Source organism: Malus domestica, chromosome 02 (assembly GCF_042453785.1).
Source record: "Malus domestica chromosome 02, GDT2T_hap1".
In the NCBI taxonomy this organism is placed as follows: Eukaryota; Viridiplantae; Streptophyta; class Magnoliopsida; order Rosales; family Rosaceae; genus Malus; species Malus domestica.
The window spans coordinates 19887455-19959543 of record NC_091662.1 but is presented as its reverse complement, the minus strand read 5'-3'; the positions used below and the strand labels follow the sequence as shown (position 1 = coordinate 19959543).

Sequence of the window (72089 nt, the reverse complement as noted above, 5' to 3'; positions counted from 1 at the left end):
GAATTTGAATTGAAAACATGGAGTTTTAGGAAATGTTCTGGAATTTTCCCTATTTGTTTTTTTTTTTTTTTTTTTTTTGCAATTTCCTTGATCATGTTAGCCATATAAGCATGTTTTCCTATCTTCATTACATTCCGATTCTTTAAAATCCTTGCCGATTCGTGTATATTCTCGTAAATGTCTCTATATTTGTTTGATTTTAGTTTCTAGGTTATAATCATAATCGACAAGATGCAAAACGAGGAGGGAATCATCACGGAGCTCTACATCCCAAGAAAATGGTATTCAATCGAATCTAATTGGTGAACGTATACATGAGAGTTAACATCATTGTTTCTTTGCAATTACCGCTGCTGACCATATTCAATAACCATTTTAACATAATAGGTTCTATTTGGATGATTAGAGTTTTGAACCTTCACCCCCCCCAATTCCACATGAACTATGTAGCATGGATACGGATACGGATACGGCGATACGACACGATACGACACGGCGATACGGTTATTTTCTAAATATTAGGATACGATACGGCGTGGATACGTTAATTAAAAATATACATTGATGTATATTAATAAATAAATAAATATATATATATATATATATATTAATAGTTGTATATAAATATATACGGCATGGATGCTAAAAAATATGCATTATTTTCTAATATAAATATAAATATATGGCCTTATTTTCTCATAAAACGGAAGCCCTGGTTTGAAAAGAAAATATCACGTGACTTCAAAAAAACCCTAAGTACCTAGCACAATAGAATCTGCCGCCGTCGCCTTCTTTTCAATTGCAGATCTCGCCGTTTCTTCACAGAGCTCTCTCTCTCTCTCCCCCTCCCGCTCTCTCCCCCTCATCTGGTTAGATCATTTCATCGTCAAGGTGCTTTTGTTGCGTATTCAAAATGTCGGATTCGCGTATCAAAAGCGTATCGACGACGTATCCAGATGTCCACTGGTCAACGGATACGTTCAGATACGTATCCATAGCGTATCGGCACGTATCGAGCGCGTATCGTATCCCAGACCGTATCTGATACGGGATACGCTCTTAAGTTGGCGTGTCCGTGCTTCGTAGCACATGAACTAAGCTTTATTGCTGAACAGACCTTAGTAACCAACTAAAGTGTTTTCTTTTGATTATTTTCCAGTATATTTTAGACAATCGACAAGCCTAAAAGATTTACTTAGAGACACATCAAATCTGTGTTCTGTAAATATACCTAAGATGTAATGCTAGATACCTTTTTATAGTTTCTTCTGGTGTAATCTATGTTGGGCTAGTACTTTTTTTTGTATATATGGATCATTTGTGAAATTGAGATTTTTAAATTGAAGAACTTAACAGAGAAAATTGTACATATAATATTATCCACGTTCATGTTATATAAAAAAATTTAAAGTACTCTCTCTGCATGAATTTGAAACTTTTTATATTTTCTAAGAAGAGAGACAATGCAATTGCTTAAATAATTTGTCGTTGTGCAAACAAGTCCATTGTGGGTATGAAGGGAATATGTGAATATTTCTTACATGAATGACTTTATCATTTCCAGAATAATGCGATTCACTCGATTGAACCACATTGATATGTTGTTTCCCTATTTGAAGTTGAAGAGTCGGATTGGTGGGAAGCAATTGAGAGGCACATATCATCTTCTAACTGGGTCGTCATCTTCTTTCTTCACTTATGAGCTTTTTGGGTCAAAGGAGTCATCTACTTCTGGGATTTCAGGGCCATATATTTGCGCCTTCGTCCAAGGATTTGGTATAATTCCCCCTTTTTAATTAATTTTTTTTTTTGAAATTCTTGATGGATATATCTTTTGTTTTCTTCGATTATTCAGTTGGATTTTGATTTTTATCTTTGCCATTTTTGTTTTTGCTTTTAATTTTTTATGTTAAAAGATGTCGTATTGTGTTTTCATACTAAGTTATCCTTATTTGAATTTATCTCAACAAAATATATACATGTAAAATCGAAGGAGACTGTAGTGTACCTCATGATAAAGTGACAAGCCCTATACACATTGATGCAAAAAAATATAAACGATATCAATCCCCTTGCAAATAAATATTATTTTGTTCACAAAAGTAACTTCAATTCTTAATCCTTAGTACGATTACGTTTTCTGCCATTCTATCTAGAATCTTAAATAGGGAATTTCATGTGTCTTAACAAATAATTCCTGGAGTTTTATTAAATTGTTTCATCTAATGTATCTAATATTTTAATTATTGCTTATTCCTTTTGTTTGGTTAAAGTTTCGTTCCATTTTATAGTACTCAAATCTCCAAGTATTTGTTTTCTGTGTTCCGTGGTGCCTAGCATGTTGTTGTTCTGTCACATCGAAGAGGGTTTCTGTAAGCTTGGGTTTCCTTGGCAGTGGCTTTCACCATCGACATCTACACCTGTGTCTCTCTTCGCTTTCCCACTTCCTCTGGTGCAATCTCTTTTTCTTTCTAATCTTTATTGAGTTTCTTTCAATATGTCACTTATATAATTTATTCTTGATGTCAGATTTGGTGCGTTTGAGTTGGGTTTGTGAATGTCTTCCTGGCTTGAAAAATCTTCAATTTCCTTCTACTTATGTACAACTTTTGTTTATTTTCGATTGACAATAAATATAAAGGAATAAATTAGAAAGTCAATGTTTTCTCTTTCTCTTTTTATTGCGTTTGGCATCAGGAGTAACTATTTTGCTACTACATTGGAATTGGATTTTTGAAGGACCATTCTTATGCAAGTGTTTTCTTTCTCTTTTATTCTTATGCAGGGAAAAATGATTGGATTCTTTGTATATCGTCATATATCGTCGCGTGCCTTTGTGAATTGTGTTGTGCATATATTAAGTTGTCTTCTCCCCAATTTTAAATATTTGGAAGTGACCCAATAAGGGTTAGGATCTCTCTAAGCTTCCTATGTAATAGTGTCCTGAATGCGTATGTACGTTTGTTATATATAATGTAAAGAATATGTTCTGGCCTGAATTTTTTATTTTTTTTATTGTTGATATATACTTACAAACATTATAATGAAGAATGTGGATTATCAAGCGATAGATGCAGCCGCCCATGACTACAGTTTACCATCTTTATTACTTTCGGATTTGAATTGCATTTTAAAGGCACAAAAGATACAATTTGTAGTGTGTTTCATTCATATTTTAATTTCTACACTATAGTTGGAGTGCCAATAGTTTAATTGGAATTTGTTAAAAACACTAGATATGTCATCTGACTCTTTATAGTATGTGATGTGCATGTTAGCAATTGGCTCTCAACCCATTTCATTTCAAGAGAAGAATCCCAATGTCATTGGGTGCTTGAGTGGTATTTTTGTTTGTATTTTTCGTCTTTTTTATCATACTTTTTCACGTCATTATTTTAAAATATTTTGTATGTTGTCACTCAATTCAACATAAGAGGGTTTTTCATACTCAAGTCAAGACTGCAGGTTAGCATTCTATGATATTTTTGTAATTTTGTTCCGGATTTATTTTCCCTTTGCAAGCAAAAGTTGCAATTCATATGTTAAAAAAGTAACCTCCACGTTCTACAAAGTTTTCCCTTTGCAAAGCAAAATTGCATCAGTTTGGATTTATTTCCAACTGATTGGTTTTTTTTTTCCAAAGGTTGCAACCCTTAACCCCTCCTCACATTCATCCACCGCACAATAATACAAAAAAAGGGCTGAAGAGTTACAAACACATGAAGAGAGAAGAGGACTTAAATTTCTAAATCCAATTTTGGATTTTATCTTTATATTTTCTCACTTTCTCACTGCTTGATTGTTTGGCTTTGATATTGGCATAATCAATCAATATGATATTCTCTCTGTTTTCTTTTGTTTTTTATTGTTGTTCAATGCAAATTTTGGTTGGAACGTAAAGCAAGCAGGTGCAATCATTGATAAGTATTGATTAGGATGTAATCCTTTACCGCTTTTGGCTAATTTTGTGTTTAAAACGATTTAGCTAATTTTGATTAGGATGCAATTCGTTCATAGAAATTTTGCTTCTTTCTTTGTTCGTTCACTTAGAAAGTTTTGTAATTTTCTTAAGGAAATTCCTTAAATGATTGAAATTTGACAGAAAAGAACCACGGTTAAAACTACAAAATACAGTTTTGTACTCAAGGTAAACAATTTAAACTTTTTTGGGTTATTGAAATCAGAATATTGAATTACAGTTTCTGTTTAGATGCTCAGAGAGATAGGAAACTGCAATTTACTTTTCGATATGCTTTAGAAGAAACAGCAGTTTTCGTTTGGATTTAATTCTTCACTGATGGTATGTTGTGATGGGGTTTAGTAATTTTCAGTATTCTTCAATTTTTTTTTAAGGAAAACTATTGAAAAGTTTCAGTTTTTAATAAAAAAAACCCAGGTTATAAGTTTTGTTAATGATCAGTACAAGACCCATATTAAAGAAATCCAAATAAAAATGGCCCAACTATAATAAATTATGATTTGTCGATTTTACCTCTAACTTTTTTAGGTTGAGTTCCAGATTTTCGTCGTTAATGGAGTTCATTGTTGTTTTGTAGACCTTCTTCTTTTTCAACTGATGCATGAAAGAAAAGAAACAGTCAAAGGTTAAAACATAAACTGTTTTTGGAATCTAATTCACTGTTTCTGAAATCTAAGTTACTGTTTCTGGAATCTAAGTCACTGTTTCTAGATTTTGGTTCTTTTCTTTCCAGATACAGTGTTTGTTTGTGCACAGACAAAACAAACACTATATCTGATTTTTTATTTTTTATTTTCGAAAATAGTGCTATTTTTTGGTTTTTTTTTTTCCAAACACTTTTTTGCCGATTCCTGCCATTAAACTTCTGTGAACTTGTTTCGGCGATTTTGTTTCGATGAATGCTTCCTTTTTCAACTTTGATTTGAACTTTGATTTGGTTGTTTTTAAAATGGGGGAATTTGATTTGATATGAAGACAGTGAGTTATTATGGTGGTTTCGTGTTGGGTTAAGATTGGTGAAGAATCAAGACAATATCGAATCATTTAGAGATATTTACGGAAGTGTAGATTTGTAGCGGGTTGGGCTTGTAAGTTTGACCCGTGGACAATAGTTTTGGATGATATTTTATTAAACTTTGAGTCATTTTGGTTAAATAACATTTTGGGATGGTTTTTGGTTAAATATTTGTTGGCCCAAGCCATTTTCATTAAAGCTCCCTTCTTTTTAATCTGCAAAATCAAATAACCCATGGAATTTATGACATACAATTGGGTTGAAATGATACTGATTGTGTTGTTATAAAGCTCATTTTTATAGTTAGGTTGAAAATCATATTAATAGATTCTTTATTTGGTTGGTCCGATCTGTAACAGATGGGATTGTTTTGTTTGATGTCTGAATCAAAATTTGATTTTTTTTTGTGTGAAATTATGATGGAATCACAAATTTGTGAGGAGTATCTTAGATTATTGGTTGCATAGTCACCTTCGCATAACTATTACATTGTCTCTTGACTGGATGAATTTTTATAATTTCCAGGATTTACGGTTGTAATGCTTTTGATGCATGCAATGAGGAGGATGCTACTACTCTTATGGATCTTCTTTGGCATGGTAAGTTGAAGTTGCATATCATTTTTTTTTCGTTCACGGAATTCATTATCTTGCTATCCTGGCAATTTGCAGTGTCTGACAACTGGTGAAGTGTATGAATAAATGTGTGGAAGTTTGAATTGTACAGATGAAAGTGAATTTTAACAACTCTAACTTAAATTTCTTATTAATTTCTTTCATTTGTGTTCAACTATTTTACTTTTTTGGTATATAAGTACAACTATTGATCGAAAACCACATAAATCACCTAACAGCCAAGAAACTATTTGTGTTAGAAGAACAGAATATGATGTAAAGATCAAATTTTGGGCACTTAAATATATATTATTTTTTTTCCAATTACAATCACTCAGCATGAAAGTTCAATTGGATTTGTTCTGGTTTTCAAGAATTTTTCTTTGTTTGGTTACCGGTTAATTTATGTGGCGAGAGTTTAGTTTTTGCTTTTCTGCCTATAGATATATGATTTGAAATGGACAGTTCAATTTGCTATATAGAAATTTGTAGTCGAAGAGTTTGAAGGAGAGGTGAATTAGAAACAATGGGGGGGAAGAGTGATGGAGTTTAGGAGTTGAGAGTTAACCGGGTGTACTTGAATTTCTGTATGATGTCCCTGGTATTGCGAGATCATTGAGACTAACTATCTGGTTGATTAATAACTAATTTGATATTTTTAAAGTGTAACTTTTCTTTAAATCCTTTTCCTTTTGTATTTTCATTGGATTCGTTTCATTTAAATATGTTAATTTATCCCATTTTTTATATAATTTTGTGCAATGTGAATGTAGGTTATTCTCAATCTTTAGATGGTGATTGTTTGACGACTTCTACAAACTTGGCTACTCAACACTTGAAATACAGAGCTAAGGATGAGAGGAGCCAGATGAGTTAGAATCGGGTTTGTATAATTCTAAATTATTCGTTTAGTTACCCCTAAAAGATGTGGTTGCCAATCTAGTTTTGTATTTTCAACGTTTTAATCATTTTCCTTTGATGACACTTTGTTTTGTAAATGAACTATTGAACAACAAAAATGTATAACAAAAAAATAGAGTCTATACAAATTGGGTCAAATTACAAGGCAAAACAAAAATGTAATCCAGCCCCAAAGAAAAAAAAAAAGAGGATGAGCTTTACATACAAATTAACATCCATAAATAAATAAAATAAAAAATAAAAAATGAATTTCTTCCCACAAAAGGGGGAATAAACTGTGCAAAATAGGGTCTCCTATTTTTTTGCAAGGCATGGAAAAAACTGCATAGTTAGTGGGAGAAGTTAAGGGAAAGTGATAGGAGGTCATGGCCTCCATCTCCCCCACGTAACAAATTCTAGAGCTTTCTTGGGATGCTTATAAATAGGCATCAGCTACAGCAAGAGAAGACACAGAAAAAAGAGAGGGGAGACTCTGCAGAAAAATAGAGAAACTTTGAGAGAGCAACGAAGTGCTGCCATAAAAGAGAACAAGGAGTCCGACCATTCGTGCTTTCGAGTCAAGATCCAAAGAAGAATATTCATCACCAGGTATGAAACAAGTCCTTTTAAAATTACTTATTTCTCTTGTTTGGATGTTGTGTTGCAAACAAAAATGCGGTTAAAAAAGAACCTGTAACCTTCAGTTTACACAAGAAAATGGCCCACAAGCCACTAGAAAGGATTTCTGTACAAGGAGGGTTTCTTAAAGGGTGGCCCTGTGTTCCTCTATACCTGCAACAACAACACAAAGCAGTCCAAAAATGATAGCAGCAGCCACATGTTGTCTTTCCACCTAAATCTGAAAAGAACAAAAAAAAGCACAAGAGCTCCGCTCCCCGTCGTTGCCAGAATCCCATGAATTTTTTCGGGGTGGTCTAAATGACCATGTGAAGTTCCAAACTAAATCTAAATGGTCCATACCCCCCCCCCCCCCCCCCCCCGGCAGTTTGGTAAAGGTGCAGTTTCAAAATTCCAAGCTTAGTTTCTGTAATGAAAGACAGCAAGGAAGCCTTTTGGCTCACGGGTACAAGATATGGAGGAGGCCTTTGGCTAAAAATTCTATGAACACCTATTGGGGATAAGAGTCCAAGGAAAATGAGGAATTGGAAAATCAAGAGGCCATCTGAAAGTCATTCACGTGAAGAGGAGAAAGAAGAAAAGTTTTTTTTTAGATAACATGATAGCCACTCACGTGGTCATCATGTTGGATAAAGAAATAAAGGATCATTTTAAAGGCCAAAGTTAAAGAAAGCAGCCACAGGAACAAAGAAAAAGTGCATATGTTGACAAATGAACAAAGACAAAAGAAGTCCTCAATACAGCTTTGATAAAGACAAGGAAAGAAAGGAAAATTTCTCAATCTTTAAAATAACAACTAAAAGAAGGTTCAATGCCTTCTTTGCCACGTGAAGATGGGACAAAGATTTTCATTATGTCAAAAAAATTTCACTTGCTTCTATACCAAGGAAAAGTTGGATTAAAAAAAGGGGTTCAAGCTGTCTCAAGTTCTAGAGAAAAGGAAAAGCTTACTGTCAAACTTCCAAATTAATCAGGAAACTCACTCACATGGCAGCCTTTACATTAACACCCAAAGAACTAGAAGACAAATCAAGACTACAAAAGATTTTGGAAAAGCATCACTTTATACAAGTGTTAATGAGAAAAGAATGGCAAGTATTGAAGACAACAAAACATGAATGGGAACACAAAAGGGGTGTCCAAATTCCCATTGTCAAGACCAGGCAAATAATTTCCCCTGAGGAAACAGAAATGCCAGAGAGTAATTACACTCTAATACATCAAAACTCATTCAAAATGCAGCAGATACGAGGGATGCATTACTACAAATTTAAAAGTGCAAATGCCCACCTTTGGAGCCATGAATCGACACTTGTTTTTCAAAGTACTGCAAAATAGTTTGTCCAACAAGCAATCGAAGAGATTCTGTTACTTCAGCATGAATTGATTAAACCAATCAGTCGCGGTTCAAAGCTTCAAACCCACTCCGAATCAATTTCAAAACACAGAAAAATGAAAACAGGGTCACCTGCTAATTATCTTTTTCCTCTTTTGCTCTGAATTCAAGCCACAAAAAGAGCACAAGCAAGGTGGTGAAGAGCCGAGGCAGCAGAAAGGAAAATACTCGTGACTTGCATAAGAAGCCTCTGCAATTTAGGAGGAAAATAGGATAAATTGGAGCAATTCAAAAGAGTTCAAACTTCACCAATCTTACCCATATTCATTTTGGAATTCATCGGCACAAATCCAAGAAGGAATTTCAAAACATTAAGAAATCATTAGGAGCCCGAGTATTGCGGAACTGCCTTTTGCTTTTGGAGGAGGACAACCGGAATTTGAAAAGGAGGACTTCTGAAGCTATTTTGCAAGAGGGGGAATGAATAAAGTTGCACCTCACGTGGGAACTTGCTCATGTGGAAAAGAAGAGAAGATATTAGGCTTGGAAGAGTCACATAAAAAAAGGCAGAAGATAGTAAAACTTGTTGTCAGATTGGAAAGAAACAAAGGGTTAAAAAAAACCCTATGTCAAAAGAGTAGAAAGTTCAAAGGAAGAAAAATATAAAAGGGGGGTGGTTTTATCCTTTTTGGAAGTCCCACTTTGTATTCAAAGTTCAGCCACATAAGGAAAAGTTTTGGTGCATCTCACGTGGGGCTGGGAGTCTCATTTTATATCCTCAAAGCTACTTAAGGAAAAGACAAAGATAAAACCCCTATTTCACAAAGCCTATTAGGCGATGATTAAGGTCATATGTGGGTTTTAAAATAAATCCAATTGGCTTTTCATTTAGCCAAAGTCTGAACACAAATCCAAATCAAATATAAACAAATTTTACGAACTACGCATGTTTGATTCCGTTAAGGATACGTAGGCAGTCTGATATCAAATTTTAGACGCAACCAAGAAATCAAGACGAATCCCTGGTTTATATAAACTAAATTCACTTCTGCTAGTTTGACCAAGTAATTAAAAATTCTATGATGGGTAAAAAGAAGTTTGGAAGCACAAATTCCTAGATTTACAATTAATATATGTTGCTCATGCAACGAAGCTGAAGAAAAGCCTCAAATGGCACGAAGCCGCTTCAAATGGCATAAAGCTAGTTCAAATTACAAAGGGCATGAAGCAGTGACAAGACTCAAATGGCACGAAGCCGTATCAAGTATCAAATGGCATGAAGCTTTATCAAGTATCAAAGGGCACAAAGCCGTAACAAGACTCAAATGGCATGAAGCCACGTCCTTGCTCCTCGCCAGCATGAGCTAAAACTACACAAGGCATTAATGGCTCCAATGGCTCAAAGTCCTTGCCCGCACGAGCTAAAACTGCACAAGGCATCAATCGCTCCAACGGTTTAAAGTCCTCACCTGCATGAGCTAAAAACTGCACAAGGCATCAGTTGCTCCTTGCCTGCACGAGCTGAAATTGCACAAGGCATCAAACCCCAACAAAACACATAAGGAACTAGGAGTGACTTGATTCCTCAATGAGGGTACGTAGGCAATCTAGGGCTCTACCTAGATGCAGTCACAAAATCAAATAAACACCCAAATCCTCAAGTTACGATTTATTCATATTAGAATCAAAGGGTATTCCTTTCCCAAAAGAAAGGTTGTAATTAATAGACGCGTAGCCTAGAATGGGTCGAACTCAAGCTAATAAAACCCTCTTCAAAAAATGAACAAGGGTGAAATTGTGTCGAGTGAATTATTTTACATATTATGTACAATTTTTGTTCAACACGAACTCTACACTTTTTTCTATACACTTTTTTCTTTATCTTGGGTCACACAATGTAAAGTTAAATGATTCAATTTGTAAGACTGTTAGCAAGTTTTTGAGAAACTTGCTATTCCTGCAAGATGCTCAAATATTATATCTTCTACTTTTCTGCTTTGTCTTTTCAGTGTTTTTCCCCATATAGCTAAAACTATGATTATAATACTGATGGCACAATACGATCTACAAGTGAATGCTTTCTTATAGCATGCATGTCCATATATAGCAGGCAAAATTTCACTTCATTGGTTCTTAGGTGCTATAGTCTTATTTTGTGTGGAAATTATTCATACATGTCATGACTAATACATTCAATCCTTTTCTTATGGCATGCATATCCATATATAGCAAGCAAAGCATCACTTCATTGGTTCTTCAGTATTGTACCATCATTTTAGTTACTTTGTGTATAAACTATTCATGCATGTTTCGACTAATACATTCAATCCCCGTAGCGAAGCGTGGGCATATTTTCTTGTAAGAACTATACTAAGGTCACTTAGCTCATTTTTATCAGAATAAGGCAGATTGTCCAACCAATCAAGCATATCCGATAAATTGTTACTAGTTATATTTGTGGAGATACCAGGAAACAAATTCCAAACAAGGGAAGCATACTGGTATTTAAGAAATAAGTAATTTTGGTGTTCATCAACTGACTCTGTTACACATGGTACAAATTGTTGGAATATCCTTCACAAATCTACTCATTCTTTTCCTTGTGTGAAGACGTCCATAAAGCAGTAACCAAGAAAACACTTTAACCTTCTGAGAGAAGGTTAACTTTTCTCTACAAACTCTTTCTGATTAAATATTGCCCTCTTTCATTTTGCTGCAACCAAGTGCTGTTTTAATCGATAACTCACCATTAGGGAAGCTCCCCACACTAATCTATCCTTCACATTGCGATAAGGGATCGTCACATTACAAATTTTATTATAACTATGTCCACATTTTACATTTAATTAAGTTTATAATGATTTTCAACAATTATTTTCGATAAAATGACTAACCTTCAAACTCCAATCCAAAGTACTGGAAAACCCCAATGATGGGTCCAAAAACATGTATTGACCGTTACTCACAACCCATCTCATGCCTTTTTGGATCACATCTCTACTTCAAAAAATCCCCTTCCAAGCCAACGAGAGATTTTGCTTTATCGCACAATGAAGAAATTCATCCTGTCTAAGGTATTTATTCTTTACTAACTGGGCCCACCAATTATTTTCTTGGGTTAGCACCTTTCAACCTAATTTGGCTAGACAAACATTATTAAAATGATCCGATCTTCTAACACCTAAGACCCCATCTTCTTTAGAAGTACAAATTGTATTCCAAGTTATAGGAAAAATCTTTTTATCCCTTCCCCAAAAGAAATCTCTGCATTCCTTGTTCATAACTGTATCTGGACATTTAAAAGAATACATTACATGATTCGGCATTCCTGTTAGCTAGGTTGGATTTAATAAGGGTAAGCTTGCCCACCTTAGAAAGAGTGTTAGCCTTCCATCTCGCTAATATTTTGTTCACTCTATTAATAAGCTCCATTTCATTGGTTAGGTCTTTCTAAAAAACAATATTATGAATCCCAAGATACTTCCCTATTGTAGTTTGTGTTGGATTTTCATAATATCAACAATGCTGTTTTTTCACTTGAGCAGTGGCATTAGATAAAAAATATAAAGAAGATTTGTGAAAAGTAATTTGGTTGACCTGCAGCTTTGGAGAACATGTTAAGCAGAATTAAAGCATTTCTAGCACCCCTAGAGGTAGCCCTTGCAAACAAGAGGCAATCATCCGCAAAGACGAGGTTAGAAATTTTCAAACCTCTAGGGGACGACAGGATACCAACATGGGATTTGGGGGACTCAGCTAAAGCATCAAGGTGCCAAATCAAAGGCATCATATAAAGTATAAAAATATAAGGGGAAAGGGGATGATCACCTTGTCGAATACCTCTCGGCTAAAAGCAACCATGTACATTCCCATTAACAATAATAGATAAAGAGGTTGAGGTTATACATTCTATAATTAGAATGATCCAGTTAATGTTAAAACCAAATCGATGCAGCACATACCTTATGTAGTCCTAATTCAAGAAATCATACGCCTTTTTCAAACCCAACTTAATTCCCGCGGTGCCAGTCCTCCCCTTCCTCTTATTGAAACCTGATAACATTTCATAATAAGCAATAAGAATATTATCCTGTATAGATCCGAGGAGTGAAAGCACCCTGGATTTTAGAAATACAAGAATCCAAGAGAGGTTTTAGCCTCTGGCTGATGATCTTCGTTATTATTTTATAAGGCACATTGCAAAGACTAATTGGTCTAAAATTACAAAAGGACTTAGGGTTATCTACTTTGGAGATAAGGGGAATATTTGTGTGATTAACTTGTCTTAAACTAGAATTGTTCATGAAAAAATCCTTAGCCAGATTGGTAACAGAATCCTTGATTGTGTCCCAACATTCAGGAAAAAAGCTCGCACTAAGGCCATTAGGTCCAGGAGCTTTCAAAGCACCAATACTTTTAGCAGCCATCCATATCTCTTCCATAGTGATAGGCCTCATTAATCCCCCATTATTCTCCATAGTTATACAAGGTTGGATTATGTTAGCAAAAACACCCAAATCCTCCTGAAAGGGAGAGAACAATCACAAGAGAATCTCTTCTTAAAATCCTGTATTTCTCCATGCCATAACTAGTAGACCACTACAGACCAGTACTATCGCTAATTCTTGGGATTTCATTCCTTTTCTTATGAACCATAGCTATTGTTTGAAAGTATTTTGCGTTTTTATCTCCTAAATTAAGCCAATTGACCTTGGTGAGGCCCACACGACCTCCTCCGTTTTCAAAACATGATTCAGTTCTTCTCTTGAGCTCTTTTCCATGGCTAAGTCTTGACTTTGCTGATTCATAATCTTACCTTATTAATCACCAAGACGACTGTGCAACTCATTCTTGCGTTTCTTTACATCGCAACAAACTTCCTTTTCCATTTTTTGAACAAGGAATTTAAACGTTCCAGTACAAGCTCTAAATTTATCCCTACTACCAACATTATCATCTCAATACCAAGCTTTCTTAACAAAATCTTTTAATCAGGGTGTTGAAGACATATTGCTTCAAATTAAATTGGTGGTTCCTCTTCTTTGGAATTACACAATTATTAGTTAACAAAATAGAACTATAATTAGAATCAACGATGGAATTTCTTATCTATATGATATTGTAATTGTGTTGTACTTGACATAATAAAAATTCTCTATCTTGTTTTTCTAATACTATTTTATATTTTTCTAATTACAATTCCATTATTAATAAATTATTGTAAAACTATATGAGGAATATGCCATTTTTTGGCATAAGTGTGTAAAATGACAAATATGCCATTTTTTGGCATAAGTGGAATTCGATGTGGACGTTTGTTGCTCAGCATTTGGTTTGTTTTTCCTATTATTGTAATTAATTAGTACTCCTTATTTTGAACGCGTGAGCGCAAATTAAACCTGAATCAGATTTGTAACGAAGAAACTATGCTCATTTAAAGTTCGTTAACTGGTAAAAGTGTACACGTGTGTGTGTGTGTTATCTAGTGTATGTGGACACTATTTTAGATAAGGAGATAGATTTTTTTTTTAACTTTTATATTTTTTTTAACTTCTAGAATTGTCCAATTTTGGACACATCCCTTTAAATCTAGTCATTTAAGGCAAACCATAGTCACTATCCAATCAGTTTTCTTCCCTTTCTCTTGTCCAATCACAGTCACACTCTCTTTCTCTTTCTTTTCTTCTCTCTCTCACCTTGCATCTCTCTTCTTCTCTGCAACCTTGATCACCACCACCATCGCACTCATCTCTTCACCACGAACTCATTTGTACGCTCCAATTTGAAAACAATCGAGTCTTGAGTTTTCAACTCGGAGCTCTGACTCAAGTGGAGTTTCTCCGGCGATTTTTCGTCTGAGTTCGTCTGAGTTTTGATGTCTTGGAAGAGTTAGAAGCCACCACACAACTCTCCGAGGTCCCTAGCCTAAGTTTAAAGCCAAGCTCACTTGAAAACACGCAGTTCCAAGACGTCGAAAAAAAGGCCAAGTCTTTCAAGCCATTTTCAGTCCGCCTCCATCCATTTTTTGGACTCTCAAAAGGTATAACCTTATTCTCCTCCTTCCAAGCTTTGTTTTCATATTAAGAACGTCGAAAATGGTTGAGAAATGAAGAAGTTATGAAGTTTTTAAGAAAATTTGGCATTTTCCCCCCAATTTCTGGCGAACTAGACAGTGCCGACGGTGATTGGAATTGTGAGGAAGAAAGAATATTCCATTAAGCTTGACAGAATATTCTCACGCCGTTAAGGTATATACCAGATCCTTCTGTTACATTTAATGAAATATTCTGTCAGTTTGATGGAATATTCCTTAGCCCTCTGCCAGCGCGTCCAGGCGCGTGTCCTGCATGTGTGTCTGCATATAGGCGGCGGGTGAAGGCATGTGTGGACTCCTCCTACTTTGTGGTGGTGCATGGTAACATCGTGTAGAATGTTCTCGTATATTTAAACCCTTTATTTGAGTAAACTAAATGGGAAATTCCTAGCCTTTTTCACATATAGGGGAGAATTATCCCGAGGAGCTTTGAGGACAAGTAAGGCTAGGAGGCTAAGATCCTACTACGTATCAGTGAGTAGGCATTTGTTTTAATTATATTATATATAAAGTTTTATGGTTTCCACAAATTCATTTGGATTTAATAATATACCTATCATGCCATGTTTTTATTTCATTTTAAAAGTGCTATTATATTGTTGAGATTTATAAATTGTCATGGCATGCTTGCACCAGTGTAATATTCGTATGTGATGCGCTTAACGTCAGTCTTCATGTGATTATAGTATTAGAGCGTATATTATAATTGCACTCAGTCTTGTTCATGTCGGAATTTCTCTGCATGAACTCGTGTACTATTGAGATATTGTGATTTGTTGTGTTACTTGCATTATCATTGAACTGATTTTAATTCCATATTTACACGTAGTATGATTTTCTGAAAACTATACTTGTTTTACAATGAGGGGTTAGTATGTTATGAAAATAAACGTATTTCTTAAATTTTTTTTTTTGCCCACTCATAATTTCTGTTTTTGGCCCCTCCAAGACTTGGTTGGCTTAATCTTCTTGGTGAAAGAGGGATCACTGGTGATTTTGACATCCACCCAAGTAAATGTAGGAGTGTGTTTGCTGTTGCGTAATTATTATCTTATTGAGGTTTGATTGTTCTACTTATGTTAGACTATCATCTATGCTCTGACTACTTGTGTAATATGGGTTCTTCCCACTTCTACGCACTCTCTTTATGAGTTTAAATAAATTCTAGCTTCGGTTAAATTTATTCATACTTTTTTGACATGTCACCTACACTTTGCCTACGTCATATTCGGGTGTCAGCCATCATGCCTCAACTCCAGTCGGGGTGTGTCAACTATTTCTAAGTGCTTCATATGTTCATTTTTATTTTTACTATGCACTAAAATATCATCTACATAAACACTACAAAAATTGTCATATTTTTTGAAAATTTGGTCCATCTTTCCTTGAAAGATCAATAGAACATTTTTAAGTCTAAATGGCATAATAAGCCACTCAAAATGTCCTTTTGAACAAGTAAAAATTGTCAATTCAGTTGATTTTTCTGCTAATTTTATTTGCCAAAATCCTTCTAATTTGTCAAAATCTGATTGTAAATCAGGTTTTACTAAAATATTCAAATATGAATTAATAATATGTAATTTTGCTAAAATTTTATTTCTACTCCAATGCAATTGATGATTTTCTCCTTTAATTCTAGTTTGTTCTTCTAGTTGTAACAATTCTTCTAAACACCTATCTAATTGAAATAGGGGTGTGTGGACACACCCCATTTTACTTATCACATACCTTTTTAATTTTCGGCTGTTGGATCGGATGAATTGAAGAAGATCAACGGATAGAAATTAGCAAGGGGTGTGTGAGAAGTAAAATGCGGTGTGTGGATAGCACACCCCTTGAAATATATCTATATAGGTTCCTTCTTTTAAGACTGGATAATCATGTTCAAATATTTCTTCATCAAATTCCTCTATATTATTATGTTCATCATTTCCTTTCGAGTTTTCTAAAGAATAATTATCTTGATTGCTCGATTATTCTATACTTATACTTTTAAATGTTTCTAAAGTATTACTTTGATCAGTAATGGTTATTCCTCTTTTGAAAAATATTATGTTAGGATTCACAAATAAAAAACCTTGTAAACTTTTCAAATATTTAAACCCAAAATAAATGAATATGATCCTATTGGTGAAACAAATGTTAATGGTAAATTAAAGGGAACTTTAACGAAAAGCTCCCGGTACTGTTCACTTTAACGAAAAACCACATTTTTGCACTAAAAAGTCAATCATGATACTATTCACTTTACCCTTTATTTTGTCCTTATCGTTAAAACTCAAAGTTTTCAAGCCCTTTTCATTAGTTTTCCTTAAATTAAATGGCAATTTTTTAAATGCCATATTAACTTCTACCAGTTTTTTAATTTGTCATATAAACTAAAATTTTAAACAACTTGTCATACCAATTTTCTGAAATCAACAATTTGTCATCTCACCCTAACGCCGTTAAGTTTTCCATCCAAAATAAATCATGTGTCTCGCACATAACTTGTGTTCAAAGTTATTTCTGTCATTTTAACACCCCACTTCCTTCTATTAAGTTGCATTTGATCAAAACAGTTCTAGGGTGTTCAGTTTAGCATGTCATGAAATCAAATTTTATATGGGCTCTGTAATATGAGAAACGAGTTGAAGTTTGGTGCCAGAAATGGAGTTGTAGATGCATATACGCTGCTTGAACACAATGATCCGCATGAATACTCTCAAACACAAAATTTAAGGGTTTTACTAAGGAAAAGTAAAGAACTTGTAAAAAGATCTTAAATGACAAAAATAACCTTGAGCACAAGTCATGTACCTCGCACATGACTTATTTTGGATGAAAAACTTAATGGGGTTAGGGTGAGATGACAAATTGATGATTTCGAAAAGTTGGTATGACAAATTGCTTAAAATTTTAGTTTATATGACCAATTGAAAATGGTATGCAAGTTCATATGACATTTCAAGATATTTTCCAAATTAAATTGTTCTTTTCCTTCTTTAAGAGACTCATTATTGGTGTAACGTGTTATATATATTACTCTTTCAATAAACTATGTTATTCTTACTGATTTTGCTAATTTTTGTCTATATTTTTATGGTACTAACGCTTCTCTTATAACACTCTTAGTATTTTCTGTATCTATCATTGTAGTTGTTTGTATCTTGTAATCTTTTGTATTTCACAATCTATAGTACTTAATGAACTATTTTTTGGTATCTCCATACTATGAACAATATTTTTCTAATATTTCAATACTCTCAACTGATTTTGCTGAATTAACTTCTAATAATCTATTATTATAACACTTTTTATACAATATTGAATATGTATATAATATTTATTTGCAACTAATTTACTATAGTTATGATAATGTATTTATACTCTTCCTCATGTTGTTCTTTTATGAATGCACACATATATTCTTCTAGATCACTATCTGAATTACTTGAATCTTTTGAGTCTGAATCTATCATATTAATACTCTTTATACTATGGATACTCTCATTATCACTTAGATCATCTAAATTATATATTGATAGAATATCTTCATCTTCTTTTAATTTAAATAACTTCACTAAATGTACTTTTTCTCTCAGCTGTTTACCTAATTTTGACATTTTGGTCTAATATGTCTTACTTTTCCACATAAATAACATTTATAACTACATTTATTTTTTGGTGCTTTATATTTTCTTATCCAATGTCTACCACTTTTTTTCCTGAATTGTTTAGTGATAGGAGCATATTTATTCGACTTAGTTGGCTTGTTCTTGTGCATTTATGTCGTGTTTCCTTAGTTATTTTAATGTTTAAAGTCATTTTCGTGTGTTTTCAGATTTTATGGACAAAGTAGGCAAGAAGATGCATTTTGGAGCATTTTGGAGCAAAATGGAGCTTGGAATGCATGTCACATATTTGGGCCAAAGTGGATGGACGAATTTGAGAACTAAAGAGGCCAAGAATGTGAAGAATTATGGTCCAAAAGATAAAGAACTCAGCCCAAAAATTTGTCACCCCAACTTGCCTTCATTGCCATGCAAAACAACATAGAATTCCCTTTGGATTCCCATGCCATGCTTGATCACTCTTGTCCCCTACATAATTTCTGATTTCATGCTTCAATTCATTTAATTATTACACTTAATTGCTAGATACCTCTTGTTCCCTTCACCCACAAAATTTTATACAACTTTCACAACCATAACATGCACCAATTGATGCTCCATCATTTACATTTGGAATCCCATGCCTTGTGTACCACATGTTGCTGCACCTTTGACCCATTTATTGACACATTTTCACCTCCCTTTCCATCTCTATGCAATGTACACAATCATTCATGCCCCCTAACTACAAGACCACTCCATTTTACCCTTCACACTTTGCATCATCACTTCATTTTCACCCTTGGACCATTGCACACCACATACACTCTTTGCCATGCATTCTCCCTAGCCTAACCTGATTCTCTAAGGTTTTTGGGGACTATATATACATGTTTACACCCCTTGGCAAAGGGTTCACACTCTCATATTCACCATTCATCACAGAAATTCGTCCATACTCACCCTAGGTAGCAAAACACCCCAAAAACACCATTCTAGTGCCTAGAAAACATAACAGCCACTCCACCTTCTTCCACCCTCTTTGCCTAGCTCTCCACCACCCTCCAAACATCAAATACTCCTCCACACTCACCCTAAACCTTCCCATCCATTCTACATCATAAAACTACCCAAAAACTGTCCACAAAGCAATCTGCCGCAAGCAAGGGAAAGGATAATTCTTGGATGCACTTGTTGCCAAGTTGGAGCATTTTAGGTGTTTTCTTTCCTTTGATTTTAATGTCTAATTTTATGTATCTTTGCTTTGTGAGTATGAGGAACTAAACCCCTCTTAGTTAGGGTGTGATTCGAAACTATGTTCATACTTGCAATATGATTTGATTACATCCAGTTGTGATTCATAAGTTGTGAATTCAATTTACTTATCCGATCGTATAAAAAATGATTTGTGTATGTTGGTTGAGAGTGCACGCTTAATTTTCATGCATGAATTTAACGCTAGAATATAAGGGAGTTTCACCTAATCGTTATGAACTTATATTCACAAGTAGTGAAGGTTGCTAGTCACAATCACGTTAAGTAAATTCTTGGCATAAGTTTCATGCAATTCATAGTAACGAGTGCCTCGTCAATGCTTATGTTTTTCATAGAACTTAATGATTCTTGCTTGTATCTCTATTATGCAATTCATGTAGGGAACTTGTAGGGAATGTTTTGGGTTGTCGTATGCAATCATCCAACCCAATAACTTGTGGAAAAACTGAGGGTTAATTAGTGCAATTCACGGTTAATTTGGGGTGTTGAGTATTCATAGCTTATCGAAAAGCAACTGGAAATCGTTTTGTATGCAAGTGTGACATGTGTGGAGAAGAATCTCCTAGCTAGCCTTCCATCCATAAGTTTCATTCAAATTCATTTTACAATCTGTTTTGATTCACTTAAATTTGTCTAAGAATTTGTTTACTTTGTTCTTGTCTTAATTTAATTATTTTCGTCCAAAATCAACCCCATCTTATTTCTTTGAGTCATATTAATTAGAACTTGTCTTAGATTATGTTTTTAAGTGTTTTAGTTCATTAGAAAACCAAAATTCGTCCAAGTTTGTGTTAGAGTCCCAAAACTGCCCAGATTGTGTGTTTAAGGTAGTTTTGAGTGTTTAGGGGCTGTTTTGAGTCTTTTGGTTTGTTTTAGTGTTTTAAATTATAGTTTTGCATTCTTTGAGTCTAGTTAGTGTTTTAAACTTTGTTTTTACGTTTTCAAGTCAGTTTCCAAGTGATTTAGCAATCCCTCCTAATCCCCGGCCTAGAACGATCCCTACTTACATACTTTACTACAATTGATAAAAAGAGGGTTTAATTTTGTGTGTTAACTTATTTTTCACATCAAATTTTGGCGCCGTTGCCGGGGATTAGCAACTTTGCTAATCTCTTGGATTGTTTTCTTTCGAATTATTGTAATTTGTTTAAGTTTCTGTTTAAGTTGCTGATTTGTTTTATTTTCTTTGTTTTTAGGTACTAGTGCATGACTCGAAGTTCCCGACCTGTTCGTGAGCATATCTCCGACTTTGACGATGATTTTGAGAGGACTTTGAGAAGGAAAAAGAAATTGCAAGAGTCTAATCTTCCTAGTCCCGAGCCTGAATTAGAAGAGCAAGAAGTTGAGGTTGAAGAGAAGCCCACGGCACAAGTGGGTGGGGAAGAGCAAGGTATAGCCATGGACAACCGTACGCTCATGGAGCTTGCCGCCTCGGGTTTGGATAATGCCGCACCATTGTGTATCCAATATCCCATGGCTGCTTAAGGTAAAACTGAAGAGTTCGAGTTAAAGTCAAGTTTGCTCCACCACATTCCAAAGTTCCATGGGCTGTCCATGAAGGATCCGAACAAACATTTGAAAGAATTTGAAGTGGTGTGCTCAAGTATGACTCCGGCTACCGTTGACGGAAGTATTTTGAAGATGAAGGCTTTTCCATTCTCTTTAATGGACAAAGCCAAGGATTGGTTATACGAGTTGGCTCCCGGTACAGTTACATCTTGGGAGAGTATGAAGAGGGCGTTTCTGGAGAAGTTTTTCCCAACTTCTCCCATCATTCTTCTTCGTAAAAAAATAAGTGGAATTCAACAAGATGAAGGTGAGTCTTTTCCTACATATTATGAATGATTTAAATCACTTATTGCTTCTTGTCCACAGCATTAGATGAAGGAGGAATTGCTTTTGCAATACTTCTACGAAGGGCTCCTACCACTAGAACGTCAAATGCTCGATGCCTCGGCGGGTGGAGCATTGGTAGACAAAACGCCCATGGCTGCAAAAATCTTGATTGCTAATCGAGCGTTGAACGCTCAACAATACGAAGGTGTAGGCCAAAGAGGACCCCCACGGCAACAAGTGCATGAGGTAAGTTCCACTTCCAATATTCAATCTCAGTTAGCTAATCTTACTTCTCTTGTTTCACAGATGGCCGAGGGAATGAAGATTCAAGGACCCATGGTGTGTGGCGTATGTTCTATCCAAGGACATGCATCCGAAAAGTGTCCTCAACTCATTGAGAATGGTGGATGAGAGAGCGCTAATGCCATTGGGTTTCAAAGCCAAAATCAGCCAAGACATGATCCATATTCCAACACGTATAATCCGGGGTGGAGAGACCATCCAAACTTCAAATGGAGAGAGCCACAACAAGCCCAACCACAAGGAGGCTTTAGGCAACAACCCCCGGGCTTCTACACCAAACCATACGCACCCCCTCAATTCCAACCACAATCTGCCCCAAATACTTCAAGTAATGCTTTGGATAATGATACACTTGTTAAGTTACTAACCACTTTGACTAATGGGCAGGAAAATCAAAACAAAAGGGTGGACCAACTAGAGAAACAAATGGGACAGATTGCCGAGGTTGTTGGGCAGATTAGAAACCAAGGAAGGCTCCCTAGTTCTACCATTCCAAATCCAAAGGGAGGGTTTGAATTAGCCAAAGCAATCACCCTAAGAAGTGGTAAGGAGGTTGGGGTAGGTTCTTCATCAAAAACAGGTCCCAAAGAGGATGAAATGTTGCAAATGGAAGAGGAGGAATCAAGCCCACCCACGGCAAAGATGGACACACTTATGCCGCAAGTGTCCATGGCCCCTAAACCTTCAAATCTGTCCAATAAGGGTAAGAATGTGTTAAATTCAATTCCGACTAATGTTTTTCCTTTGAATGTCCCCTTTCCTAGCAGATTTTTGCAATCAAAGAACGAAGAGGAGGAAAAAGATGTTCTAGAGACATTTAGAAAGGTGCATGTCAACATTCCCCTCCTTGATGCCATAAAGCAAATCCCGAAGTATGCCAAGTGTTTAAAGAAGCTTTGTATAACAAAGAAACGTGTCCGGGAGAAAGAGGTGGTACATGTAAGTGAGAATGTCTCCGCCATCTTGCAACATAAATTACCCCCCAAATGCAAAGATCCGGGGAGTTTTACAATTCCGTGTGTCATTGGTAATACCCGTTTCAAATTTGCCATGCTTGATTTAGGTGCTTCTATAAATGTTATGCCATATTCCATTTATGCATCTATGAACTTAGGAGCATTGAAAAATGATGGTGTAATCATACAATTGGCCGATAGATCTAACGCTTATCCAAAGGGAGTTTTGGAAGACGTTTTAGTGCAGGTTGATCATTTAATCTTCCCGGCAGATTTCTATGTCCTCGAAATGGATGAATCGGACCATGCCCCTTCATTGCCCATCCTCCTTGGAAGGCCATTCATGAAAACGGCTCAAACGAAGATTGATGTGGCCAAAGGATTAGTCACTATGGCATTTGGTGGTGACATGATTAGTTTTAAAATTTCTGAATCCATTGAGACTCCTAATGTTGTTCATTCTTGTTGTGCCATTGATAAAATTGAAAAGATAGGACTGGACCGTTCAGCACCAAGCACAAAGGATGCATCAATAACCATGCAAGACGAGGGAATTCGAGTGGAGTACAAGGACCATACGGCCACTGCCCTCACAATGCTCAAATTGGCCGAAAGCACCATGGGGAAGAATGTTCACATTGCTGCCATTTCATCACATCACATAGGTAAGCCACCTAATCCAAATCCAATTCCCATTAAAGTTGATAGGTGGTTCCCTTCTTTGGTGCAGATACCCAAGCAGATCCCCGACGGTGGGCACAGGAACGTGAACCTTAGGCAACACAACGCACCCATCAACAAACATCACTATCCATTTCCGTTCAAGGATGCAATGTACGAGAGATTTGTAGAACAAGATGTGGAGGAGACAACCCACTATGCCGTGGGTTCCCATGAAGGTTGATCAAGGTGTTCATCGTCCGGCTGGAAGACGTTAAAGCAAGCGCTTTAAGGGAGGCAACCCATTTATTCTGCTTGATTGTCAATTTTATTACTTGTTTAATTATTTTTGGTTATGACTTTCTATTTTGAAACATTAACAAATATGCAAAGGATTTTAACATTAAACTTCATGGAAATGAATAGGAAACTGGGAAATAAAGAAACATAGCATAATACAAGAGGGAGCCTTCACAAAGGCTGCTTGGGAGAGGTCGCAGTAGTCGGCGAAGTTGCAGTAGTCGGCGGAGTCTCAGCAGTCGGTGGGGCCACGGAAGGAGGAGGTATCAGAGGTTGATCAGTTGGAGCTTCACTACGCTGTGCCACCCCAGAAGACGAAGGCAGATGCTGTTGGAACAAACCCACAAACCTCCGGTGATCAAGTAAAATCTGACCATTAGTTTCCTGCAGCTGGTCAATTTTCCTCTTCATGTTTGTGGCATAACTGTGTGCAAGCTTATGCAATTGTTTATTTTCATGCTTGAGTCCTCTAATCTCCTCTTTGAGACTCTGTATTTCAGCCGCCAACGATTCAACGTGACGGGTTCGAGCAAATAGGCGTTGGGCCATGTTGGACACAGAACCCGCACACTGCACGCTAAGAGCTAGAGACTCCTTAACCGCCAATTCATCAGACCGTCTAGCGAGCAATCTGTTATCTCTGGGGGTGACAAGGTTCCGGGCCACCACCGCAGCGGTCATGTCATTTTTCATCACCGAATCCCCAACGGTGAGAGGACCAGTAGGGGATATGAGGGACGGGCGCCATATGTTGTCTGGAGAAGGAGGGGCTGCTCCTTCACCAAGGTTCAAGTCAAAACGATGGTCGGAAGGGCCAAACATTTTTCAGAGGTGTTAAAGAAAGAGGAGATCGGACAAGTCAAGATCGTAGAAGTGCAAAACGGGAATTTTTACAGGCAGAAATTCAAGAGTGCTTTGAACGTCCTGCATACCTCTATAAAAATCAGCACGCGATGGGATTTCAGAGATCGAAGAGGAGAGCTCAGAAATCGAAGAAGCCATTCGGAGATCGAAGAGGCTCCAGCTTTCTCAAAAGTTGGGCTTGCTCACAAACCACCAATTCCAGATACCGAAGAGTGTCAACTGTCTCAGCCTCGTCAGCACCCATCACACACAACTCAACTTTGCGAAAATCACGGGCAGTCTGTCGAAGCACTGATTCCAACCATCTGTCTCTCTCAGCCTCGTCAGCACTTGTCACATGCAATCTCTGCCCTCAACGAAGCTCAGAACTCGAAGCATAAATTCTGGATATTAAAGAGGCCTCTGCTTAATCGAGACGTGTCAGCATCTGTCAATTTGCACATATGCGTTGCGTAAATCACGCGCAATCTGTCGAAAATTTTTGGAGAAGCGGAATGCACGTGAAAACTACTGTTAAATTATCCCAAGCTTGCCGACACGAGTAATGAAACAATGCCTTCCCAGCCATTAAGAAAATTCTATAAATGTTGAACTTCAAAGTGAAGCAGTCTCACCCAACTTTCAGCCTCACTTAACCCTTCATCCTCTCTGAAATGGCTTTCCAACAAACCCTCTCGAGTCACTCTGTATTTTTCATCCCCTGGGATACCCCTGCAAACAACCCATCCAGAGCACAAGTATTTCATATCATAAAGGTTGAGAGCACGAGTATCTCATATCATGCTTTCTCCCTGTCCTTTCTCGAGCCAGCACCTGCTCTCGAGTACTCATCATCTTGTGCTTCCGCTTCGTCTCTCACGTATAAGGGAAGTGAAGATGATACCTCGAAGCATGTGGAGACAACGTGCTGATTCATCCTCAACTAGGGACAAGGAGAAAGAAAGCAAGAGGTGGGCACTTGGAAAGATTGAAGAAAGAAACAGATCAACACCTTTACCTCGTGCCCGCCCGTCGTGCAGAAGAAACAAGCAGAGAAGAATGCAGCTTGCACAATCAACCCAACACAAGGAGTCTGAGATGAAGAACTAAAGAAGCTGCCACATCTGCTTGGAGAACAAATAAGGAACTGCAACATCACCAAAGAGCAAAGCTTCGCCGTACAATTCCAATCCAGTTCAAGATCAAAGCTGTGGAAAGTCAACAAGATCAACTATGTCCAAAACCAGATTTGCGTTCTTAAACTCTACTCTGTCTGGTTTTTACTTTGCCATATTTGTCATGTTTATTTGTCGTTTGTTATTTGCTTGTTTTTGGTGTGAGTATATGCTTGAAACATTGAGGACAATGTTTGATTTAAGTGTGGGGGGGTAACCATTGTTATTGTTTTGCATGAAATTCGTAGAAATTTATCACCCATTACTTCTAGTGTTGTTCCTTGTTGTTTTAAGTATTTTTAAGCTGTTTTGGAGTGTTTCAGTGTGTTTTGACATAAAAATCCGAAAATTCATAAAAAATTGAAAAATTGTTTTTGAAAATCCCAAAAAGAGTTGTTTTTGTGTGCTTATTTGTGCCTTAGGGTACCTTCCAACACAATGATGAGGATTCGGTTTGTAATTGCATGACTGTTAAAGAGAGTTATAAACATGGATGAAAGTTTGATTTACTCTTTATTTATGCGTGGTTGTGGTTATAACTTATGAAATCACATGTAATCATAAAAGAAAAAATTAGTTTTTGTAACATGCTTGAAGGAAAGAACTCAAACTAACGCTACAACCTTGTGAGACTTGAGCCTAAACGTTATTTGGAGAGTTGATAATCTGTGCATTATTGTTTTCTAAAGTCGTTGCATGATCTCATTTTTCTTTGCTTGGTTACTACTTAGAAGGCGTTTCATCATTTAGTTCCAAATGCTAGAACTCATGCCCATTTCATTCAAAGCATGATATTGATTTGCATAACACATATTCAAGATGAAGTTGTGTAGTTACCACCACCAAAGCCAAACTGCCATGTATCCCATATCGTTATATGTTTAAGTTAACCCCATTGAGCCTTGATAGCCTACATTCTTTGTTAAACCACATTATCCTTACCTAGCCTAGTTTAGGACCATCCATACCCTTGTTCTTGAAGCATAGTAAAGCATGATTCAAATTGAATTTCTTTTTATTAATGTATGGCAGAAAACAAGTGTGGGGGAAGTGTGAGTTATTATGCTTGTTGAAAAGAAAAGAAGAGTTGAAAAAAAAAAAAAAAAAAAAAAGGAGTTGAAAAATATGCGAAAAAGAGTTTTAAAGTGCTGCTTGTTGAAGAAAGGGTCCAAAACATAGAATTCGGTCCTAAATATTGCTTGAATTTTCCCTTCGTGTCTAAAAGCTGATTTCTGCAATCTAAGTGAATTCTAAGTTTCAATTTCATTACTTTACTTGCTATTGCTTTAAGAACGATTGTTATCCTTATCCTTCATTTGTTAGCCATCACCCCAAGCCCCGTTACAACCCTTAAACTTCATCTTGAGTGTCATGCGTTTCAATATGTGGAGTTTGAAATTGATATGAGCATATGGTGTCACTGGTTCTCGCATCTAAGTAGTAGCATTCCATTCATGAGATCATATCTAAACATGCTTATTAACTCCAGAAATTGCTTTCTTTGTGATACATATATGTGAGCGTTCGTTTTCATATCTACATCAATCTTCTCACATATAATTAGTATAGGGTGTGTAGTTAGAAAATCTGAATGAAAATTGAGTGCATATCTTGTAAGGAATTGAGTGATTTCTCTAAGGCATGTTACTACATCAAAAACATTATTTTAATCGATTAATTGTGAACAAGTAAGTGGTGACTATGATTAAGTACGTGCTTAAGTGTGAAGATGACTCAAATCTGTGGGGATAATAATTTTTAACATGTCATGTGCATTGGAAATCCCTGAGGCAAATGTTGGAAGGTTTAGGTTGTGTTTTATTTACTTTGTTTTGTTTTATCTCTTTGTTTTGCTCGAGGACTAGCAAAAGCTAAGTGTGGGGGAATTTGATAGGAGCATATTTATGCGACTTAGTTGGCTTGTTCTTGTGCATTTATGTCGTGTTTCCTTAGTTATTTTAATGTTTAAAGTCATTTTCGTGTGTTTTCAGATTTTATGGACAAAGTAGGCAAGAAGATGCATTTTGGAGCATTTTGGAGCAAAATGGAGCTTGGAATGCATGTCACATATTTGGGCCAAAGTGGATGGACGAATTTGAGAACTAAAGAGGCCAAGAATGTGAAGAATTATGGTCCAAAAGATAAATAACTCAGCCCAAAAATTTGTCACCCCAACTTGCCTTCATTGCCATGCAAAACAACATAGAATTCCCTTTGGATTCCCATGCCATGCTTGATCACTCTTGTCCCCTACATAATTTCTGATTTCATGCTTCAATTCATTTAATTATTACACTTAATTGCTAGATACCTCTTGTTCCCTTCACCCACAAAATTTTATACAACTTTCACAACCATAACATGCACCAATTGATGCTCCATCATTTACATTTGGAATCCCATGCCTTGTGTACCACATGTTGCTGCACCTTTGACCCATTTATTGACACATTTTCACCTCCCTTTCCATCTCTATGCAATGTACACAATCATTCATGCCCCCTAGCTACAAGACCACTCCATTTTACCCTTCACACTTTGCATCATCACTTCATTTTCACCCTTGGACCATTGCACACCACATACACTCTTTGCCATGCATTCTCCCTAGCCTAACCTGATTCTCTAAGGTTTTTGGGGACTATATATACATGTTTACACCCCTTGGCAAAGGGTTCACACTCTCATATTCACCATTCATCACAGAAATTCGTCCATACTCACCCTAGGTAGCAAAACACCCCAAAAACACCATTCTAGTGCCTAGAAAACATAACAGCCACTCCACCTTCTTCCACCCTCTTTGCCTAGCTCTCCACCACCCTCCAAACATCAAATACTCCTCCACACTCACCCTAAACCTTCCCATCCATTCTACATCATAAAACTACCCAAAAACTGTCCACAAAGCAATCTGCCGCAAGCAAGGGAAAGGATAATTCTTGGATGCACTTGTTGCCAAGTTGGAGCATTTTAGGTGTTTTCTTTCCTTTGATTTTAATGTCTAATTTTATGTATCTTTGCTTTGTGAGTATGAGGAACTAAACCCCTCTTAGTTAGGGGGTGATTCGAAACTATGTTCATACTTGCAATATGATTTGATTACATCCAGTTGTGATTCATAAGTTGTGAATTCAATTTACTTATCCGATCGTATAAAAAATGATTTGTGTATGTTGGTTGAGAGTGCACGCTTAATTTTCATGCATGAATTTAACGCTAGAATATAAGGGAGTTTCACCTAATCGTTATGAACTTATATTCACAAGTAGTGAAGGTTGCTAGTCACAATCACGTTAAGTAAATTCTTGGCATAAGTTTCATGCAATTCATAGTAACGAGTGCCTCGTCAATGCTTATGTTTTTCATAGAACTTAATGATTCTTGCTTGTATCTCTATTATGCAATTCATGTAGGGAACTTGTAGGGAATGTTTTGGGTTGTCGTATGCAATCATCCAACCCAATAACTTGTGGAAAAACTGAGGGTTAATTAGTGCAATTCACGGTTAATTTGGGGTGTTGAGTATTCATAGCTTATCGAAAAGCAACTGGAAATCGTTTTGTATGCAAGTGTGACATGTGTGGAGAAGAATCTCCTAGCTAGCCTTCCATCCATAAGTTTCATTCAAATTCATTTTACAATCTGTTTTGATTCACTTAAATTTGTCTAAGAATTTGTTTACTTTGTTCTTGTCTTAATTTAATTATTTTCGTCCAAAATCAACCCCATCTTATTTCTTTGAGTCATATTAATTAGAACTTGTCTTAGATTATGTTTTTAAGTGTTTTAGTTCATTAGAAAACCAAAATTCGTCCAAGTTTGTGTTAGAGTCCCAAAACTGCCCAGATTGTGTGTTTAAGGTAGTTTTGAGTGTTTAGGGGCTGTTTTGAGTCTTTTGGTTTGTTTTAGTGTTTTAAATTATAGTTTTGCATTCTTTGAGTCTAGTTAGTGTTTTAAACTTTGTTTTTACGTTTTCAAGTCAGTTTCCAAGTGATTTAGCAATCCCTCCTAATCTCCGGCCTAGAACGATCCCTACTTACATACTTTACTACAATTGATAAAAAGAGGGTTTAATTTTGTGTGTTAACTTATTTTTCACATGATTTAGAAATATATTTTTTCTTCTTAAATTTTCTTGAAGGTCTTATGTTGTTTATAGGTTTGTATGACTTGGTATTTTTTGTTATGACAACCATACTGTTGTGGTAAATCTATATTTTTACAACTCATATAAAATTGTTTCCTTATTTTTCTCTTATCTTTTATGTGGCTACACTCTTGTCTAAGTAAATCATATACATGTTGAATTCTAGGTCCTATTGTAATATTATTTTTCTTTGGATGCTTCTGCCATTCATTCCAAATCTTTTCTCCTATTAGTTCTTTTATTTTTGCCATGTAAGTATCTAATAAATTAATATCATTAATTCTACCTGTTATTCCTAAATATTTAAAGAAATATGAAGTATACTCAACTATGTATTATAAATCATAAATTTGTAATTGTTTTAAATTTCTAATTGCTCTATTTGTTCTTGTTCACCTTTGTCGTCTAACCTATTATGATCTAAAAATTCTTGTTTGATTAAAGTAACAAAACCATCTACATAAAATGTGTTTTAGTTAATTGATGTTGTTCTGGATTTTGAACTTTCCACAATTAAAAATAATAAAAAACTAAACCATCTACAGTATGTTCAAAACAATCTAACATATTTTGTGAATTACTAAAATCTAACATTAATGGTGTATGTACACAACTGTTTTACCATATTTCAATTGTTTTCTCCCAATCTTGTGGATCTACATTATCTAAGTTTAATATATTATTTGCTATATTAATTTGTTCTAATTCTCTCAAGTATGGTATTCTATTTTTTCTAGGTGGTCTCATCATTTTTTCATCCATATCATCTACTCTTGCTTGTTCATTTTGTTTATCTTAAAAATCATTGATCTATTCTAGCCGTGTATCCGGAATATTTTCTACTCCAGACGTACTACCTTATTTTGTTGTATTACATTCAATTGTTAACTCTAATAAATTATTGTACTCTTTTGATCTTAAAATATGTCCACTCCTATTAAATTAATTTTTTTCATTTCTTCATTTGAAATTCTATGTAGTCTTAAGTTACATGTCTTATTATTATTATTATTATTATTATTATTATTATTATTATTATTATTATTATTATTATTATTATTTTAAATATTGTTCTTTATCTAAATTATCAATATCTTCTATGAGCTTATCTACAATATGATCAAAATTTGGCTCAATTAAATTAATATCTATATTATCAAAAGGCATGTGAATACTCTCATTTTCAATTTTGCTCTCATCATCTTCTAAATTTTCTTATTGCTTATAATCACTAAATCTAAATGTTGCTTCTCTTGTACTAGTTTCATATATTTCTACATTAATGGGCTCTCTATTTCTTGCTATTTGTAAATTAGGTAATGTCTATTGAGTTCCTTCTAAAAAGTCATTATATGCAGGTTTTGTTTCTATCATATTTACATGCTTACTACCAAATGTTTGAACTAAAATTTGAAATTCTAGATTAAATTTATGATTACACTTATCAAACATTTTCCCTATATACATTAAACTAATACCACAAATTCTCCTTTCATATAATAATTTTCTTATACTTACTTTAATAAATTTACTAAATTCATTAATTATTATAACATAATTAAGAATACAATCTATGACTACTAAATTTGAACTTAAGTCTACTTCAGCTGTTGCTATTGCAGCTTGTTGGTGATTATCTCATATATCATCATATATATACACTAACGCTTTTGTACCTACTTGTGCTCTGGTTAATCATGCTATTTCTATTAATATTGTTCCTATGTGAATTTGATTATTGTGCGATTTTCTCAAATGAGTAACTGCTTTTCTAGTGAGTAAATTTAGTGTATTCTTTATCAATACAACTAACTTCATGTTGACTGATGCTACTTACAATTCTACTTCTATTTTCAAATAAACCTAATTGATACAAATTATATTTATTTTTCTGTGTTTTCTCGGAACCTCTTCTAATAAACTCTTGTGCTTCTACTTCAACTTCATATTGCAGCTTGTTGGTGATTATCTCATATATCATCATATATGTACACTAACGCTTTTGTACCTACTTGTGCTCTGGTTAATCATGCTATTTCTATTAATATTGTTCCTATGTGAATTTGATTATTGTGCGATTTTCTCAAATGAGTAACTACTTTTCTAGTGAGTAAATTTAGTGTATTCTTTATCAATACAACTAACTTCATGTTGACTGATGCTACTTACAATTCTACTTCTATTTTCAAATAAACCTAATTGATACAAATTATATTTATTTTTCTGTGTTTTCTCGGAACCTCTTCTAATAAACTCTTGTGCTTCTTCTTCACTTGGATAAATATATTCAGCTCTAACTATTTCTGTGACGACCCGTCCCTAATTTTACGATTTTATAAATTTTAAAAGAGCGATTTGACGACAATGCCCTATAGGCGAGATTATTGACTTTTGTTGACCATTAGTTCATGATGCGTATGAACTATGACTTTACCGTATTTTTGAAGTACTCGACGGTACGAATGCATAGACACAATCAAAATTGAAATCAGAGTTATGATAAATTTTACAGAACATCGAATATCGAGGACAAATGGGTAACTTCATGTTTAGAGATATTTTGTGTTGATTTGTGAGACACGCAGGGCCCACACCCCTCTCCTGTCCTATCCCGTACCTTCACCCTCCAGAGATCTCGGTCCCTCTCTTTCTCTCTCTATCACATCCTGGCCCGGGTCCACTACATCCCGAGCCTGTTCTACCACCGTAGCACAATATTGTCCGCTTTGGGCTTACCATTCCTTCACGGTTTTGTTTTTGGGAACTCACGAGCAACTTCCCAGTGGGTCACCCATCCTGGAAGTGATCTGGCCTCTTTCTCACTTAACTTCGGAGTTCCTACGGAACTCGAAGCCAGTGAGCTCCCAAAAGGCCTCGTGCTAGGTAGGGATGGAAATACACATTTAAGGATCACTCCCCTAGGCGATGTGAGATGTTACACACTCTCTCTCCCATTTATTATTTTTTTTCTTATTTTCAAACTCTCTCTCTCATCTTCTCATTTTCTCTCCCTCAACCCGTGCTCTCTACAGTACAAACACCAAATCATTTTTCTTCTTCAGTGAATTGGACCTTGCAAACACCATCAAAAGATTCCTTGCACCCCTAGAAACATGATTACAACCTTTGGTTTGATTGAAATTGGGAGTCTAACCACAAGTCCTACATCCTCCATTGGAGCCGTGACTTTCCTGACCAATCGGTCTTCACTAAGTGGCAACTCTTCTTGAGCTCTTCACCTTGTAGCACCAATATAAACTCAAATCACGAAATGATATGATGTTATGATATGCAAATAAAATTTGGATTCAAACGACCAATTTTTTAAGATTAATTGAATTACAACTTGTTGTGTTGGATTTATAATCAACCTGGTGTAATGTCTTAGCAAAACATAAACTTCTAAAACCAAAAGAATTGTCCAAGACGAATGCACAACTCGAAAGAAGATGTTACAAATGTGATAGGGTCAGCATGGTCCATTATCAATATCATGGATATTGTTTCAAGTTAACTATCTATTGTTAAATTTCAACAAAAAAAAAAAAAAAACTACCCATTATTAAATTTTAGGTTTTTGTTACAAAATGACTCGATCGGTGATATTAAAAGTTGAATTTCCCATCATGAACATTAGTTAAAATGGAGGTGTTGCTAGTGTTAATTATCCGAATCATCGCGTGTCATGTTAGATTTGACACAACATATCTAATACAATGTGACAGCAAAATATAAGTTTGAAAGTCAAACGAACATACAACTCATGTTTCGATATTCTCCATATGTTTGGAGTGCTAAGCAGGGCCGGTCTTGAGGGGGTGCGAGGAGTGTGACCGCATAGGGTCCCCGATTTTTTGAGGCCCCCAAATTCTAAAATCCTTCTTAATATTCTATATATATAAAAGATGGAAAATAGTTTATGGGTGTTTACCTAGCATGGTTGTCAAGCGCTGGTACCTTCATGTGGTAGTGCATGGGTTCGATTCCTTACTTTCACATATTTGTTATTTTTGATTTTTTTTTTCAGCCATGGCCCTTTCACATAGGGCATGTGCAGGGTAACTATTTTGGGATTTTTGAGCTACACTATTTTTTCTATTTTTAAATATTTGTAGTTTAATTTCTTTCATTATACAAGATAATTTTGCTAATAAATTTGTAATTAGGAATATCTTAATGAATTAAAAATCTTAAATCTGATATAATCTTTAAAAGCCTCCATTCCTTATATGATATCATTTAATAGAATACACTTCATAATTAGAATCGTTTATTCTTTTGGTCACCATTTAAAAGTCATCTATTTTTCATTCCATTTGAAGACTATTGAGTTATCCATATCAAAAAGAAAATTATAGTACAACTACACCTATATTGTTAGATTATGTTGGTATAATTGTTTAAGACATGAATCTCAAAATTGTAACTAATCTAATGACAATCAACGGGAGAAGGGGAGTAAGAATCGTCCTCACTTTAGGGTGTGATGAAAAATGCAATGAAAAAGGTTCATTATAAGATGCTACTAATATCATAACCAGTGATTCGTTTAACACATAAATTTTTTTTTGAGATGAACTCTAGATGATAAGAAGAGCATGAATGGTTTTGATTATGGTATTTGTACAGTGATATGATGAGTACATAGTCATATCACCATGATTTTTGTATTTAAAAAGCATGGAGATTCTAACAAAAAACATAGAAAACACATATAGGTACATGATTACCACACTATGCTTCATTTTTCTTTATTTATTTATTTTCTTTTGCGTTATTTCAATTTGTAGACAATAAAAAATAAAAAAATATAAAAGAAAATATAGCAACCAAATTTTATAACATGCAAGGGCCTCCATATGAGTCTCGCACAGGGCCTCCAAATTCTCAGGACCGGCCCTGGTGCTAAGCAAGGATTGAAATATCGGCCGATATATCGATATTTTCAACTGTCGATACCGATACTGGGGGGTAAGGCCATATCTTCCCCTATATCAACGATATATCCTTGATAAGTGCGATATCTCCGATATTTTGCCGATATTCTTGATATTTCCCGATACCTATAACAAAACCCAAAAAAATTCAAAAGTTTTGAAGCAAATTGAAACCCAAAAGATTTTTTGGAGGTATGTGGGCAGTGATTTGATGTGTGAAGGCTTTTGGCAATATCCAATTCAAAAGATTTTTTGGAGTATCCATTAATTATTACTATAAAGAATCTATGCATAATGAATTGAGGGGTCATACGTGTCTTATCTGAAGAGAAAGAAATACACAAATCCAAATATTAAATTTCTAGTCAAATATATCTTTAATACCCGCAAGAAAATGATGCACATGTGTCTGAGCTTCTTGTGGAACTCTTTATCATTTAATATTTGTTTTGTTTTTTGGTTGTTTCTTTTTCACTTTTTGAAGTCAAGCAATTGGCAATATGCAATGCATTGCCCATATACCTCTAAAAAAATCTGACTACCTTTATTTCCATCAAAGCCAGAGAATCATCCAAATGGAATCCATAAAATAAAGTCTGCAAAGCCCATATACCATTGTCCCCCAACCCCCAAAACTTCCCATTGTTATCATGAGAGAAGCCCTCTTTAAATTAGAGACTGTTTTACTTTTTTTGGGGCACCAAATCTTCACTTCTCTTCTTTCTCTACGAGCTTTTCAATTTTTATTTAGTCTGTGAGCTTCTTTCCTTGTTTGCAAGTTCTCTTTTACTGCTGTTTCAGGTATGTGGCTCTCCCTCATGGTTTGTATTATTTTTGTGATAGATTTGATATTGTAAGTTAATTTAATAAATTTAGGTGTGATAGATTAAAAATGGCAAGTAGTAGTAGACCGAGTGGAGCTAGTGTGCCTGGTGGTCTTGATGTGGCATGGAAATATGCTCGTCCAATAAAAGGCAATAAGCATGGCACAATATGCACATTTTGTGAATCCACATTTCAAAGTGGTGGAATTACACGGTTAAAGTATCATTTGGCTGGATTTGATCCACATAAGAGTGTAAAAAAGTGCAAAGAAGTACCACTAGATATTAAGAAGGAGGTAATTGCATGGATAAAGGATAAAGAGTCTAGCAAACAACATAAGAAATCTGTTGAAGAAAACATAAGATCTACAACAAGAGGGGATACATGGGCAATAAAAGTAGCAATCCTGTTGATGATGATGATGAGGATGGATATGCATATCCTCCAGACATGCACCCTGCGGAGAAAGAAGATTACCTTACTGTTATTAGAGCGTCGAATGAAGAAGAATGGTTTAGACAAGGAGGAGTTTACGGAATGGGAAGCAAACGATTTGCAAGGGGAACAGTGGTAGTAGTCAACCGTAATATCGTCGCACTCAAAGCCTTCGAGACCCACTCCGATCTCCTCCGGTACCAATGCCACACAAGAACACTTGAGCAAAATAGAGAACAATCAAAGGCATGATTAGAAACTCAGTAGAGGTACTTAGAAGATACTGTAGCAAATTCTTCATACTTGAGAATGTGGTTCCTCATAAAGCAAGTTCCCTTCATTTCAAGAACATGATTGCTGCAGCCTAATAAACAGGTTTTGCTTTATTCCTTATGACTTTCCTTTCTTGAACTTAAATATTTTAAACACACCAATTGCTAATATGAGTTCGATTATATTAGGTCAAGGCGTAGCCACACCATCGCCGTATGAAATAAAGTATAAGTACTTAGATATGGAACACACAGACATACAAGCCTATGTGGAAAAGGTAAAGGAAGATTGGGGCGTGCATGGATGCACCATCATGAGTGGGCCTGGTGAGGTTGTCCATAGTAAATTTCATGGTCTACTCAAACGGGAAAACAATTTTTTTGAAATCAGTGGATGCTTCAAATAAAACCAAGGATGCAAAGTACATCGCCAAATTGTTGAAGGATGTCATAAAAGAGGTTGGGCTGTCGAATGTTGTTCATATTGTCACCGACAATGGTTTAGCCTTTGTTAAGGCTGGAGAGATAATGATGGAGCGGTATCCTATTTATTGGACTCCTTGTGCTGCACATTGCATTGATCTAATATTTGAAGATATTGGGAAGCAAGAGTCGGTGGCTAATGTCATAAATAAAGCTAGGAAATTAACCAACTACATTTGCGACAAACTACATCACCATCAATAGCATCTTAAATAAGAAAGCTAGGCTAAGGTAACCTTTTACAAGTGAGGAATGGTATAATAGTCGATTCAGTGAATCAGAAGAAGGGAAGAGAATTGAAAGTCTAGTCATTGATCATAGATTCTGGGATTCTATGGAAGGAGTGCAATCCATTTATGAGCCTTTGTATAGCATCCTGCGAATTGTTGACACAAAGGTAGTTCCTACAATGCCTATCTTATATGATATGTTTCACATAATGAAAAAGAAGATTTCTAAGTTGAAGGGAAAAAAATGGATTCTCAAAATCATCAATCACAGATGGGATGTCACATTATCTCGTCCATTACATCAAGCTGGTATGTTTTAATCTCTTAGTAAAAACGTGAATCAATTTTTAAATTTATACAACGGGCATTAACTAATCTTCATATTTGTAGCCCACTACTTGAACCCTAGATATCAATATGTAACAGGGGTTGGCCACAATAAAGAGTTACTTTCAGGACTCCAACGCGTATTTGAAAGGTTGAATCCAACTGGGGATAGAGGTTTGCAAGCATTTGGGGCCGAGGTAAGTGAACACAAAACAATGTCTTCCTCATCAAGTTTAGTTTTATGCATACTGAACACAAAATATTGTGAATCTAAGTGATAAATTTTAGAAACTATAGAAAGACATTTCGCACTGAGATGGCCGTTAAATCAAGAAAATTGATCCCCCAGCAGAATGGTGGAATCTTCAAGGTGATTCTACCCCAAGCTTGCAAAAAATTGCTATGTGTATATTGTCACAGACAGCATCATCATCGGCATGTGAGCGAAATTGGAGTACATTTGCTCTTATTCACACGAAACAAAGGAACCGTCTCACATATACTAGGCTGGAAAAGATTGTCTTTTGCTATTATAATATGAAACTTAACCTACGTGATGAAGAGGCCGAAATGAACAAGGTTGCAGAAAATGACTACATAGACCTTCTTAACATTGCAGGGCAACCATCTGATGATGATAATAATCCAATTGAACAAAGGATTATGACAGCTCACTTGGATGATGAACAAGGCAACCCTGATACCGTTATAGCACAACATGCTGCCCAAGGAGTTAATGTTGATAGAATCATATTCGAAGATGTTAAGAGTGGAGATACTTCATCATTTGAAAGGGATATGCTTGGCACTCGACAAGGTCAAAGACGTCTCTTGAGAGATGATGCCAATACTAGTAGAAAGGAAAGTTCATCTAATTCGTCAGATAATGATGGAGGAAGTAATGCTGGATCAGGAGGTAATGAAGAAGGAAGACAATATAGCCCATTTACTATCGAGGCTGATTTTACTCATGCCACCCAAGATGAGGATCATGGATGCAGAGAAGCTGGACTAGGCATTGGCGCAATCAGGAAACAATACTTAGGGAAAAGAAGCTAACCAATTAATCCATCTGAAGATGACATGGCGATCAGTTTTGGATCTATGAGCATAGGAACTAGACCTAGTACTAACTCAAATGAATCTTATAATGGCTATGGGTATGTCATGTCTGATTATAGTGGAACTAGTTATGGAGCTCAAGATGATGAAATAGACTATGAACCTACTAGTTGGGTTAATCCTAACTATCCCATGTATGAGAAAACAGTAGGGAGCTCAAGAGAGACATATGTGCACCATGTTCAAACATGGCTTACAAACTGCTTGGGTTACATGACTTGGTATGACTATTGTATGAACCTAGATGGTTGGTCCTCATTGTTTGAATCTCATAGGAGCTCTTCATTTATGTAGTTGGACACTTATCTAAATTGTAATCTAATGTTTAAACAAACTATGGATTTATGCATGGTTATTCATTCTAATAAACATTTTATTAGAAAACTTTTCGTTAACGCGCATTACATACCACTTATATTTCATCATATGTATATCTTATTATTAGTAAATTTTGAGTTTTATTTGTTCAATACATTCATTGATAATGTGCATAACATCTATGAAAGTTTTAGACCAAAATTATGTATTTCAATGCCTATATCTATCATTTTTGTTGATTTTTTCCCGATACCTAAAACGATAACAATATATCCCCCGAAATATCAGTAAATTGGAGGCCCGATATTATCTGCACGGCCGATATTTTAATCCTTGGTGCTAAGAACTCCCTTTTTATTAGTTAGTGCAAACTTTTTGTTTTTACATGCTCCACTTGTTAATTACTAAACAAAAGTTAATGGGGGTAATGCTACCAAATTTTGTAAACCATATGACGTGGTTGTTGATTATTAGATTATTACTTAATGTTGATTAACGTGTCCTACCGGTGACACGTCATATAATTTACGTATCTTATATAATAAAACACGGTGGGGGTGGTACTGTGGATGACGAGTGGGCGAACGGTTTTGCCCTTTTGTTTTTCTCTGTTTTCTCTTCTCTTCGATTTTTAGCGCAGTGAAATGCCAGTCTTGCCCATTTTGTCCACGGGTCGATGATCGATGGATCCTCTATTTCGATTATGTTCTCGATTTTTCTCTTGCTTTCCATTGCTTTCTCACAAATCTTTTTTTTGTTCTTCTCGAGTTTACCCTATGTCGCTCTCACTTTATGGTGCCTCATCGATTCCAGCTAGCTTTGTGCCTGTCAAACCATAGAAACCATCGTTCATCAACTCTCCATTTCGACTATACCCTCTTTATTTTTGTCTTGCTTTTTTTTGTTGCCTCATATATTTTTGTTAAGTTGTTTTCGAGTTTGCCTTCTCTCGCTCTCGCTTTGCGTCGCCTTATTGATTTCGGCTTTGTCCACGTTTGTCAAAGGATAGAAACTAGCTGAAGTCAATTTTCTGAGGCTTGGTTGTGCTCCTTGGCCCACTGCTTAGGAGATCAAATTTTTGAAATTTGGTATTTCCACCTTACCGATTCTAGCTGGTCGCTGCTCAGAGGATCAAATTGATGAGGTTCATAACGAAAACCTTTTTTGCTAATTGATTTCCTCACTTTTGTCGATTATTGTTTGCTTTAATGCATGTTGATTTTTTATTTTCGATAATTTTGGTTATATGGTTTGTGATTTTTTGGTCATTTTGTTGAGATTTTGAGGTTTTGATTTTGTTGTTTTTAGGTTTTTATGCTTTGCTATTTTCGGCTTAGTTGTTTGCGTTTATTTTGCATTTATCAAAAGCACCAAGGGAAGAAAGCCCAAGGAGGTACTCCGAGTTGTTGACTTCTGATGCCGACTCAAGTGATAGTTCGTATCCTGTAGCCATGCACATTAGGACTACTAGTGTGACGTCTATCGAGGAGTAGTTGGCCCAAATGAATGAAGCAATTGCAAAGTTGGCAAAGACCATGGAGGAAAACGACTTGCAGATTGCTACTTTCGTCAACCGTCTAGAGGTGCAACACGACGAGAAAGTTGACCCAAAGGTTGATCCGTCGAAAGAGGAAACTGACGAGAAAAATGAGCCTTTGGTGGAGAAAGCTGAGGAGAAGCTGGAGGTGGATCGAACTCCGAAATGTTGGAGATATGCCCTGAAAGTCAATCTTTGAAAGAAACCTTTCAAGATAATGTCTGTAACACAAGGTAAAAAGTGACGCACTGCAACAAGCTCCAAGCAGCAAAACCCACGACAAAGCACAGCAGCAAGCGCACGGTAAGGATGTGAATTGTGAAAAAAATACACACCCAATTGTCTTATAAATAGGGCTCAATTGCTTCCTAATGATATAAGGGAAAGACATAGCCAAATAGCAAAAGGAAAATCAAAACAAAGAAGCACATTCCAACCAAAAGAAGGAAGCAAATTCCAAGCAAAAAATGGCAAGTTTTGGCCAATCTGCGCAAGTAGGACGTTTTTTGTGATAATTCGACTTTCAAGATGAGTTTTGATGCAAGGCCAATTGGAGTAGGAAGCTAAGAGGCTGATTATTGTTGTGTCAAAATTTCATAATTTTCCCTAAAGCCAAACATTCCAGTTTTCAAAGTTAATCTTGCAGAAGTTGTTTTCCCTTCAGAACTGCGCAGCTATGGGAAAATGATGAGTTGAAGGCTTTGCCAATTTTTCCTAGTGGTTATGATACATTCCTGAAAAGATATGAGATAAAGCTACGTTTTCCATATTTTAACATAATTTTTCAAAAGAGAAATCGACCTCAAACTTGGCATGCAAATCAGATGACATGTTTCCCAAACCAACAAGGGAAATACGTGCTGTTTTTGCAACAAAAATCAGCAAAGAGAAGAAAGGGAAACAAAAAAAATAATAAAATAGGAAAGGGCTTCAAAATTTCCAAAACAACAAAGGAAAGAACCCCTCCTTGCCGTGAAAAACAAAAGGGGAAAGGAAAAATACCCTCCTTGCCGTGGAAAAAAATGTACATCCTACTTACCCAAGGACAAACATTAAATCTTTCCAAAACTTTAAAGGAAATCACCAAAGCTTTCCAATACTTTGAAGGAAATCACCCTCTTTAAAGTTGAAGGAGATTCTTGCCTAAGAAGGAAAAACATTTTCTCCTACAACCACAAGAAAAAAAAAATTAAAATACACCAAATGTATTTTGTCAAAATTATGGAAAATCAATACACACAATAAGTATGTGCCAATTTATCCATTTCCAAAATTTCTTTCAAGATCAAGCCTCTACGGCTCTTGAAGAAAAAAATTTCATTTCTTTCAAGATCAAGCCTCTACGACACTTAAAGAAATTTTTTATTTCTTTCAAAATCAAGCCTCTACGGCATTTGAAGAAAGTTTTCATTTATTCAAGACCAAGCCTCAACGGCCCTTGAAGAAGCAAACTAATTCAAGATCAAGTCTCGATGACCCTTGAGTTAGAACACTCACATTTCATGACTTCATAACACGTTTCCTACATGTGACAAGCACATGCCTACAACGTACCTTGAAGTGGGGGCATTTGAAGACATGTAAAATTCGTTGCATATAAATAATGCATCACAAAGCTCCATGGGGCATATGACTCATCACAAATGGACAAGTCAACAATGACATGTGGCACAAATTAAGCAGAGGAAGAATAAAACTTCCCCAAAATTCGGCAAAAGGGGGGAACCTCTCCTTAAAATAGGCAAAAGGCCCAAATTGCTCTCAAAACCAAAAAGAAAGTTAAAGCATCTTCATAAAACAAACAAGAATTGAAGATTGCTCACAAATAGGCAACAAGGCCTAAAAATTTAGGCCAATATGAGGAAGGTGGGTGAAATTCACAAAACATGCCTAAATTCTCCCATGGACGAATCAAGACACAAATTCATCCAAGGGCATGTCTTTGGAAGTCTATAAATACAAGGATCCAAGACACACAAAGGGGCTGAAAATCCTACATTCAGAAGAACCTCTGCACAAATCTTTGAAGACTAATACGCTACCAAATCTCTCTTCAAAGAACTCACAACCAAAGCCGAAGTTTTCTTTCGACCAAAAGCTGAAGCACTCCCTTGAAGAATCAACAAGCACTTGTACCGATTCTTTTAAGACTTTGTTGCAAGCTCAAAACTTGTAACGACGTTCGATTCAAGATCAAGTCGTCAAGGCCCTTGAATCAACCAAATCTCACATCTACACCATCTTTGCCGCAACCCTAAACCTGAGGTGAAGACTATCCAATCATTGTTTCAAGCTCAAAACTTGAAGCAATCATTCAATCGTTTGTCTGAAATCAAGTCATCCAATTTAAAGACTGAATCAGAGGAAAATTGTAAACAGAAATTGTAACTCTACAAATTCAAATCAATACAAATCTACTTTATACATGTGTTCTCGTTTACATCTACCATAGGCTATGTACATTTGTGGGTCGAAATCTTGTCACTTGGAAGAGCAAAAAGGAACAAGTAATTGCTTGCCCTAGCGCAGAGGCTGAACATGAAGCTATGGCAGCCACTGCCTGTGAACTTATTTGGCTTAAAGGACTTTTTTCATAATTAGGGTTTCCTACTTCTACCCCTATGTCCCTTATGTGCTACAATCAAGCAGCCATGCACATTGCTGCTAACCCTATGTTCCACGAAAAAACCAAACATACCGAAGTGGACTGTCATTTCATTAAAGCTCAAGTTCAAACTCAAGTCATCCGGACCATCTTCACACGAATACATGATCAATTGGCAATCTATTTACCAAGGCTCTAGCATCCGCTCCATTTCATCGTTTTTTGGGCAAGCTTGGCTCAATTAACCTCCTTAATCCAGCTTGAAGGGGAATGTTGAAGTGTGTCTCCTGATAGGTTTAGGGTCAGCTACCAAGTGTGAATCTCTAGGGTAAGCTCAAGGCAATATTGTTGTAAATCAGCTTTTCCTTGATTTAAGGGAGGTGACTGATTGGTGTAAAGTAGGTTAGCTTTAGTCGGCTGTGTGTAGCCAACTTTCTTTATTCCCTTCTAGTCAGCTACTTGCAGCAACTAACTCTCCGGATTTCTGCTTTTTTCCCTCTTTCATATATACCTTAACTCTTGTACATTGAACACATGAAATACATTGCAACTTAAAGCTAGAAAATCCACATAATCAACTAGAAAGCAAGGTGTGTCTATTTCAAACCCAAGCAAGTGCCCTTTCAGTATACGTCGCATTGTTATAGGTATAAAAAATGTTATTGATTGTTTTTCTTTGTTTGTTAATTGGAATCAAATCGTGGTTAATGATATTCAATTGATGGAGAATGTGACCTGATTACCATTGAAATTTGGCTAAAACTTTGTGTGCTGATTTTGACTCAACAAAGTGATGCATCGATTTTATAGTTTTAATTTTAAAGGCTAAAGAAGAACATGGTAAAATCTCTATTGGTGAAGAATGTGACCTGATGCACACACTCATGAAAGTGATGAAAGGTTTTGACCTGTGACAACATGCTTATACTGAGAAAGAACCTTTGTCGACGTTGGTGTAACTGTTTTGGTGTTTCATGAGTGTGTGTATCAAGCTTTTGAGATATGATTTTGTTCTGGTCTCTCGCCTAGATTTTCGATCATATTTTCCTATGGTTGTTTCGTGGAGGTCGTTTGGATTGTGCATTATTATATGGTTTGATTTTTGCTTTTAATTCTTTAATTTAATGATTGTTTAGATCATTACAAATATTTGTTGGTCAGCAGTTTTTTGAGATAAATAATTAAATTGATATAAGTTTTGTTACCTTTTGTTTATCAGTGTGTTTGGTTGAGAAAATATTGTTCAAACCAAAAATTATTCATGGTTTTTGCAGGTTGTTTAAATTTTAGATCAAAGTGTGTTTCCTTTAGGTTATAACTTGGTTTTAGACTGTATATGCTTTGTGATAAGAAAACTTTTATGTCTTTTATTTCTTTTTGTAACTGCGCTTTTTTCGATTCTGCATTGCTTTAAATGGAGGGAAAAAAAAAAACATTTTGCTTTTGCTGTTTTGTGTGTTTGGTTTGTAATTGATCCAACATTCTTATTATTAGTTAGATAGGTTAAACAATTGTACAATTCCTATTGTCTTGTTTTGTCCAATCAAAGGATGTTCACAGAATACATCTATGATTAAAACATCTAAATTCATACTTTGGGATGTCCATCTTAAATCCATCAATGAATAGTCAGGTAATTTATCATCTGTTTACAACAAGTGAAAAGAAGAAACTATTTGTTTATATATTGGTAACAGTCAGTTCCTCTGAAAAGAAAACATGGACATGAAGATAATGCCGCAAAAAATCAAAGCGCGAACAACTCACTGATTTATATCTCTGTATACTGCAGAAACACTAAATAAGGCATATCTGATCCATCTCAGAACATCTTTTGTTACCATTCTTACGATTGAAAAAGAACATGATCAGTGGCTGATCCAGGAATCTTACCCCAAGGGGTCGCAGTGTAAAAGTTCAAATAAAAATTTAGGATGGAAAAACAAAATTGAGTCCCTAACTTATCTAGATAGGGTCGCGAAGTACAAAGCCCCGGTCATTGACAACTGTTGTAAGGACAACAAAACCTATGTTTAGTAATGTGCTATAAAAGAACTTTTTCATGATGCACTTGAATGTTTAGTAATGTGCTATAAAAGCACTTCTATTAGGGTGTAACCAAACCATCGAAAATCCTCATAACTTTTCCTTAACAAAGCTGCCGAAAAGGTAGAAGCATTCCAACATTTTAAGGTGTAACCAAACCGTCGAAAACAATGGCAATTATTCAAGAAAACAAAATAATTAAGAACTCTTCACTATGAATGCCCAATTTTTCAAAGAAATTATTTGGAGATGCAGTGGAAGTAGCTAAAGAGAATAAATTGAAGTGACAAATATCAACGACAGCAAAAATGAAGAAATAAAAATATTTGAAGGATGACTGGGATTGTTCTTATAACGTAATCCAATACACTAGCACTAAAATCATATGAAACAGATAGATACTTACATGCCAGTATTTTGACACGCACCGATCAATGCAACTGTTTTCACCCATATTTAGCTCAGACTCCTTGTACCTGGATGTATTTGACAATTCACATTTACTAACTTGAGTGACTTTAGATTTCAAAAAAGGGCCTTAAAGTAAACTGCTGCGTATCTTTCATAGAGGTCCATAAGAACTAAATAGAGAAAAGAAAAGAGTTCTCATACTTCTTCTCGACGCACTTGTTGAAACATGTGTGGGTAAGCCTGAATCAATAACCAATTAAATGCGTAAGTGAAAACCGGTAACCACTGGAGCCAAAGTATTAGACATGGAAAATTGCAGATACCAAAGCAGAATTCGCAACCTAAATAGATGTGCTCAGTCAAAGTGTATAACACAAACAGAAAAGACTAAAATGCTCACACATTAAAGCCACAAGACAACCAAATACGATTGCTTTAGAACTATTGTTCAAAAGCCTTGTTTTTTAGTGAACAATCATACATGCTCATCAACACAAAGTATTAAGTCCAACGGAAATAATAGTTAAACAGGTACAAGCCAAAATAAAGAAACAAATAAATGATCACGCTTACTGAAAAAAGCCCCTAAAAATTTCTCAAACTAGAATATAGGCTTGAAGAAACAACCCTCGCCGCCTTCCATATAAAACCACATTAGTGAACTGTGATATCTAACACCGTTCAGAAAACTTACTTGTTGAACAACTCAACCCTGTATTCCATCTCCTTCTCGGCCATACCAAAAATCTGCACATTCATTGAAAACAAACTTCAAGTCTTTCCAAAACGCCAACATTGTTTAATAACACAACTTTTATGGCAACAATTTATAACAAAAAGAATAGAAATCCATTAACATCAACCATATTGCTCCATCCTAACTCCCGTGAAATGCCTCGGTTTCACTACTAATGTCGAAAACACCGCCATCATTGACCAATTAGACAAACTATACCAAATCTGATTACCCCCCAATTCAAAGAATACACAGATTCCCAACCCCCATTAAACAATCTGACCATGAATTTCCAATCTTGGGTATACTTGAAATCATATTCAAACTCCAAAGGTAGAAACTTTAGAACAATGAAGAAAAGGGCACTCACCTGTTCCTTGTCCAAAACCGTCGGCTCATTAGGGGCAGCCATTAGATCCTAAAAAACCCCCAAATTAACTCACACGATTCCTTCAAAACCGAAATAGAATGAAGTAGCAGAGAGGATTTAAGTAATCTTACTCGGTGGGAGAGAACCGAAAGTATTGTGATTGGAAGCTATTAGATGCAGAGGGGGTTTTAGGTGTCTGATTTGAAGCTGAAGCAGGCGAAAATGGAAATCGCACTGGAGGTGGCATGCGAGTCCGACCCCGACGACCCCAGCTCCAAGAGGTCGCATATGAGAGCTTCAAGGTTGTTTCCATGGTTTCCAAGGGGTCGTGCAACCCCGACGACCCCACTGTGGATCCGCCACTGAACATGATTCACTTGCATGGCTTTTTGCAGCACGTTCTCGCATTTTCAGTCGATTGTAAATAATGCTGCTCAGTTTGGTTACTTTTCTGTTACATTTATACCCCTCTGCATTTTTTCTGTGTTGAAACAACTTTAAACCAATGTTAAACAACCATGGCTCCTCCAAAACCCAACTCCTTACCATGCCTGATCAAGATTTTGCCCTAATTTCCCATTGATAATTTGCATTTTTTGGTCATTTCCCATTCTTAACCGATGAGTTTTTTTAAAAACTTGCTGTGTGCAATTTTTTTTTCCTTCTCTGCACACAATGGATTTCTCTCATTTAATTATGGTATCGCATGATTACAACTTTTCCTATAGTTTTCAAATCTGTTACAGTAAATTTACGTCGTTGTTGACATTCTACATCTCTCGCTTCCAAAAATTACAAGGTATGCTGCCACTCCTCATTATCTGCATGTCTCTAGTGTAACTAACTTTAACAAACATTATGTAACCTGTATTCAGCTAAAAAAATCTAAAGTTAAACAAAAACACAAAACTATAATATAACAAATAAATATACTTTAACCAGCTCATTTCCACATTCGTTCATTTAATTAAAATGTTGTTGCATAACAGGTTTCACCCCAATTTTTCAGCGCCTTATAACCAATGTTCTAAAATACGCTAAGCGCTAGTTAGGCGGCGAGTTAGGGCCTAGCGCCTAAGCGGACTATGCGGATTTAAGTAAATTTATTGTATTTCGTATAAATAAATGTCTGTTTATACTTAAAATATACATAATTTCATCATAAACTAGAAAATAGAATGATATATATATTATGAAGTATTGGAACATAATGAAAACATGGGGAGCAAACATATATGTGTGTTTATTTAAGTGTTCAATAAGTCTCTTACAATTGATTGGAAACAATAAAATGCAAAAGAAAAGTTATTTATTTCCTATCTAAGTGAGTTGCAACCTAGGTAGGTGTCTAGGTGGGTCTGGGCGGGCTAAGCGGGCGCCTCAGCAGGTCTAGATGCCCTTCCTTAATTTTCAAACGCCTAAGTATTAATCGGGGCAGTGGTCAATCGCGTAGCGCCTAGGTGGTGCAAGGCGAAGATTTTTAGAATAGTGCTTATAACAATGTGATTCCACCTTGCACAAACTACGAGGTCCGCTCCAATCTATTCTTTGATAAATTTCATTCAGATTGATGCTGGTTATAAATACATTCAAACGTATCCAGTAGTCGTTATGATTGTATGACCTTGGGAAAACTTTGACCACAAACGTACAACATGCATATATAAATTTTTTTTTCTATGAGAAATATATCACAGTTTTAATTTCAAAATATCGAAAGAAACAGAATATTTCATCAAAGGAAGCCTTCCCGGCCTTTCAAAACACAGTGACAACAGAGTTTATTATATCGGCAAGACGTGTTAGTCGATTCACTTGCTACAAAGTTCATATCTAATTGCTCTCACCTCCTCGAACGAGTACTCAAGTCGTTGATCAGCTTTCTCAATCTTGTAATCACCAGAAGTGAAAGGTGTGGCTGGTGTCATGGCCGTCAGCATATGAACTGATATTGTTGAAGGAGTTGGAGGTACTGGAATTGGCTTCGTCTTTGGGGTTCTATTCTCTGCATCATCACCCACGTTTTTCGGCTTGGAAGGAGTCATGATTGGCTTTTCACTAAAAAGATGGCTTGCTTGGATGTTTGTCTCCTGTTGTTTCTTCTGACCTTCAAAGTAATTTGCAATGTTGGCCATAGATGACACTTCAGAATAGACAGGAGAGAGCGGTTTCCGGATCAATGGGGATTCCATTTCAAGAGCCTTTGCAGCACTCGTTGGGCGCTTCTTCACTGAATGACCATAGATCTCTGAGGTTCTCCTTCCTGCATAAAATTTAGGCCAGGACTCGGAAAATGAAGCATAGAATAAGTTGTGAGTTTATTTATTTTAGTACCATGTTAAAACATACCAAAGGATGGAGCTTCCACTTCACTGTATTGCTGGCGAGAGCTACTTCGATGGAGAAAGTCACCCTTCTTTGTAGGGTGTAAAGGCGGAGTAACTTTTTCATACTTTTGGCTTCGGATTAATGCTCCACCTAGGGACATTTTTCTATTGGAAGCCTTCTTTCCACTCTTGGATGGACTACGTTTTGACCCATAAAATGCTTCCTGCTCAACTAGCACCAGCCCCTGAAATTTTTTTATATCCTAAATACAAAAGCAATATATGAACTGGTTCAAGAGAAGCTTGTTTAAATATTATGTATGTGTAAGGAAAACTCTAATTCAGACATACGAAATAGGAGAAAGGTCCATACTCTCTGTCTCTGCTTTTCTTGCTCTTTCTCCTGCCTTAAGGTGCTGTACTGATTGAGCATTGAAAGAAGTTTGCCCTATACAAATAACGAACAGATGTGGATACGATAAACTTATGACAAAACTTACGTAAAACACTTCACCAAATCAAAGTTTGACTTGGAAATAACTTACACCATCATACAAGAATTCAGTTCCTCTTTCTCTTTCCCAAGCTGTGGCTTTTGAAGTCAATGCTTCCAACATCCCTGATAATCAACAGATCAAATGGAAATCGAAAAAAAAGGAAGGTTTAGTAGGTTAACATTTGCGATAAGTTAATTACCCATAAGGCTTATCTCTTGAAGTATCCTTCCTTACCAGTTTAAAGTGGATTAAATCTAACTGCAACATGTAAGTAATTCTCACACATCTACATTGCTATGTGAGAGGATCATGGGGCAGGAAACAACAGAAATTTTTTTGATTCACAATTGGAAAGGCGTGGCATGATATCAACTCAAATAAATAATCATTCCTTGTCTGCATGGTGTAATTAAAAGGATAGCAAACTAATTACACCAGGCCATTGAAACGATTTTTACCTGGAATTTTGTTTACCAAAGCACGAGCTTTCTCTGCACGTTTCAATGTAAGATGGGCTCCTCTCCCTGCATTATAGCGGTTTTCATCCTGAAATCCCACAATATGTTGGAGGCTGAAGCAAATGAGGCGACAAGAGACCAAAGTAATGCATACAAAAGAAGTTGCCGCACCAGAAATATATGGTAAAATTAGAAATGATATTCTTTGACTGGTTAATATGGACATAACTTTGACAAAATGAAATAAAGGGCAACATAAATATAATAGATGGAAAAAAAAAACAGTTTGCTCCGGAAAGAATAAAATTTCACCCTGTTGTACTCCTCCAGCCAACATTCTTCTTGACGCGCAGCCAACCACTTCTCAACCTTTTCTAGTATTTCTTTCCTGCTTGAAGCTTCCTCTTTTGCCCTTGTGATTTGGAGATCAATCTGTTCCAACAGGCATGCAGTGTCCGCAGTTCCTGCAAAATGTTAAAACTGCTAATGAGAGGACATTTGAATTTTCTACGACTGGTCAATGTGCCATCAAATGACTTTTATAATGTCGTACATCACCAAACTCTCAATAAAGCTCTCAAGTCTCTTAGTATAACGTTACCATTAATTGGACGGCATCTATTAACTGTAGTAATGAATAGATAGGCAATATCAGGGATCAAAACAAAGGAAAGAATTACCAGACTCTGCTGCTTCAATTGAGTGTTCCATTGCACTAAATGTTTCTGCAACCATATGAGACCGCTTGCATATCTCCTCCAGTTCCAACTTCTTTTTCTGACTAATCTCTTTTAGCTTACTTGATTTGAGCTGCTGCAACCTTGACACTTCTGCCTCAACCTGCAGAAGAAAGTTTATAAAATCAGCAAAATATATTTCAGATGAAATGAGTGCACAACAAATATTTCCAGCTCTAAATTCAAATTGAAATACTCACATGATTTAGAACGTCTGTAGACAGCATGTTAGGCCCAGTGATTTCAGATTCTAAAGCAGTTATATGACTAGTTACATTCTGAAATTTATTTTGTTCCTCTATTGGTGTATCCATCAGATTCCACAGTTCCAACAGAGCACTTGCATGATCTTGGAGCTGTTACGAATGTAATGGTCATAAGGCTAAAAATAAAGTGTAAAACTAAAACTACAGGTTTCGCAACAAGAAAAATACAACTGATTTACGGGCATACTCACCCTCTGCCATCTCTGATTCTTGAGCTTTCTCAACCTTTGTATCGAGTTACCCAAGCTATCAATTGTATTGTTGCTTATGTCCTTTGCTCCCTCAGAATCAATCAAAGTGGGGTGGATTTCATGAATTGTTTGCTTAAAATCCATACCGAGAACCAAGCTGAGTGAGCTTATTATGTTTAGGTGGTCCATTACCAGATTCAAACGGTTTCTCTGCAGGTGATATGAATGTTAAAAATGAAATTGTCAATATGCGCTCAACTGTATTGCGGAGGAGAAAAGATACAATCAAATCTGAGTGTATCATCACAAAACTTAAAAAGCTAATTGTGGTGTATTGCAAAACCAAAATCAATATAAAATGCCTCTTATTGTTTCTACTGTCCTTCGATAGTCGATACTCAGACACAAAAGTAACCTCACCTAACTTTCCCTGAAGTACTGCTAATTTCAGCATAACACTGGTTGTCTCACTATATGTTTCGATGAAACCAAATGCAAAGCTATTTCAATCATTAACTAGAGTGAACGTGTAATGAAATAGAAAGGCAAAACAATACCTTCTCATCTTGATATTCAAGCAGCCGTCTACGCAATTCTTCAAGTCTCTTCAAGGACAAGTCAGTCTCTTCCACTACCTTTTTGTACAGACTGTCTTTCATGCATTTGCCTATTGCATTCGAAATTTTCTGTAATTGATCTAAGACAACAAAGAATTCATTCCTTCTTTCCATTTTCCGCATCTTCATGTCCTCTAGTTGTTGGATAATGGTTTCAAGCTCTTTCTTCAAACTTCCACTGGCCCTTTGATCAAGCTGTGGACATTATAAATAAATAATGTAGGGGGTTCCTACCAACTAAAATTTCATCATGGAAACAGAGACATTAGAGCAGAAATGCACATGCTCATGTCTTATATCCAGTCAAGACTTACTTGTTGTGGCTGCTCTCCCAATGCAGCACATATGTCTACAAGCTCTACTTTGTGATTAGCAATTTTTTGCAGAAGCTGAGCTTTACATTTTTTTGCCTCGTCAACTTTTCTCCTAGATACCTCCATACACTCTTGTTCGATTTTTAGAAACATTGCATCCCTTTCGACATCAGGCACTCCAACTTCATCCCATATTTTCTGATTTCAAATATACTAAAGTGAAGAAAGACCCAAAAATAGAAACTCAACTATGCAGAATACCAAATAATGTCTAATAAAGTAGAACTGGAATAATAAAAAGAAGAGTAAAAGGTTATTCGTAATAAATTGTCAAATTTTGTGGGATAACCTGCAGTTCCTGCAGCAAAGATTCAAACTTTGTTTCCATACGCGCAAAATGATTACTGCCTTGCTGACTGAACATGGTGATGTAACTAAAACACTGTAAATGGCAACAAACTCTGTAACATTCTTGTGAGAATAATTCTAAGCCAAACAAACAGAGTTTCAAATCCTCCAGTTATGAGAAGAAGAAAAAAAAAGTCAATGTCAAAACACATGCCCTGTTTGAGAGTGTTTTGGTGGCTTTCAGATGAAGAAATGCAATTTTTATCATTTGATTAAAATGGTCAAAATCCAATCCAATTTCATCAGCCTCCATGAATTTGGGCACATTACATTGTCTCTAGATTCAAAACCTACATAATTACACCGAATGACATTTTGAAACTATAGAAAATTATGAGTAATTCAATCCAATCTGTACATTTCAATCCAATGCAGACTATGTAGTTTGTTTTAAAGCTTCTTAACTTGATTCTATGGAAATTATGAGTAACTAAATACTTCAATAAACTCGTGTTACGTACATTACATAACCGATACACTTTTCTTTAGCAATATATCTTCATCATATACCAAAAAATCCTCATTCTACACCAACGTATTATCATCATAGTATAACTATAATTCCAATCATGTTACAATATTTTCATCAAACATAATACTTTACAACGAAAAATAAACAATGACCTTCAAAGCACTTCCAAACAGTAAACAAATAAGCACAAATGACAACAATCAAAGCACAACAGAACATATATTTTCCCCAACTTCCATTCAATATCCCATTTTTTCTGCAGAAACTACAAAATTATAAACAAATGAAATCGAAACGACAATTTTACTCCCGAAATGAAATAAAGTTCCAAATAAATCACTGCACTCGAAAACGCTACATTTTCCGGGCATATTTTCCCGGGAAACAAACAAAGCATAGGGAAGAAAACGGACCTTATGGCTGCGGAGGTTTCCAGATGATCGATCAGAGAATGACAAGCGCGAATTCAGAAACCCTAAAGAGTTTAAGTGAAGTGTGAATCTCTCTCTGCGTAGCGCTTGGATTTTTTGGTCGGGAGCGCGAGTTTTGCGTGCGAGGGAAGGAAAGAGTAGGGGAGCGTTACATTCGGAAAAGCGAATCGCACATAGTACGGTTTTGAATATAGACGGCGTCGTTTTGGTGTGGGATCGGCTGACGTGGCGAAACAGAGGACGTAGAGCTAACTGAGGATGAGGACCCGCAAATGTAAAAGGAAAAGGTTTTGAATTTCAAATTTTGGTAATCATTCCATGGATTTTCCTTTTTCCAAAATCACACGCTCTTGATTTTGTTGGAATATTTAAGTTTTGGTAATAATCATTAATGCCAAATTTGATAGTATAAACCACATCAAATGTTCCAGAGGTAAGGACGCGGACGGTGGCTCCCCAATAAAAACAAAAAAATGTGAGAGGTTCTGGGTTTGATGCTCCGAGCTGGTGAGTCTTCTTGACTGCGGCCACAAGGCAAGGTGAAATTCCCTATAGTCTCTCCAGATCCGAAATGAGAGGATAATCGTGGTTTACCACCACTCCTTCTTTTAAAAAAAAATCTGATAGTATATATCTTTGCAGTAACAATCAAAATTTGGAACCCTCTTTTAGTTTAGGACTTACATGTAAAATAATTAAATAAAAGCTAGTAAAAGGGACATTTAGAAAAATAATCAAAACTTGAAACCCATATAGAATTATATCCTCATTTTAAGTTTATGATAATTATGACCAAAAGTTAATACTAAAGTACTAATACACCCTTAAAATGAGTTTTTCCCATTAAACCCAAAAAGCAAATTAAAATGAAAATGAGGCTCCTCCCTTTACCATATTAAATTAATGTACCCAAATGAGTGTACTGAAATGTACGCATTGAAAATGCAGTACCGAAATGCATTATTGAATTACTCTACCTACATGTTTGTATCAAAATATATGTACCGAAATATGTTTACCTAAATGTATGCACCGAAATATATTATAATGAATTTAATGTACCTAAATGAAGAAGACAAATTATATCGAAATATATTTATAACAAAAATTAGTTTATCTAAATGTTCACAACAAAGTATATTACGATGAATGAAATGAAAATGAAAATTATAATGAAATATAATTAGTACATTAAAATTAGGAAGAAAAAAGATAAATAATTAAAATGTAACGACTTGTCCCAAATTTTACGGATTTATTAATTTTAAATTTGTGAATTGACCAAAATACCCTTAGAGATTAGATTGTTGATTTCATTGACCGTCATTTCGTGACGCGTATGAGCTACTATTTTACCATATTCATGTAGTATTTGTCACTACAAACGCGTGGGTACAAGCATAATCAAAATTGGAGTTACAATGAAGATTTTATAAAACACATAATACCAAGGACATTTTGGTAAATTCACCATTCCAGATAAATTGCCCTTATTATTTTAATATTTTCCTTGTGAGATTTTTTGTGACCCACCCACGTGGGACTCTTCACTTCACCTATCACGTGTCCCCCCATTCTCCTAGACCCCCTCTCCCTTACTGTCACCTCATCACTTTCTCAAACCCTCACCACTCTCTCATCTCTCTTGTCCCTCTCTTTCCTTGGCAAACATCGACATCGAACCACCATCTCTCGTAACTCTGACGAGTTGCACCACAACCGAGCCATCACCATACCACCCATCAACTTCATGGCAGACCACTGCGAGTATCACCTCGTTTTACTCATAACACCCAGGGCCTAAGGTCTTTCTCTACAAAATGGTTGCCATGGCCACTGTTCACCATCTTTTCTGACGATGGTGAGTCTCGAAAACAACCTAAAACTTATTGGATCGTGTTTTGGTATGTATTTCTAGCTTGTCTAAGGTTTTTGGTGGAGGTTTTGGTACATAAACAACGAAGGGAGACTTTCCCCATTTTTCAGCTAAGAACCCAAGACTTGCAGGCCATTTTCTAGCCAACACCAACCACAACTTAACCCCATCTTGGTATACTTTTGTTCCTAATCTCCTAAGCTTCATTGTTTACCTTTATTACATTGAAAATAGTTAAGAATCAAGCTCGAACGGAGCTCAGAAAGTTTTCCAGCCAAACCAGCCCATATCCAGCCTTCTTCTTTGTTGGGTTCGACGGCCGTAACCCGCAAGCCCAAACGAGTCAACCCGACCTGATACAAAAAAGGCCCAAACCTGAATCCAACCCGGATTTGACCGAACCCATTTAGGGATCTAAAAGGAATATTCACTTGGAATATTCCATTAACTCTCAGTTAACTTGAATAGAATATTTCGTCTGAGGATGAAATATTTTGGTAAAGTTAACTGTTGACAGTTAGTCAACTTTTGTTGACTTTTTCGAAATTTTCTTGAAAATCCTCCTTCGCTAATTTCGATGCCCCGAGTCCGCTTTTGGCATCCATTTAGTGAAATTCCGAAGTTTTAACGTAGTTGACCTCCGGGACGGCTCGGTTGATTTGTTGGTTGACCATTGACTTTTCGTTGACTTTTATAAAATTTAGCTGAGGCCCTACTTAGCGTATTTTGATGCCTTGATTCCAAATCTGCGTTCCATTTTTCCAAATTTAATCATTTTAGTTGACTTGTACTAATGGGTCCCAATATTATGTTAAGTTGTGATTCCTATCGGAAACTCTAGCTTTCCTAGCTTTAATGGACGTGACATCGCAAATAACTATAAGTAGGTCTTTACTGACACACCCCGACCGGAGTTGAGGCATGTTGGCAGTCACCTGAAGGTGACATAACCAAAAGTGTAAGTGATGTAAAAATGTGAATAAATTAAAACCGAAACTAGAACTTATTTAAACTAATAAAGTGAGTGCGCAGTAGTGGGTAGAACCCATAGAATACAAATATTTAGAGCATAGATGACAAAATAGTGTGCAGTCGAAACTAGTTAAGTACCTGGGAAAAGTCCCTACATTATTTATGGATATGTCAGAACCGCCGGATATTCCTTGTACGCCACATAATAAATCAGCTAACTAGGACCTGGAGTGGCGAAAAACAGAAGGGTGAGTGGGCAAAAACAAAGGTTTATAAAACATATTTATTTTCTAAACATACTAACCCCTCGCTATAAAACATGTATAGTTTCCAGAAAATCATACTACGTATAAGTATGAAATCAAATGCAAATCAACAATAATTCCAGAAATATGCCAATCACAATATCTCAACAATAGCATAATAAAATCAGATGCTTATCAATCTATTCTAGCACACAAGTTAGAGTCGCCTAATGCAACTTAAACAACTGGACTGATGCTCATCAATCTATGTTAGCACACAAGTCGGAGTTACATAATGCAAGTTGTATGACAGGACTATGTGTAATCATAATATACGCTCTAGTGCTACAATCCTATGAAGAGCATTGAGTAGACCTGAGACTTCCTACTAAGAGCATCTGCTATAGTATTTGCACGACCAGGGTGATACTCGATAGTGCAGTCATAATCGTTGATCAATTCCATCCATCTACGCTGCTGGATATTAAGTTCTTTCTAAGTAAAGATATCTTGAGGCTTTTATGGTCAATGAAGATTCAACACGTTTCTCCATATAGTGCTGCCAAATTTTCAAAGTGAAAACAATAGCTGCCAAGTTGAGATCATAAGTTGGGTAATTCATCTCATGGGACTTTAATTGTCATGTAGCATATGAGATCACCTTTCCATGCTGCATCAGTGCGTAGCCCAGACCATTCAGAGAGGTATCACTATAGATCTCGAAATTCCCATTGTCATCAGGAAGTGCTAAAACAGGCGCATGAGTAAGACATTACTTCAACTATTGGAAACTTTGTTCACATTCATCACACCAATCAAAATTAACTCATTTCCTGGTCAACCTTGTCAGAGCCAGGGCTATAATTAAGAAGTATTTCACAAAACGTCAATAGTAGCCTGCAAGACCAAGAAAACTTCGTACTTCAGTGACAGTCTGAGGTTGCTCCCAATTTTCCAATGCTGCTACTTTCTAAGGATCCATGAGAACACCTTGAGATGATATAACTTGTCCTAAGAAGGACACCTGATCCAGCCAGAACTAGCACTTACTGAATTTGGCGTATAATTGATTCTCCATTAGCTTCTTCAAAACCAGATACAAATGTCTAGCATGGCTAGCCTCACTCTTAGAATACACCAGAATGTCATCAATGAAAACAATTACGAACCTGTCAAGGTACAGACAGAATACCCAATTCATCAGGTCCATAAAAGTTGCTGGAGCATTAGTCAACCTGAATGGCATCACGAGAAACTCATAATGACCATATCAAATTTGGAAGGTTGTTTTCGAAACATCATCACTTCTGATCTTCAGCTGGTAATAACCGAACCTTATATCGATTTTTGAGAAAACAAAAGCACCATGAAGCTGATAAAAAAGATCATCGATACGAGGTAACAAATAACGATTTTTAATCATCACTTGATTCAGCTGCCTGTAATCGATACATAGCCTCAACGTTCCATCTTTCTTCCTCATAAACAAGACTGGAGCTCCACAAGGGGAAGTGCTCAACTAAATAAACCATTTTTCAACAAGCTCTTACAACTGGGTTTTTAATTCCCTCAACTCCGCAGGAGCTATATGATAAAGAGTTAGAGAAATAAGGTCGATACCTGGAATTAGGTCGATAGTGAACTCCACTTCATGATTCGATGATAGGCCAGGTAAATCGTCAGGAAAAACATCAGGAAAGTGTCTAACTACTCGACCGTCTTCCACATGAGCAGGAGTATCCTCAGTCACCACCACATGAGCCAAGTAGTCTTAACAACCCTTCCTCAACATCCGCTTCGCTCTTATGGCAAAGATAACTCCATGTTTCATACCACTACGTTCACCGACAAAAGTTACCATAGGCATGCCCGGCTGATGGAAGGTAACAATCTTCTGGTGACAATTCAACATAGCACAATTATAATCTAACCAATCCATGCCCAAGATAACATCAAAATCAACGATGTCCAAGGGAACAAGATTAGTTGGCATTATGACATCCTCGATAAGCACGGAACATCCTCAATACACCCAACTAACATAACAAATTTCACCCCTAGGCATTGAGAACTCTAACTCATAATCGAGGGAAGTGGGGTGAGGTTGAGTCTTTTGAGCAAACGTATGGGAAATAACTAAATGAGTAGCACCCGAGTCAATTAATATTCTAGCAAAATGGCCAAGAACATTCAACGTACCCATAATCAAGTTGGGGTTACCCTGAGCATCCTACAAGGTGATGTGATTGACACGACCATGTGCTTGCTATCAGCCTCCACGACCCTTATTTCCTTGGTTGCCGCGTCCCTGATTGCCTCAACCTTGATTCATCTGATTAGTCTGCCTGGTCGAACTGCCATTATTAGAGGCTGCATCAAGATTCTGGGACTGTCATCCAGGGTACCACTGCGCTCTGTCACCCTAATACGGTGTGTAACCCTTGGTACTGTTGATAACCACCCTGCTAATAGGGAACCTACGGTAGGTATTGATATGCTCCTCCATGGTACTAGGGTATGTTACCTAATGAAAAGCACCCCATAACATGTTTGCTGATAGGTATCAGGTTCTTGAATCTGCTAGATAGGAATTGCAGGTGATAGAGTAGGAGGTTGACGTTTCTGATTCATAGGACATTGAGTAGCTCTGTGGCCCATCTGACTGTAAGTATAGCACCCACTATTTCCATTTTTACACTTACCGAAATGACGATTATTGCATCTACGACAGAATAGAGCATGAGAATTGCTAGGGTTCTTTTGATTCTGAAAGCGGGAATTATTTGTAGACTTGCTGCCCCTTTACGGCGTATTGGAACATGAACCACCGCTCGACGATCCAGAAATATTACTGCTTTTCTTGAAATTATGAGTCATTCGAGGACCAAATGATGACTTCCCCCTGTTATTATTCCTCTATGCATTATTATTATTATCCTCATCATCATCATGCTCAGGAGCATTCCCAGAATCTTCAACACGAAGCAGAACCTCAAAGAATTCTTGGTAGGTAGAGCAGGGAGTAGAAGTCACCAAAGAACGCAACCGCTTACAAGTCCCCTTCTTAAAATAATGGAGCATCTCTATAGGATTCCCAGCGATCTCAGGACAATAACGGGATAAGTTAATGAACTTTCGTTGGTACTCTGTGACTGACATTTTACCTTGCTTCTGCTCTGTGAATTCTTCTTTTTTTCGATCATTGTACTCCAGATGAGTGAATCTAGCCTCAAATAGGCGCCTGAAAACATCCCAATTCATGGCATCTTGAGCAGACAAAGGGCTTGACTTTTGAGCCCACCATGATCCAGCTCCCTGACGGAAGAACCAAGTCGATATCTCGACCCATCTCTCCTTTGGAAGATTCCCCTATTGCTGCATAACTAGGAAAGTCTTCTCAACATAGTCGATACAAACCTCGAATTTCTTAGGTCCTTCATTGCCAAAGAAATTATTTATCTGAAGATGAGATACGGTGTTTAAGGTGGTCCTCTAGGAAGAACGAAATGTGGACTAAATGGCGCTGGTGATAGCTTCACTGAGTTGCCCAAAATCAGGAAAATTAGTCTTAAAAGGGACAGGTGGTGCTCTACGAGGTGGCATGGTTCTGACATAAGAGATAAAAAATTATTAGAACTTATATCACATACAAAGGATGTAGGACTGCCAAACCTATGCTCTAATACCAAACTAACATACCCCGACAGGAATCGAGGCATGCTGGCCGTCACCCAAAGGTGACGTAACCAAAAGTGTAAGTGATGTAAAAATGTGAATAAATTAAAACCGAAACTAGAACCATTTAAACTAATAAAGTGAGTGCGCAGTAGTGGGTAAAACCTATATAATACAAATATTCAGAGCATAGATGACAAAAGAGTGTGCAGTCGAAACTAGTTAAGTATTTAATACACAACCGGGAAAAGTCCCCACATTATTTATAGATATGTCATAACCGCCGGATATTCCTCGTACACCACAGAATAAATCAGCTAACTAGGATCGGGATGGGCGAAAAACAGAAGGGTAAGTGGGCAAAAACAAAGGTTTATAAAACATATTTATCTTCTAAACATACTAACCCCTCACTGTAAAACATGTATAGTTTCCAGAAAATCATACTACATATAAGTATGAAATTAAATGCAAATTAACAATAAATCCATAAATATGCCAATCACAATATCTCAACAGTAGCATAATAAAATCAGATACTCATCGATCTATTCTAGCACATAAGTCAGTGTTGCCTAATGCAACTTGTACGACTGGACTGATGCTCATCAATATATGTTAGCACACAAGTCGGAGTTGCCTAATGCAACCTGTACGACAGGACTGGGTGTAATCATAATATACGCTCTAGTGCTATAATCACTTGAAGACTAGCGCTATTAGCGGTTACACATTTTTGGAAAGGTTTTATAAAGCTTTATTTTTAGACCCACTCACCCTTATTTTTTGCCCCTCTAAGTTTTAATGGCAAAGCTTTTGTGTCAACGACGATTCCTGGCAAATGTTGCTAGGAGACTACCTTTAATGGTATAATTCTTATGCTACATTTACTATACTTTACTTATGCTCTGACGTCATGTGTTAATTGAATTCAATCTCGGTCAAATGCGCACTCTTGCATTAGTCACTTTTAGGTTTAAATTTATTCACATTTTCCACATCACTACACTTTATGGTTTTGTCACCTTTATGGTGTCGACTAGCACAGCTGGATTCGAAGTTCAGGTGGACATTCTAAATTGGGGTGTTTCGTAAAACATCAAAATATAATTAATGAATGAGGTGATTATTGTATCAAGGGACTAAAGTTAGATTTTGATATTACTCATGGTTTTTGTCTAAAAATCATCTTTACCAATCTATATCATGACAATTAATTTTATAAAATTCAATGCATATTAATAACAAATAGAAAAATGTCTTGATATATATTGTGTGGCAAAAAAATAAGAGCATTAATGATATAATTTCAATGCATTATTAACAAATTAAAATTTTTACGATGTACCTATTATTTAATTTTAAGAAAATAATTTACTTATTGTTTAGTTTTTATAAAAGTAATGTAGTTATTGTTTAATTTGTATAAAGAAACAATGTATCTACCAGTTATTTTTTCAAAAAGAAACAATGTATGACAACATGGGTTTGAACTCTTTCGGTGGCTAATCTAACACTTAGTCTATTTAAAATCTATCTTTCAACAAAAAAAAAAAAAATCTTGTATCTACTAGTTATTTTTCCAAAAATAAAGTACATATTATTCAAATTTTTTACGAAAATAATGTACCTATTGTTTAATTTTATTTATTTGAAAATAATTTTACATATTTTTTAATCTCTACTAATTAATAAAACACTCATTGTCAACCAAAATCCTATGAAATTACCAGTTAAACCCTCTAATTAAAACAAAACATATATAAGAAATATGGGGCTGAAATGTAATTTCACACAACCAAATTTTGCTTTTTTTTTTTCAAAGCCTCACCTACATGTAATTCTAACATATCTCTAATTAAAAAAAAATATTTCTCACTCCCACATTCTCTATCACTCTCTTCCTCTCTCCTTCTATTTCAAAAACAAAAATAAAATTTTTTTTTCACACTTTGTGTGTGCCCATATGCTAGTTTTTATGAAAATAATGTAACTATTGTATAGGCCTTATGAAGTCAATTAGCTCCGCTTGGATCTGTAGGGATAGTTTAGTGCCGATCTAGACGGTCCGGGTTAGGCATCTCTCCGTTAATGTAATAGTCTCTAATTCTTCCATAGGCTTGGGATGTTCCCGACCCTCATCACCCCATGGATTGGGCGCTTCTAACTTTCCATCGATGAGTGACATCTCTTTCAATTGCTCGGTGGGGATTATGGGCTTTACCAATCGTATTATTTGCCCGGTGAATCCTTTGACCTTGGTGGACTGGGCTGCTTTTTCTCCTCCTGCCATGGTGCTCGACAAAGTGGTTGCTTCAATCGTAATGGGTGCTTAGATCAGCAAGGTAGAAAACACAACCAAATAGTATGCATTTTCCACATATGATGCCAAACTGTTAACGTTCAAAATTGTAAGGTTAACAAACTTAATTAAATGACATAAGATGGACTCACAATATGGGCTGAAATTAAATGGACTCAAAGATGTAAGTGGTTCACCTCTTAAAATTGGGCTACATTCACTGTGTTGCTCTTAATATATTGATTTCAAGACTAAATAGCGCTCCGTTAATACATTCACCCTCATCTCTCCAATTCATCTAACCCCCATAATGGAGGTCTTTACCCCTTTATATAGGCCTCATCACCTTGAGGCTTCTTAAACGGACATTAAATACGCCAACCACTTGTAGTAGCCTACTGAGCTTTTCACCTACTCGGACATACCTTTGTCGACGAAGTGATGTTCTAATAGTCGGATGGCAAATCTTTTAAGGCCCAGGTGGCCCGAGGGTCAGACTTAGACCTCAGTTACTCTGTCTCTCCTTGTCGAGCACTGCCTCGACTTGCCTTATGTCCCATCATATGTCTTTGTTGTTGCTTGCACGTTGTTGAATAGTCTAAGTAGGACTTGAGTAATTCTATTCTTGGAGACTTGTACCATAAAGTTGTCAGCGTGCCAATATGTTCTTCTCGGTCGAGTAGTTCTTCTTTCGTCTCGGTCGACCTGAGCTCTCAGATGGGTCCTCTTCGAACTCCTTGGGCTTTGGTCTTTCTGGCCTTTCCTTAGGCTTATGCCCTTGGGTGGGCCTAAATGGGCCCAATGTTAGCAAGGGGCTGTTATTGCAAGTATATATACTACCAAACCTGCAATTGTAAATCACATAGTGTTTTAAAATAGAAAAAAGGAAATCCATTGGAAAGGACATTAACTTGGGTCTTTAAGATTGAGGACGAGTTCATCTTTAGGGTACTTTATGATCAATTAACGGAAATTCAGGCTCATGATCGAAACAATTCATATTATTAATCACCTTGTAAAGATAATCTATGCAAAAAATCAATAAAATATGAAATTGTTTCATCATCGAACTATATAAAAACATGGATGAATCCATTAAAAAAATTAGCAACCGTCTATCTATTTACTACAGTTGATTGACTAATGACTTTGTTTTAAATTGATTTTTGAAAAAATGATATTTACAGAATGATTTATAATATGAACAGGTTGGAATTATAAGAATCATGTTCTTTAAATCAATCACAAAATATCTTGATAAGGAACTCCTCCTTAACCTTAAGGAGCCAAGACTTTTTATTGGAAATTCAAAACATTTTCCATTTTCACATTCCATGCAAATCCTATCAATCAGACCCCCAACGCCATCATCATCATTCTGTATGTTCCCTCTCTCGCCACGTTAGCCGATCTCCAAATTAAAACAACGACATGCCTCAATCAAACTGTACATTCGTGAAATATGGATGGTTTAGGAATCAAATGACCATTTGGGAATGATTTAACAGTCAAAAGACTACATATCAATGATCAAGTAGGATCAAACTCGAATCAAAACACATAAATGAGTAGGGATCAAATCAACAATTGCAGAAACCCCTACAAAGTCTAATATTAAACAACATTTTCCCCATTGGAAAAGGATCCTTGCCGAATCCTTTTCATAAGGATCTTAAGGATTCTATGATCGTGATCATTCATCATATAACGTGCGGTCATAAATTATTTTAGAATTTAAAATTGAAAATTAAATATAAATAACATCTAACGAAAACTGACCACACAATGTATTATGAATGATCACAATCACGAAATCCTTAATATTTCCAAAAAAAGGATCTTCCTTTTCCTTCCTTATTAACTGGAACAAAAAAAGAATAAATAAAAAACTCAAAATATTGAAAGAGAAAAAAACAAATGATAGCACAAACAAGAAAAATGACCAAAAAGAAAAAGAAAAATGACCAAAGAACGCAACCGCTTACAAGTCCCCTTCTTAAAATAATGGAGCATCTCTATAGGATTCCCAACGATCTCAGGACAATAACGGGATAAGTTAATGAACTTTCGGTGGTACTCTGTGATTGACATTTTACCTTGCTTCTGCTATGTGAATTCTTCTTTCTTTCGATCCTTGTACTCCAGATGAGTGAATCTAGCCTCAAATAGGCGCCTGAAAACATCCCAATTCATGGTATCTTGAGAGACAAAGGGCATGACTTTTAAGCCCACCATGATCTAGCTCCCAGACGGAAGAACCAAGTCGATATCTCGACCCATCTCTCATTTGGAAGATTCCCTTCTTGCTGCATAACTTGGAAAGTCTTCTCAACATAGTCGATCCAAACCTCGAATTTCTTAGGTCCTTCATTGCCAAAGAAATTATTTATCTGAAGATGAGATACGGTGTTTAAGGTAGTCCTCTGGGGAAAACGAAGTGTGGACTAAATGGCGCTGGTGATAGCTTCACTGAGTTGCCCAAAATCAGGAAAATTAGTCTTAAAAGGGACAGGTGGTGCTCTACGAGGTGGCATGATTCTGACATAAGAGATAAAAAATTATTAGAACTTATATCACATACGAAGGATGTAGGACTGCCAAACCTATGCTCTAATACCAAACTAACATACCCCGACAGGACTCGAGGCATGCTGGCCGTCACCCAAAGGTGACGTAACCAAAAGTGTAAGTGATGTAAAAATGTGAATAAATTAAAACTGAAACTAGAACCTTTTAAACTAATAAAGTGAGTGCGCAGTAGTGGGTAAAACCTATATAATAAAAATATTCAGAGCATAGATGACAAAAGAGTGTGCAGTCGAAACTAGTTAAGTATTTAATACACAACCGGGAAAAGTCCCCACATTATTTATAGATATGTCATAACCGCCGGATATTCCTCGTACACCACAGAATAAATCAGCTAACTAGGATCTGGATGGGCGAAAAACAGAAGGGTAAGTGGGCAAAAACAAAGGTTTATAAAACATATTTATTTTCTAAACATACTAACCCCTCACTGTAAAACATGTATAGTTTCCAGAAAATCATACTACATATAAGTATGAAATCAAATGCAAATTAACAATAATTCCAGAAATATGCCAATCACAATATCTCAACAGTAGCATAATAAAATCAGATACTCATCAATCTATTCTAGCACATAAGTCAGTGTTGCCTAATGCAACTTGTACGACTGGACTGATGCTCATCAATATATGTTAGCACACAAGTCGGAGTTGCCTAATGCAACCTGTACGACAGGACTGGGTGTAATCATAATATACGCTCTAGTGCTACAATCACTTGAAGACTAGCGCTATTCGCGGTTACACATTTTTGGAAAGGTTTTATAAAGCTTTATTTTTTGACCCACTCACCCTTATTTTTTGCCCCTCCAAGTTTTAATGGCAAAGCTTTTGTGTCAACGACGATTCCTGGCAAATGTTGCTAGGAGACTACCTTTAATGGTATAATTCTTATCCTACATTTACTATACTTTACTTATGCTCTGACATCATGTGTGAATTGAGTTCAATCTCGGTCACATGCGCACTCTTGCATTAGTCACTTTTAGTTTAAATTTATTCACATTTTCCACATCACTACACTTTATGGCTTTGTCACCTTTATGGTGTCAACTAGCACAGCTAGATTCGGAGTTCAGGTGGACATTCTGAATTGGGGTGTTTCGTAAAACATCAAAATATAATTAACGACTGAGGTGATTATTGTATCAAGGGACTAAAATTAGATTTTGATATTACTCATGGTTTTTGTCTAAAAATCATCTTTACCAATCTATATCATGACAATTAATTTTATAAAATTCAATGCATATTAATAACAAATAGAAAAATGTCTTGATATATATTGTGTGGCAAAAAAATAAGAGCATTAATGATATAATTTCAATGCATTATTAACAAATTAAAATTTTTACGATGTACCTATTATTTAATTTTAAGAAAATAATTTACTTATTGTTTAGTTTTTTTAAAAGTAATGTAATTATTGTTTAATTTGTATAAAGAAACAATGTATCTACCAGTTATTTTTTCAAAAAGAAACAATGTATGACGACATGGGTTTGAACTCTTTCGGTGGCTAATCTAACACTTAGTCTATTTAAAATCTATCTTTGAACCAAAAAAAAAAAAAAAAAATCTTGTATCTACTAGTTATTTTTCCAAAAATAAAGTACATATTATTCAAATTTTTTACGAAAATAATGTACCTATTGTTTAATTTTATTTATTTGAAAATAATTTTACATATTGTTTAATCTCTACTAATTAATAAAACACTCATCGTTAACCAAAACCCTATGAAATTACCAGTTGAACCCTCTAATTAAAACAAAACATGAATAAGAAATATGAGGCTGAAATGTAATTTCATATAACCAAATTTTGCTTTTTTATTTTGAAAGCCTCACCTACATGTAATCCTAACATATCTCTAATTAAAAAAAAAAAATTTCTCACTCCCACATTCTCTATCACTCTCTTCCTCTCTCTTTCTATTTCAAAAACAAAAATAAATTTTTTTTTCACACTTTGTGTGTGCCCATATGCTAGTTTTTATGAAAATAATGTAACTATTGTTTAGGCCTCATGAAGTCAATTAGCTCCGCTTGGATATGTAGGGATAGTTTAGTGCTGATCTAGACGGTCCGGGTTAGGCATCTCTCCGTTAATGTAATAGTCTCTAATTCTTCCATAGGCTTGGGATGGTCCCGACCCTCATCACCCCATGGATTGGGTGCTTCTAACTTTCCATCGGTGGGTGACATCTCTTTCAAATGCTTGGTGGGGATTATGGGCTTTACCAATCGTATTATTTGCTCGGTGAATCCTTTGACCTTGGTGGACTAGGCTGCTTTTTCTCCTCCTACCATGGTGCTCGACAGAGTGGTTGCTTCAATCGTAATGGGTGCTTAGATCAGCAGGCTAGAAAACACAACCAAATAGTATGCATTTTCCACATATGATGCCAAACTGTTAACTTTCAAAATTGTAAGGTTAACAAACTTAATTAAATGACATAAGATGGACTCACAATATGGGCTGAAATTAAATGGAATTAAAGATGTAAGTGGTTCACCTCTCAAAATTGGGCTACATTCACTGTGTTGCTCTTAATATATTAATTTCAAGACTAAATAGCGCTCCGTTAATACATTCACCCTCATCTCTCCAATTCATCTAACCCCCATAATGGAGGTCTCTACCACTTTATATAGGCCTCGATTGGAAATGTGCCCTAAAACCAATCATATGATGATACTTTACGGACATTTCACATGTTAAACTAATCTAGTTTAATATCAAGGGCAAAGATTATTGTTTGAGCAGTCTCATATAAATGTTATACGCTTAAACGATAAGTCCAAGGAATATGTGATTGGGAGAATGCGATCTAAAGAAGTTAGATTCATGAGACCATTCTTTCATAGACACATCCTAAACGTTCCTGATCATAGGATTGCCAATTGGGCATTGACAGTCCTTTAAGATCAGTACGTGTTGTGTCTTCTCTCAGGGAGAGTGACTAGTCTCGAGTCATTGGTGTGTGTGACATCAAGACAAGTACGTAGGTGCTCAATAGAGAATGAGTTCACTGAACACGATCAACGAAGAGTTCTCATATTCATGTCACATGAGAACTCATGGTTGGGATAATGCAAAGTAGTCTTTTGACCTGAGGCATCATAGTTGTCTTGTGGTTAGGTACTTGATCTTTGATTATGTCAAAGTCACCCCATCCGCGGGTGTCCACGGCATCGTCGGGGTTAAGCCACTTAGCCATGGAGGCAAGTGAATGCGCAACAAGGGATCTCTAACCTTCAAACTGTTTGGGGGAGAATACTCTATGATATGATTAAGAATCTCTGGCCAGAGTATGAATGAGATTGAGGAAGTCGTTCCAAATCACATTCAAGGTAATCATATAAGCACACGAATCACATTGGATAATAGACATGAATAAACTATCAAACCAAACAATGCGGTCAAAAGTATTGTATTAGAGAAAGACCGTATTGCATTTGTAATCCTAAACTGAATAGGTTCTCCACCTCTTCTGATTAGCTTGGGTAACCATTATATACTGCTAGGTGTCACTCATGGTTTGTGGAAGCCCTAAACGTGTATAATCACTAAAGGGAGAATTGAAAGTAAGTTTCAATTCGCAATCGATTTGAAATGGTTTTAATCGCCCACTGCCTCGCTAAAAGGAACCTAATGGATCGTACACCGTATAAGGTGGAGATTGAAGAAACAATGGAGATGAGTAAGAATAATTAAATGGTTTAATTATTTATGGCAAAGATTAATTAATATGTTAATTAATCAAACGAATAAGTTCGTTAAAGACCTCAGGATAGTTTTGGACCTTAAGGCCGAATGGACTTCGAAAGTCAAGCCCATTGACTTAAGTTGTATGACAACTTAATGAATAATGATTCACAAAGGCCCAATTAGCCTAATAATACCCTAAGGCCGGCCATTTAGAGATGGAGTGAGTTTTGGACTTATTTACAAGTTTGCCACTCCAATGAATTAAGGTATAAATATGACTTTATAGCCAAAATTCATTTAGGGTTTTCTTTTGGGGAAAGGATGAGAACATAAGCTCTCCCTTCTCTCTAAAGTGGCCGGCCTCCTTGGAGGGTTTAGCTAGCAATCCTACTACTCCAAGGTCACTCATTTCTTCTCCAATCTAACCTTGGTGAAGAGACTTAGAGGTTCTCAATTTTGGAAACTTGGAGAACCATTTCATCCATCCAAATCCATAGATCTAAGATGCAAGGAATGAAGGCCCTCTTTTTGGGTGATTAGCCTTTGCTTATGCAAAGAGGAATCTACAAAGGTATAATTTCTCAACTAACAAATGTTGTTTTAAGTTGAGTCAAGGTTCACCAATCTATTAGGCTTTGAATTTCATGGGTAATGTTTTGTTTTTGAGTGCATACAAGCATGATTCCGCCTTTAAATTTGTTAATTGCATGCTATAGATGTTGCTCAAATGAACATGTTTTTCACAAAATTTCCTTCAAGTGGTATTAGAGCCTAGGTCTAGTAGTTGGTGAATCCTTTTGGGTTTTGTAGTTCATAGTTTTGATTTAAATGTTGTAATATGTTACAAGCTTTATTCTTGTTTCTTTGAATGTAAATTTTGTTGGAAAATTTGCCATCTCAAATGTTGTAGATGTAGTTCATATGAGCATGAATATTGGAGCTAAAATTTGGTGCCATGTTTTTGGGAAAATTCGGCCAAATCCAAAGGGTGGTTTTTTGGGTTCATGTTTGACTTGTTAAAAGTGTTTTCAAGTAACTTTTGGAACCCCTATGTACCCTAGTTTGGTTATATGTTATTTCCCTTAAGTTTTAATGGTTTTGGGATGTCTTTGGGTGAAAAATGTTCATGGAAATTTTTTGAGTTTTTCATGAGTGTTCTTCATTGTTCTTGACATTTTTGCCAAGAACAAAAAGTTTGGTGTTTTGATTCAAAGTTTTGATTTATTTCATAAAGTTTATGTTTTATGTTTTTCATATGTTTAAATGTATTAGATATTTGTTTAGAAATGTGATAGAATTATTGGTGGGTGTGTAAGGATTAATTCCCTTTCACACACACCACTTGCACCACTTGCATGCTTTATGTCAAACTTACCAATCAACACACACATCACTCCTTTCACCTCTCAAAAACCAGCCACTCCCTCAATGGGAGTACTTTTGGGGCTTTTATGCAATTACATAAAGTTTTGATACTTTTGTGTATTCGCACTTTGGCCCAAAAGTTTACGTTTTTACGTTTAGGTCCAAAAACGCTAAAGGACAAATTGTTTTGCTCCTTTAATGAAGTTTTTGCATTTGTTGAAATTTTTGGGTTCTAGTTGTAATTACATGAAGTAGTGGACTTTTGTGTTTTTACAAAGTGACCCCCAAAAGTTTATGTTTTTGCAATATAGCCCAAAAGTTGAGGTTATTGCATTTTGGCCCAAATTAAGTTGAGAACAAAATTGTTTTGTCTCTTTAAATGAGAATTGGATTTTCATTTCATTTAGCTCCATTTAAATCAATTTTATGGATACAAAAACCAAATGAAAATGTTGCATTCAATTTAATTAGTTAAAGTGTTAATTAATTAAAGGGTGATTATGAACCTAAGCCTACGATAATTGAGCTATGTGAAAGGCCGTTTCAAATTTGTTTGAACCATGGGAATGTGTAGATTAGATTTTTGTTGTAATTTGATTTGATCAAATGTTGTAAAAGAGCATAAGCTCTTCTTTACTTTAAAGTAATTTGTTTTATTCAAATGTTGTAAAGAGCATAAGCTCATCTTTACTTTGAAGTACTCCTTTCTTGCATTATTTGATATGCATGAAAATGGAGTAGAGGGTCCCACGCCCCTAAGACAACACTCCTTAATGTGATTAAACGCGTAACTAAAATCAATCACCATCCCTAGACCGAGATTCAACACTAGGCTCGTGTTGAATCTAAACAAAGGTTCATAATCATCCTAAGATCCTAAGGCAACTATATAGTCCATCAAATGAATGCAAAGTTTATGTTAGTAGTATCATATACTCTTGCTTTAAAAACCGTTTTATAAGCATAGTGGGAGTATTATATACAACTAAATTCAATCAAATGGACCAATAGTTGTAATAGGACCAAAATTGTTTTAATAAAGATTAAAATGAATATTTATATGTGATGAGACCTAAAAACCCTCAACCAAACCATTATTAAGTTGAGAAACGTGAGAGTGCTTTGAACACTCTTTCGTGGCCTTCCACCGTGGTAGGCTCCGATCGTTTGTGACTCGTACACCGGCTTCACCCTATCATGGGGGAGTACAAAGTGCGTGCTTACACTCAGGAGGAGTCTATATGCATACTTGATGTTGTGAAAGGTAGGCAACGAGAATAGCCAACATCATATCATTGTGAGGTTGTTCTTGAACCCCTACCCGAACTTGCATGGTGGGAATGACTTAACTAAGTGCAATGGAGCCAACATCATATCATTGTGAAGCTACATTCTCTAGAGGCCAAATAAGATGGGTACTTGCAAGAGATGCAAATGAGTAAGCGTACTCTCTCATTATTATTAATGCTAGCCAACATCATATCATTGTGAGGTGGGCTTGGTAATAGTGAGTCTCCCATACCCTACTAAGAGTTACCTCCAAAACTCTCGAATTCCAATGAGGGATATGGAATTTGCCAAAAATAGTGGGTGGTGCTATTTGATTTAAAGACCCGAATCAAATGGCTTAAAATCAATCAATTTATATTCGTTATGTATTTGTTTACCAATATATTTGCAAACGCTATCCAAAACTTGACAAAGAAAAGCCGAATGCTTTTGTTTCCGGACTTGGTACAACAATCCCAAAGATTGTCTTAAATGGATTGTATATGTACCTAAGTAGTCTCATCCTCACAATCTTCCTATTGATAATGTACCATTGGAAGAACATGTTAGATAAGTCTATCATAAAGAGAACAACACTTTTAAAGTCATAATTCTTCAATTACAAATCGTTGTATGAAGAAATAAGAGTTGCTTTGAACAACCCTTAACTAACGCAAACATTAGTGCTTGTTTCTTTGTTACATGAACAAGGAACTTAAGAAGAAAGCACAAAGGCATGGACACTTTATGTGCCCTAATTCTTCACTTACAAATTGTTGTATGAAGAAATGAGAGTTGCCTTGAATAACTCTTGAAAGTTTGTAATTATGTTTAGAACATAATGGTTGGTTGACAAAAATAGTCCATCAACATGGACTTATGATGATTTTGAATCATTGAGTGTTGAAGTGTTACACCACTTCTAGAGACGGAAACTAAGCAAGGACTTCACCTTTGTGTCCCTATCCAAATGGTTCACTAAGTTTATTGTAAACTATATAGTGAATAATAATCACACGCTCTCCAAATCGTTTGATGTG

General features: G+C 36.0%; 3 protein-coding genes across 4 annotated transcripts in view; 1 reads left to right on the top strand and 2 right to left on the bottom strand.

Annotated features, from left to right (window-relative positions):
* The window catches only part of LOC103401622 (uncharacterized), a 3956-nt gene extending 886 nt beyond the window's left edge, over nt 1-3070 (top strand). The window contains exons 5-8 of one of the 2 annotated variants that reach the window (XR_011577881.1): nt 204-281; nt 1620-1776; nt 2338-2452; nt 2786-3070. Coding sequence is in view for 1 of the 2 variants with exons in the window: in XM_070816890.1 (XP_070672991.1) it covers nt 211-281; nt 1620-1776; nt 2338-2452; nt 2786-2795 (353 nt within the window). In the remaining variant the exon portion in view is untranslated. The remainder of the gene's footprint in view (nt 1-203; nt 282-1619; nt 1777-2337; nt 2453-2785) is intronic. The other variant, XM_070816890.1, reaches the window with a different exon arrangement.
* Nucleotides 3071-45114: 42044 nt separating this feature from the next.
* Nucleotides 45115-46595, bottom strand: LOC103426872 (mitochondrial import inner membrane translocase subunit TIM10-like). Its single transcript, XM_008364951.3, has 5 exons — nt 46454-46595; nt 46323-46370; nt 45911-45963; nt 45418-45456; nt 45115-45281 (listed from the first exon to the last, which is right to left on the bottom strand). The coding sequence occupies exons 2-5, from the start codon at nt 46362-46364 to the stop codon at nt 45155-45157; spliced, it is 261 nt and encodes an 86-aa protein (XP_008363173.3). The 5' UTR covers nt 46365-46370; nt 46454-46595; the 3' UTR covers nt 45115-45154.
* Nucleotides 46596-47990: 1395 nt separating this feature from the next.
* LOC114821126 (65-kDa microtubule-associated protein 9-like) lies at nt 47991-53170 on the bottom strand. Its single transcript, XM_070816884.1, has 13 exons — nt 53023-53170; nt 52079-52171; nt 51730-51927; nt 51356-51610; nt 50799-51008; nt 50542-50697; nt 50285-50444; nt 49917-50068; nt 49605-49692; nt 49195-49268; nt 49023-49097; nt 48672-48912; nt 47991-48585 (listed from the first exon to the last, which is right to left on the bottom strand). The coding sequence occupies exons 2-13, from the start codon at nt 52151-52153 to the stop codon at nt 48134-48136; spliced, it is 2136 nt and encodes a 711-aa protein (XP_070672985.1). The 5' UTR covers nt 52154-52171; nt 53023-53170; the 3' UTR covers nt 47991-48133.
* Between the last annotated feature and the right edge of the window lie 18919 nt (nt 53171-72089).

Coding starts and splice junctions, on each gene's coding strand:
- LOC103426872 (XM_008364951.3), bottom strand. CDS start 46,364: ATGGCTGCCCCTAATGAGCCGACGGTTTTGGACAAGGAACAG. Junction 45,964..46,322: donor CGGTTTTGGACAAGGAACAG/GTGAGTGCCCTT, acceptor ATGAATGTGCAG/ATTTTTGGTATGGCCGAGAA. Junction 45,282..45,417: donor AACAAGTGCGTCGAGAAGAA/GTATGAGAACTC, acceptor AAATACATCCAG/GTACAAGGAGTCTGAGCTAA.
- LOC114821126 (XM_070816884.1), bottom strand. CDS start 52,153: ATGTTCAGTCAGCAAGGCAGTAATCATTTTGCGCGTATGGAAACAAAG. Junction 49,269..49,604: donor TTTGGTAAACAAAATTCCAG/GTAAAAATCGTT, acceptor GTTGATTATCAG/GGATGTTGGAAGCATTGACT. Junction 48,586..48,671: donor AGTGGAAGCTCCATCCTTTG/GTATGTTTTAAC, acceptor AATTTTATGCAG/GAAGGAGAACCTCAGAGATC.